The 72,089-nt window shown below is 44.0% G+C and overlaps 3 protein-coding genes across 3 annotated transcripts; 2 read left to right on the plus strand and 1 right to left on the minus strand.

The window, feature by feature from the left end:
- Positions 1 to 3,111: 3,111 nt before the first annotated feature.
- On the plus strand, positions 3,112 to 7,825 carry LOC143805539 (glutamine amidotransferase-like class 1 domain-containing protein 3, mitochondrial). The gene is made up of 4 exons (XM_077285022.1): positions 3,112 to 3,274; positions 5,733 to 5,904; positions 6,008 to 6,209; positions 7,544 to 7,825. The coding sequence occupies exons 1-4, from the start codon at positions 3,167 to 3,169 to the stop codon at positions 7,734 to 7,736; spliced, it is 675 nt and encodes a 224-aa protein (XP_077141137.1). The 5' UTR covers positions 3,112 to 3,166; the 3' UTR covers positions 7,737 to 7,825.
- Positions 7,826 to 25,743: 17,918 nt separating this feature from the next.
- LOC143805540 (L-threonyl-[L-threonyl-carrier protein] 4-chlorinase-like) lies at positions 25,744 to 30,962 on the minus strand. Its single transcript, XM_077285023.1, has 6 exons — positions 30,771 to 30,962; positions 30,449 to 30,665; positions 30,275 to 30,366; positions 30,017 to 30,156; positions 29,271 to 29,375; positions 25,744 to 26,206 (listed from the first exon to the last, which is right to left on the minus strand). The coding sequence occupies exons 1-6, from the start codon at positions 30,898 to 30,900 to the stop codon at positions 26,099 to 26,101; spliced, it is 792 nt and encodes a 263-aa protein (XP_077141138.1). The 5' UTR covers positions 30,901 to 30,962; the 3' UTR covers positions 25,744 to 26,098.
- A 20,024-nt stretch (positions 30,963 to 50,986) lies between these two features.
- On the plus strand, positions 50,987 to 57,813 carry LOC143805541 (cis-aconitate decarboxylase-like). The gene is made up of 6 exons (XM_077285024.1): positions 50,987 to 51,109; positions 53,413 to 53,467; positions 53,668 to 53,855; positions 54,218 to 54,322; positions 55,990 to 56,195; positions 56,286 to 57,813. Exons 1-6 carry the CDS (start codon positions 51,089 to 51,091, stop codon positions 57,205 to 57,207), a joined length of 1,497 nt encoding a protein of 498 aa, XP_077141139.1. The 5' UTR covers positions 50,987 to 51,088; the 3' UTR covers positions 57,208 to 57,813.
- The last annotated feature ends 14,276 nt before the right edge of the window (positions 57,814 to 72,089 follow it).

Here is a 72,089-nt window from a genome sequence, read left to right on the forward strand (position 1 = left end):
GCGCATCTTCCAGATGTGCCTTTTCTGGGGTGGCTGGGGGCAGATGTTTTTAGCCACGGGGGGGCCAATAACCATGGACCCTCTCCTGGCTATTAATATCTGCCGTCAGTCACTGGCTTTACCACTCTGGTGGAGAAAATTGCGCGGGAGCCCACGCCAATTTTTTCCGCCATTTAACCCTTTATTTTAGCAGCTACAGCACCCAAATTTTGCATACACACACTACTAACATTAGTAGTGTGGAATATGCAAAAAAAATGGGGATATGAGATGGTTTACTGTATGTAAACCATGTCTCATATCCTGTCGGGTTTGGGAAGGAGAAATTAAAAGCCGGCAATTGAATTACCGGCTTTTCACAGATATCGCGCTGAAGTAAATATAAATACAGAATATATATATATGTGTCTCAATGACATATATATATATATATATATATATATATATACACTGTATATATGTTTTCCCGAACATTTGAGCACATAAATCCATTAGATGTCGGTTTTGCAAGCCTGCGAGAAAATATCGCAGTACGGATGCCATACGGATTACATACGGAGGATGCCATGCGCAAAATACGCTGACACACCCTGCCTACGGATCACTATTTTGGGAACATTTGTCCGTATTACGGCCGTATTACGGCCGTAAAATACGGACCGTATTGTCTTACGCCAAGTGTGACGCCGGCCTTACTCTGTGGGGCAGCTCAGATTTGCGATTATTTTCTCATGCCAAATCGGCATGCGAGCACAATGGCATCATGCCGTGATTGGCATAGAGATTCGGCTGAGGCTCTGCTCACTCGCACCCATGAAAGGCCGGGGTCACACTTGCGAGTGCAATGCGAGAAACTCGCATCAATACTCGGCACTTGGACCGGAGTATGCGGCTGCATGTATTTCTATGCCGCTGAACGCTCCGTTCCCGAGTGCCGGCGGTGTGCCGGGTATTGATGCGCGAGTTTCTCGCATTGCACTCGCAAGTGTGACCCCGACCTAAGGGCTCATTTCCACTGGCGAGGAAAACGGACGAGTGCAATCCGATAAAAAATCGGATTGCACTCGGACCAATGTTATTCAATAGGTGTCTTTTCATTTGCGATTTTTTTCTCAGCCGAAATCGGACTGAGAAAAAAATCGCAGCATGCTGCGATTTGCTGCGAGTCTCGGACGAGACTCGCCAATGCAAGTGAATGGGTGCGAGAAAAAAAACGGACGGAATACGGACCATCCGTATTCCGTCCGTTTTTTACGGATACATCACCATTCTGTGGCCTAGAACACTGTCCATGGTCCTGTAAATGACTGTAGAAAAATAGTTGCAGAGAAATAAAACGGATTGCATACGGATGTCATACGGATGTAAAACGGATGGTGCGATTAAAAATCGCATTGCACTCGCATTACACTCGCATGACAATCGCATACGCTACATCCCTTTTTTCGGTCCAGATTACGGACCGATTTGTCTCTCGCCAGTGGAAATGAGCCCTAAGTCTGAACATACCCTTTACCTTAGTGAGACCCAGGTGCTGATCCGATAACAGCCTTCATCCAATTGAGTATGCTCTGATATCAATGCAGCTGAAGGCATGGAAATAGACTGGAGAAAAGTCAGGGCTTGGAAGCCATTAACTTGCATTTATTTATTTACAGCAATAAAAACAAATCTCCTAATAAAATTATATATATATATATATATATATATATATATATATATATATATATATATATATATATATATATATATATATAAATAAAAGTTTACTTACTCTTAAAGGATGTGTACCCACAACGAGTTTTTGACACCTGGTGTTTTTGGTGCATCAAAAACGCTGCGTCTTACTGTTCCAGACAAGTGGATGGGAGTTATAGAAATCTCCTGCCCACTGGGCTTCTTTTTAACGCAGCATAAATTGACCTGCGGTGCGGGTTTCAAATTTGCAGCATGTCAATTTATCTTGCGAGTACACTGAGTTTTCTGTGTGCATTTTCCCCATAGACTTGCATTAAATGTGAAAAATCCACAGGTAAAAAACGCAAATGTACTTTTAGGCTACGTTCACATTAGCGTTCTGCGCCGCATCGTCGGGCGCTGCAGCGTCGCCGCATGCGTCATGTGACGCATGCGTCCATTTTTGCATGGTTTTGGGCGCAGAAAAAACTGCAACTTGCTGCGTCCTCTGCGCCCTGACGCATGCACCACAGTGACGCATGAGTCACAAAACGCAAGTGCAACGCATGTCCATGCGCCCCCATGTTAAATATAGGGGCGCATGACGCATGCGGCGACGCTGCAGTGCCCGACGCTGCGGCGCAGAACGCTAATGTGAACGTAGCCTAAGTGCATTTCTGCAGTGGAAAAGCATTAAAAATACACGGAATCCGCACATGAGTGAATCAAATATTTGTCAAAGCCAACTACTAGGACGTATCAAGAAAAGCAAAGCAATGTTAATTATAACATGACACACTAGCAAGAGACAGAGAGCGCAGTGTCAAAAATGCAACAAAAAACGCACTCAAAACGCAATTAAAAAATACAAGTAGTTTAATTTTCTTAAGGAGTAACTGTCGTTTTGATTTTTGTCATAAAGCTTATCAGAGAAATCTCTGCAAAAGTCGATCGGTCATTAACAAAATTCTCAATTCTGAGATAAAATCTTTTGCTCTGCTGTTGTATTCGCTGCTCTGCTTTCAGTAATATTTTATAACCTCAGCTGCAGATTTTCCTTATATTTATGAAGGTATCGGTGCTTTTTTTACTGGAGAATGATAAAATCAGAAACAAGTTTTTGACTTTACATTAATGTTAATGTTGTGGGGTATACATATAACGCTTTTATATCACAGCAGTGCAGGGAGATCAGTGTATATTGCCCATACTACTGTGCTCATCAGACTGGAGCAACCTGTGTGATCAGTCCTCCTCCTCCCCTGGATCTCCTTCCTCCTCCTCCCCTGGATCCTCCTCCTCCCCCAGGTCTTACTCATGCTGGGAATTTCCTCCACCTTCCCTTATGTAAATGACACAGTGGCAGGGCCCATTTCCTCCTCTCACACCTTCTCTGTGCCTATAAAAGCCCAGGAGCTGCAGTTCTCCCTTATTATCCGGACTCTTCTGCTCCTGATCTCCCTGAGGTCTCCATTCACCTGGATTCACCATGAGCAAGCAGGTGGCCGTGATCCTCTGTGGCTGTGGGGTGTATGATGGCAGTGAGGTCCACGAGTCCTCTGCAGTGTTTGTCCATCTGAGCAGAGATGGGGCACAGGTAAGGTGGAGGAGGGGTGAAGCCTTATGTGGGGGTCACATGCAAAACGCAGATTCTTAGCAAATACTGAGCTTTGTTACAGTTTTTTCTGGTGATGTAACTTTACACAACAGTCAGAGGAAAGTCTCTATGGTTACATGTCCAAACTTCTCCAAATCTTACAGGAGAAGCCATGTGCTAACACTCAGTGAGGGCAGGAAGAGGCTTCCATTGTATCTAATGAATGTGGCTTCTTCTAGATGAACAGCAGTAAATGTGATATACACTGAATCTAATGTTATAGCACTGTCCCAGCATGTTCTTGTTTTTCGCCATCTGTTAGCTATTAGTAATATATGTACAGTGCATTCATAAGATAAAATACCATTTGCCGTCTTCTGCCGTTTCCAGCGCTGGTTCGTTCCTCTCCTGGATCAAATGACCACAGCTGTGACTATCCGGCTCACACCACATCTTCACTGTGGACCAGAAGCCACTTTCTCCGTGTAAGGTTATGAGGCTCTCATAGACTTACATTACCAGATGAACTAACGGTCTGCTGTGTGTGTGTGTGTGTGTGTGTGTGTGTGTGAGCCGGCGAGGAAGAGCTGCAGTCACATGATGCAGGAGAGGGCGCGGAGCAGCGCTGGGAACCGCAGAAGACGCAGACTAGTAAGTATGTAAGACTACTTTCACACTAGCGTCATTTTGCAATGCGTCGTTTAGGAGAAAAAAAACGCATCCTGCAAAGTTGTCTGCTGGATGCATTTTTTTTCCCCCATAGACTTACATTAGCGACGTATGGCCACACGTCGCATCCGTCATGTGACAGATGCGTTGTGTTTTGGCGGAACGTCGGCACAAAAAAAACGTCCCATGTAACTTTTTTTTTTTTGTGCATCGAGTCCGCCATTTTCGACCGCTCATGCTTGGCAGAAACTCCGCCCCCTCCTCCCCGGTACTCACAATGGGCAGCGGATGCGTTGTAAAACTGCATCTGCTGCCCACGTTGTGCTACTTTAACACACTGTCCGTCGGACCGACGTTTTGTGACGGCCCATACCGAAGGACTAGTGTGAAAGTAGTCTTACGTGCTGTACATATGGTAGTGATGGCTGACTCATAGTGAAGTTAAAAAAACAAACAAAACAAAAAAAAAACGGTAGACCAGGACTTAATATTATTGATTCATAGTGCCATTAATTCCACTGCATGTTACAAACATCGTCATCGTCCCCATTGGGACTCAGTCTTCATTCCCTATCAGTTTGCCTTTGCCGTATGGGAGAAGATTTGAGGAAACCCACCCAAACACATGGAGAACATACAAACTCCTTGCAGATGTCCTTTTAACATCAATTTACTTTTACATTAGTAGTTCTATTTACCCTCATATAAATATTACAACTTGATAATTCCTTTTAATAGATCTGTTCCTTAAACGGACACTAGACTTAGAAGTATATTTAACAGAAACACAAATGGCATTGCTCCTCGTGTAAAGGTACCTTCACACTAAGCGACGCTGCAGCGATATCGACAACGATGCCGATCGCTGCAGCGTCGCTGTTTGGTCGCTGGAGAGCTGTCACACAGACAGCTCTCCAGCGACCAACGATGCCGAAGTCCCCGGGTAACCAGGGTAAACATCGGGTTGCTAAGCGCAGGGCCGCGCTTAGTAACCCAATGTTTACCCTGGTTACCAGTGATAAATGTAAAAAAACAAACCCTACATAGTCACCGCTGTGCTTTGCTTTACGGCCGGCACTGACACAGTCAGTGCAGGAAGCTCTGAGCAGCAGCGCGGACGCCGGGGGACGTGACAGACATCAGAAGGTGAGTATGTACTGTTTTTTTTTTTTTTTTTTTTACTTTTACAATGGTAACCAGGGTAAATATCGGGTTACTAAGCGCGGCCCTGCGCTTAGTAACCCAATATTTACCCTGGTTACCATTGTAAAACATCGCTGGCATCGTTGCTTTTGCTGTCAAACACAACGATACACGCCGATCTGACGACCAAATAAAGTTCTGAACTTTCAGCCACGACCAGCGATATCACAGCAGGATCCAGATCGCTGCTGCGTGTCAAACACAACGATATCGCTATCCAGGACGCTGCAACGTCACGGATCGCTATCGTTGTAAAGTCGCTTAGTGTGAAGGTACCTTAAGGCTTATTTCCCTCTTCAAACAATATAACTGTAGGGAAGGTTTTCCTCTTAATGTCATGTTAAAGAATACCTTATCAATATAATAATGTGCCATCACTGAGGAATAAACCTAAGCGTTCTTGAAAACTTGCGTCGGCGAGGCACTCTACTAGTCAATAAAAAATGGTCATACGAGTACAGGTTTTGTCTAATAGGGTTCTACGCGATTTCCTAAAATGCGATATATCCCTTAAATATGTTGCTTTCTAACCAATGGCAGCTTTATTGTTTGGCTCACTGAGGTCTCGTTCTCCCATTTCCCACAGTATGTTGCATTTGCGCCAAACATAGACCAGATGCACGTGGTGGACCATGTAAAAGGCCAACCCTCCGAGGAGAAACGGAATGTGCTAACAGAGAGCGCTCGCATTGCAAGAGGAAACGTGAAAGATCTTAAGGATCTAAAAGTCAGTGAATTTGATGCAATCATCATACCAGGTACTGTATGGTATCATCCTAACCATGGTAAGAAGAATACGTTGTATACTTCAGAGACCTCTTACACTTTTTTTTTTTTTTTTTTTCCTCTTCTCTTTACCAGGAGGTTTTGGAGTTGCTAAAAATCTTTCTACTTGGGCGACTCAAGGGAAGGACTGCTCAGTGATAAAACCCATTGAAGACGCTATAAGAGGATTTCATGATGCCAAGAAGCCCATTGGCTTGTGTTGTATCTCACCCGTATTAGCTGCCAAAATTCTACCAGGATGTGAAGTCACAGTTGGGTCGGATAAAGAGTGTGACAAGTCAGTGACTCTACCAAATGTTTATCTATCCTTCTACCTACTGATTATTTATCCATGATTTTTCCCATGTTAAAACCCTGTTAACCAGCTTCAACAATCCCTTTAAGCTGGGGGGGCGAATTATATGCAGGAAATGTCATTGGGGGAAAAACACAAACTAACATTAATTACCTGCTACATGGATCTACAGCATCTCACTCCAGGAAAAATAAATAAAGATCAGTGGGAAAGCCTGAGCATCAGTGCTAGGGTAGGGAGGGATTAAAGTTGGGGTGTGTATGTATAATAATAATAATAATTTTTATTTATATAGCGCCAACATATTCCGCAGCGCTTTACAACTTATAGAGGGGGCTTGTATAGACATAACAGCATAACAGAAATCACAGTTCAAAACAGATACCAGGAGGAATGAGGGCCCTGCTCGCAAGCTTACAAACTGAGGAAAAGGGGGGGGGGGGGGGACACGAGAGGTGGATGGTAACAATTGCTTTAGTTATTTGTACAGGGGGTGGTGAGAAGGATCTTTATTTTAAACACAAAAAAAAAAAAGATTTTTCATTCCTTCTCTCCAGCGAACACTGCTGGAGAGAAGAAATGAATGGTGGCTTCAGCACCACGCTGGGGGGACAGCGCTTACTGTAGCGCTGTCTCCTGCACGGCACACGGACAGCATCCGTGTGCGGTACGTGTTTTACACGGACCCATTGACTTTAATGGGTCCGTGCTCTCCCATGAACATTGACATGTCTCTGTGTTTTGCACGCGGACACACGATCCGTGAAAACACGCTGACATGTGCAGAGACACATTGATTTTAATGTGTCTACGTGAGTCAGTGTCTCCGGTATGTGAGAAAACTGTCACCACACGTACCGGAGCCACTGACGTGTGAAACAGGCCTAAGAGAATAGACACTGCTGAAAGCCATCAACTGTGGCCAGTAATCTAGGCAATAAGCAGAAAATCTATATTTCAATCAATATATAATCAACTAAATATGATTTCTGTAGTGGGCTAGAATCTGTTGAAAAAGGTAATATGAATAGCATAAGGACTTGCTAAGGTCAGAAAATTGAGTGACAATAAATATATATAATTTATAATTTTTTATTTTTTGGACTGCCAATTAGCTTCTCCTGGAGATCAGCCACTGCCAGACATTTTACTCTGTGGCTTTTCTCATGGAGGACACAACAGAGTGTCTGTCCTATAAACAATAGGCTGAAGCATGATACGCCCATCTACTATGCATGGTCAGCTCTAGTTACATGAATTGTTGTCGCCTTGGTTTTGTCACTGATGTAACTTGCTGACCTCTGTCTATTCTGCAGGTGGCCATATGCAGGAACGGCAGGAGCCATTGAACAGCTGGGCTGTAAACATGTCAACAAACAGGTCAACGAAGTCCACATAGATGCGAAGAATAAGCTGGTCACAACGTGCGCCTTCATGAGTAACAGCCCGCTACACGAGATATTTGATGGCATTGGGGAAATGGTTAAAGCCGTGCTCAAGCTGAGTTAAATGAGAAAATTAAACATTCAGGGAATAATTGGAGGAACATTGAACCCAATATTTATTTGTTTACAGAAATAAAGAATCTTTGAAATAGACCTGACTGGTGATTACAATATTTTTCATTTCAAATTGTAATTTATGGATTAAACGGATTAATACAGAAAATAATATCAGGATATTAAACACTGAACTAAGCAGCACACTCTAATCCAAAGCTGCGTTTGTCACATGGCCACACCGAGAGCTTGTGCTGCCTCTGAAAAATGTTGTGCTTACACCTTGTATTAGTGTTTCGGGCTAAAAACACTGACCATACAGGTTAGATAACTGCTGGACAAATGCCAGTTAGGCCAATGACTAGGGGTGTTGTTGTATTGAAGGGTGGTAAAGGCCCATGCAGAGGGGGTGGGTGCCTGCCAATACCAGCCCCTATTTCAGCTGGATGTGCATTCTGACATGTATTCAGCTGAAATGTATTGCGGCACAGAGACCTGCTGGCTCCCTGCACTGCATTACACGCCGCCGGCCAATCAGTGGCTGACAGCTGACATCAGCATGCCTGTCAAGGGTAGTGCATGGCAGTGATATCATGCGCCACTCATGGGGTGCACACTGGAGACATGCTGGGCTCTGCGCTATGGAAGATGATGTCATGGGAGTGGAGAAAGCTAAGAAAAATTGTTTTAAATATATATATATATATATAATTTTTTTTTTTTTCTTTGTTACATGACCGTGGGTCGCTGATGGGTTGGCATGACAACCAGGGGTCTGCAGCAGACAAACTGTGGTTGTCATTGTTGGATTGTTATGAGTGCTGCCCAGCTGTTGGCTCTCATAGCAAATGAGCATATCTGCTACATAGAGCAGGGATGAAGCACAAGCAATTGGATGATCGAAGCTTCTTGTATCCCATGGGGACTATAGAAGCAAGTGTTAACAAATATATGTTTTGGTATCACCCGATCTATCGATATAAAAAAACAAATTAACCTGATCGGTAAATGGCTTGATGAGAAAAAAATTCAAAATGACAGAATTATGTAAATTTATTTTTTTTCCACCACTTAGATAAGAACCTAGATATTATTGGTGTCTATGAACTCGTAATGACCTGGAGGAGAATAATAATGGCAGGTCAGTTTTTGCATTTAGTGAACACAATAAACAAAACAATTGCACTTTTTTTTTTGCAACTTCACCACACTTTGAAATTTATTTATTTTTCCTATTTTCCAGTACATATGTTACAACCAATGGTGTCGTTCAAAAGTACAACTTGTCCTGCAAAAAACAAGCCCTCACATATGCCATTTTGACCAAAAAATAAAAAAGTTGCCTTTAGGAAGGAGAGCAAAAAATGTCCCAGGAGTTAAAATTACACATTTTCTCTTTATTTTGCAGGGGAAAAAAAGTGTATATATATTTTTTTCATCTTTTGCATTTAAAAATTTATGAAAAGGAAAATGGGCCGATGCAAAAATTTAGAGATTTGTGTGCTCAGATAACTTTATTTTGACATAAACCAACATGTTTAGGACATCAACTATTGCCCAATACGGGAAGGATGTCCGAAAAATTTCTGGACAACAGGACCACTCCCATTTATAAATTAAACCTCTAGAGACCACCGGAGTATAACGCCCCCAAAATATCTTTCAATATACACATAATAGTAAAAAAATATATAACTTTATTGGAAAATACAAAACACCGTAAAAAGTCAGTAGAATGATGGATAGTTGGTGATGACACAATAAATGAACACAGCGGTATCATAAAAATCAATATTAGCACTTAGTAGCAACAGAGGCTTTGATTCATGAAATGCATGGCCAAAATGTAGAAGTCTAAATTACATATCATACATAAAAGTCTGACTGACAATCATAGGTCCCCACCGTTACCCCAGTTAAGTACAAAGTATCAAATTGCCGGGTGACTCCATGTGTTGCCGCTGGAATAAAGTGCCAAATGCTCAGAGCATATGTGGGAATGATGCCTCCTAAGTCCGTGACCCCGACGCACGTTTCGCAATATTTCGCTCCCTCGGGAGGCTTGTGTGGGTTGCTGAGTCGGGGGGGGGGGGGGTCTCTTATCAGGCTCCAACAGCTGATGGTAATTGGCGTCGCTCCATGGAGCGCATGAGGGGCGGATCATGGACCGCACCACGTCACTTCCAGCAGTCCCAGTGCTGAGGGGAATAAGGAGAAAATCTCTCCGTGATGTCAGTGATCCTATCAGTGCTGATTGGATGCCATCGGGGGCGTGTGCATAATCCAAGCGCACCGCGGCCGCCATTTTACTTACTGGCTGCAGACTGGGCAAAGATACCGTAAGTATCCAGCCAAAAAACGGGGCAGATCTACCCTCCAATTGCCCTGCACCAAGCGGACAGAGCAGGACAAAGTCTAAACAAACAATCTATAGAAATACAGGGACAGCTTAATAAATTATAATATAAAGAAGATTCTTCACAATGTTAATCTGCAATCACGCACTTGTACTGGTGGCTGTAGAGAAGCCCAGATACAGTCCTGAGTACATTGTGTTAGATTAGCCATAGAGTCCCTTCAAACGAAGATACATCAGCAAAAGTCCAATACATATATACTGAAGATAAAAAATGGTTAAAATAAACAGCAACCAATATTAAAAGCAAGGGAGACCATAAAAAGGAAAAGAACAAAAAGAAAAACAACACTGAATTAGCAAAGAATGAAGGAACCAGAGAAAGGCAAATGCTTCAAAAAAGGTGCCCAGCAGTTGTCATAAGAAGGGTACGAAGGAGAGTTTCTCATTTAACCCATGAGGCGACATGGTACCCAGGGAGACTATCCAGCGGCATTCCATGTGAGCCAATACTTTCTTGAGGTCGCCACCCCTGATACCCATGTGTACCCTGTCAATACCACGGACATTAAGTGCCCGCGGATCACAATTGTGGCACAGCTTGAAATGCCGTTGGATGGTCTTTAATTCAGAAATGTCAGTGACATCCCTAGCCGCCCTAATGTCCCTCACGTGCTCCCTAACTCTGATACGGAGCTCACGGGAGGTGAGACCAACATAGATTAAGTTACATGTACATACAGCATAATAAACCACATAACTGGTGCTGCATGACACGTAACATGTAATACAGTAGTCCCTACCTCCATCTGCTGATGTGAAAGTGGTAGCTCTAACGATGTTGTTACAGGCTACACACGACCCGCAAGGGTAACACCCCCACCTTTGAGGACCTGCTCCAAAAGGATTTGGCGGTCTTGCAACATAGTGGCTTCTGACTAATTGGTCATTAAGGTTACAACCTCTCCTTGCAGTCAGGAGTGGTCTGTCAGGCAAAATCTGTTTAAGGGTTCTATCAGTTTGTAAAACAGACCAATGTTTATCCATAATTTGCCTAATCTTCTCCCATTGGTTATTATATGTTAAGATACACCTAAGCGGTGGATCGCCACAGTCAATGTGGTTGGTTTTAGTGTGGAGCTGGTGGCGAGGGGTTCCCTTGGCCCGAGAGTAACCTTTTATAATGGTCCTTATACTGTACCCTCGATCCTGGAACCGTTGTTTGAGGTCCCGGGCCTGGTTCTCAAAGACAACATCCGTGGAGCAAATCCGTTTCATCCTCAGAAATTGACCAGTAGGAACAGCACGAATGGTCAACGATGTATGTGCGGATGTGGCATGAAGTAGTGAATTAACTGATGTTTTCTAACGGAAAACATCAGTATGAATAGTACCATCCGCACATGACATAATTTTTATGTCCAACAAATCAATTACATTTGTAGCTATTTTATATCTCAATTTGATGTTACGATTAGAGTTGAGCGACTTTTACGTTTTTTAGGATCGAGTCGGATTTCGCGAAACCCGACTTTCTCAAAAGTCGGGTCGGGTGAAATCGGCCAATTATTGCGAAAAGTCGGGGGCTGACTGAAACACGAAACCCAATGCAAGTCAATGGGGAATCAAAGTCAGCAGTGAGTGGAGGACAGGAAAACACCTACAGTGCCCATTTTAATGCCAAAAACATAAATTCTTATTACTTAAGCTTGTCAATCTTAATTTACTTTAGAATAATAGTTACGCATTGAAAACAGGGGGTCATTTGGCTAAAGTTGTAGGGGGGTAGGGCTGGCTCAAGATTTTCTTGGGCCCAGGAAACGCGGAATACGTCACGGCAGAGGAGCAGGGAGAGGTAAGTATTTCAACTTTGCAAGTGCTGTGATCCTGAGCAAGCAGGGGGGGCCCACTAGTTGGCACTGGCACAGGGCCCCTCATAGTACGGCGGTGTGTTTGACGGTGGGCGGCGCCTCCCACTGCCAGAGACACTTTTGCGTACTATGAGTGGCCCTGTGCCAGTGCCAACGAGTATGCCGCCCCACCTGATGAAGGAACCTGCACTTTCATCTGCACCTTCCTCTTTGTCCCCGTGTAACGTGGTATAGTATGTGGGAAGGGGAACCTGACTTTCAGCAGGGTCAGATTCTGGCTGTGTAGAGTGCAAGGGGAATGTAGTGGTCTGGGTCATTGTACCAGCAGACTCATCTAGCAGTGGCTGGGCAATGGGCAGGATGAAGAGGAAACACAGATATAGGCCCAAAATAAAAAAGTAGGCTAAAAGCAGTTCAAAATTGGTAACAGGAGTACACAGGTGGCATAGCTTTGTTCAGTGGAGGACAACTGTAAGGACTGGCGCAGACAGACACAGGTAGTAGGCCTAAAATAAAAAAGTAGGCTAAATGCAGTTCAAAATTGGTAACAGGAGTACACAGGCGGCATAACTTTGTTCAGTGGAGGACAACTGTAAGGACTGGCTGGCACAGTTACTAGGCCCAATTAAGTAAGTAGGCTAAATGCAGTCCAAATTTGTAACAGGAGTACACAGGCGGCATTGCGTTGTTCAGTGGAGGACAACTGTAAGGAGTGGCGCAGACAGACACAGGTAGTAGGCCTAAAATAAAAAAGTAGGCTAAATGCAGTTCAAAATTTGTAACAGGAGTACACAGGCGGCATAGCTTTGTTCAGTGGAGGACAACTGTAAGGACTGGCTGACACAGTTACTAGGCCCAAATAAGTAAGTAGGCAAAATGTCTGCCAAAAAAATGTTCATAAATAGGTGGCATAGCTAGGTACAGGGGTGGGCTCCTCTGCTGAGTAGCAGACAGTGGTAGCTGGCGCAAAGTATTAACTGGTGTAAATGGAGGCCAGGGCCCCTGTATATTTTTACTATCATCTATCATTTCAACAAATTTGTATTGGCAGTGCCATTGAAGGATTTAACTGCACAGACTACACAGTGGTGGAGCAGGGAGAGGTAAGTTTTGCAAGTGGTAGAGCACTGTTCGAGCTGGGGGAACACTCTCTCGTGGGCGGCGGTACTGGCACAGGGCCCCTCATATTACGACGGTGTGTCTGACGTTGGTTGTGCACCACCACCGTCAGAGACACTTCATTGTACTATGAGGCACCCTGTGCCAGTGCCGTCGCCCAAGAGTGGGCACACCCACCTGTCCAGGCAAACGGCACTCGCACGGGTGCTTGCGCCAGGTGGTGACCACGGCCCTGGGGGGGGAGTCAGCCTATTTAGGGAGGTATAAAAATGGCCTATGGTGGACATTCAGCAGCTGCAAATGGAGGAATTGGAGCAGTCAAGGCAAGCTAAGTGTCAGCAGGGGAAGGTGGGGCAAAATAATTTGAAATCCATGATTGGTTCATTTTAATGAAGGTTAGATCATCAACATTTCGGGTAGCCAGACGTGTCCTTTTTTTGGTCAGTATTGAACCAGCAGCACTGAAGACTCTTTCTGCTAGCACACTAGCAGCTGGGCAAACGAGCTCCTGTAATGCATATTCTGCCAATTCAGACCAGGTGTCTATTTTAGGTGCCCAATAATCAAAGGGGAATGACCTGTGAGGGAGAACATCGATAAGGGAGGAAAAATAGTTCGTAACCATACTGGACAAATGCTGTCTCCTGTCACTTTGAATCGATGCAGCAGTACCTGTTGTGTCTGCGGTCATTGCGAAATCACTCCACAACCTGGTCATAAAACCCCTCTGTCCAACGCCACTTCGGATTTGTGCACCTCTAACACCTCTGCCATGTTGCCCCCTACAGCTCGTGTGAGAACCATCACCGCCACTGTGTGCTGGGAATGCCTGAACCAAACGGTCTACAAGAGTTGCTTGTTTGGTAGCCAATATTTGCTCAAGGTTCTCATGTGGCATGATATTTTGTAATTTTCCTTTATATCGTGGATCCAGGAGGCAGGCCAACCAGTAATCGTCATCGGTCATCATTTTCATAATGCGGGGGTCCCTTTTTAGGATACGCAAGGCATACTCAGCCATGTGGGCCAATGTTCCAGGTGTCAATTCACTGCTTGTGCTGGGTTGAGGAGCACTTTCTTGCAAATCAACATCACTTGTGTCCCGCAAAAACCCTGTACCTGACCTTGCAACGCCAGCAGTTTCTATTGCCCCCTGAGAAGCATCCTCCTCCCATAAATATTCATCCCCATCATCCTCCTCCTCCTCCTCTTCGTTTGCCACCTCGTCCAGGAGAGTTCCCTGAGCAGACAATGGCTGACTGTCATCAAGGCTTCCCTCCTCCTCGGCTGCAGACGCCTGCTCCTTAATGTGCGTCAAACTTTGCATCAGCAGACGCATTAGTGGGATGCTCATGCTTATGATGGCGTCGTCTGCACTTACCAGCCGTGTGCATTCCTCAAAACACTGAAGGACTTGACAGAAGTCTTGTAGCTTCGACCACTGCACACCAGACAACTCCATGTCTGCCATCCAACTGCCTGCCCGTGTATGTATATCCTCCCACAAATAAATTACAGCACGCCTCTGTTCGCACAGCCTCTGAAGCATGTGCAGTGTGGAGTTCCACCTTGTTGCAACGTTGATTTTTAGGCGGTGCTGGGGAAGATTCAGCGATCGCTGATGGTTCAGCATACGGCTGGAGAGCACGGGCGACCGGCGGATGTGCGAGCAAAGTCTTCGCACCTTCAGGAGCAGGGCTGGTAACCCCAGATAATTTTTCAGGAAGCACTGCACCACCAGGTTCAAGGTGTGAGCCAGGCAAGGTATGTGTTTCAGTTCTGAAAGGGCTATGGCAGCCATAAAATTCCTTCCGTTATCACTGACTACCTTGCCTGCCTCAAGATGTACACTGCCCAGCCATGACTGAGTTTCTTGCTGCAAGTACTCGGCCAGTACTTCCGCGGTGTGTCTGTTGTCGCCCAAACACTTTATTTCCAACACAGCCTGCTGACGCTTACCACTAGCTGTTCCATAATGGGACACCTCGTGTGCAACACTGGCAGCTGTGGATGGAGTGGTCGTGCGACTGTGCTCTGTGGACGAGCTTTCACTTCTGGAGGAGGAGGAGGAGGAGGGGTGGCGAATGCCTACAGCCAAACTGTTTCCTAGACCGTGGGCTAGGCAGAACTGTCCCACTATGGCTGTCCCCTGTGGACCCTGCATCCACCACATTAACCCAGTGCGCCGTGATGGACACGTAACGTCCCTGGCCATGCCTACTGGTCCATGCATCTGTTGTGAGGTTCACCTTTCTACTGACTGATTGTCTCAGTGCATGGACAATGCTGGTGGAGGGCTGGGATGGCTTTTCTCACAAAAAAAGTGTCGACTGGGTAGGTCATAGCGTGGTACTGCGTAGGCCATCAGGGCTTTGAAAGCTTCGCTTTCAACCAACCGGTAGGGCATCATCTCTAACGAGATTAGTCTAGCAATGTGGGTGTTCAAACCCTGTGTACGCGGATGAGAGGATGAGTACTTCCTTTTCCTAACGAGAGTCTGTTTTAGGGTGAGCTGGACTGGAGAGCTGCATATGGTGGAACTAGCGGGGGTGGTGGTGGACATGGCAGATTGAGAGAGGGTTGGTGATGGTATTCTTGATGTTGGCCTACATACAGTGTTTCCTACCAAGAACCTTGTGATTCCCTGACTGCTTTGGCCTTGCGACGATACCTCCACATTTGCTGCTGGTGGTGTCCTAACTGGTGGGCTTACAGTGAGGGAAGCAATGTAACGTTGCTGACTACCTTCATTCTGAGTGGGTGCATCAACGGTACGGGACGTTTGGTAGTTAGTCCAGGCTTGCAAGTGCATGCTGGTTAAATGTCTACGCATGCACGTTGTATTTAAATTTTGGAGATTCTTCCCTCTGCTAAAGGTCTTTGAGCATTTCTTACAGATAACTTTTGACTGATCATTTGGATCTTGGTTAAAAAATTGCCACACTGCACTCTTCCTACTATGGATAACATTTTCAGGCATTGCACGCTGTGCTACTTTCACCGGATGGCCACGCTGTCCTAAAACTGTTTTTGTTTTTGACAAACGTGTTTGGCCTGATACGGGCCGGCCAGATGACAGCTGTTGCGATGTAGATGGCTGCTGCGGATCATCCTCCTCCGCTTCTGAGCTACTGGCAGCGGCACCCTCTTCCCCCAATGGCTGCCAATCTGGGTCAACAACTGGGTCATCTATCACCTCCTCTTCAATGTAATATCCACCTTCCTCTGTGTCACTGTGTAAGTGCTATAGCGTTCGGGACAGGGCATCATAGTCTCATCAGGGTCAGATTCTGGCTCAGTACACTGCGAGGGCAATGTAGTGATCTGAGTCAATGGAACAGCATAATAATCTAGCTGTGGCTGTGCATCTGTGCACTCCATGTCCGATTCATCTTGTAATGGGCTGTTAACAATTTCCCTTTCTAACCCAGGCACGGTATGTGTAAAGAGCTCCATGGAGTAAACTGTAGTGTCACCTGCCGCATCCATCACTTCTGGTTTGGGTGAAGGACACAAGGAAGCGACTTGTTCCTGACCGGGAGTATCCACTGACAACTCGTTGCTTTTATATTTCAAACTTTCGGAAGAGGAGGCGAAAGAGCTAGAGGCTGAGTCAGCAAGGAAAGCCAAAACTTTTTCCTGCTGCTCCGGCTTTAAAAGCGGTTTTCCTACTCCCAGATAAGGGAGCCTTCGAGGCCTTGTGTAGCCAGACGATGACGCTGGCTCAACACCTCGAGACTTAGGTGCTATTTTGCTTTTCCCACTATCACCAGATGCTCCACCACCACCACCAAAACCACCATCATTACTTTTTGGCAACGACTGCCCACGGCCTCTTCCTCCAGACTTCCTCATTTTTGGGAAAATGTAACCAAAATAACAACCGTTATATGGTACTGTAAAACAAGGTAGAAGGTGTATATAAACTTGTTGAGAATTTAAATCTCAAAAGGCCCAGTGTATTACACTACACAATGTAAGTGGCAGAACGTGGCTGGAAGATATACGACAAACTAACAGAACAGACGTAGATCCACTTAGTGGCAATTTAAATCTCCCTTTTTTGGGGGGAGACTGCACCAAAACTCAGGCCCAGTGTATTACACTGCACAATGTAAGTGGCAGAACGTGGCTGGAAGATATACGACAAACTAACAGAACTGACGTAGATCCACTTAGTGGCAATTTAAATCTCCCTTTTTTTGGGGGGAGACTGCACCAAAATTCAGGCCCAGTGTATTACACTACACAATGTACGTGGCAGAAAGTGGCTGGCTGATATACCACAAACTAACAGGACTCTAGTATATCCACTTTGTGAGAATTTGAATCTCCCTTTTTTTTGGGGGGGAGACTGAACCACAACTCGGGCCCAGTGTATTTTACAACGCAATGTGAGTGGCAGCAAGTGGCTGGCTGATACACAACAAACTAAGAGGACTGAGGTATATCCACATTGTGAAAATTTGAATCTCACTTTTTTGGGGGGGAGACTGAACCACAACTCAGGCCCAGTGTATTTTACAACGCAATGTGAGTGGCAGCAAGTGGCTGGCTGATACACGACAAACTAAGAGGACTGAGGTATATCCACTTTGTGAGAATTTGAATCTCACTTTTTTGGGGGGGAGACTGAACCCAAACTCAGGCCCAGTGTATTTTACAACACAATGTAAGTGGCAGAACGTGGCTGGCTGATATATGACAAACTAACAGAACTGACGTATATCCACTTTGTGACAATTTGAATCTCCCTTTTTTGGGGGGGAGACAGCACCACAACTCAGGCCCAGTGTGTAACACAGCACAATGTAAGTGGCAGAAAGTGGCTGGAAGATATCTGAAAAAATCCAAGGACTGTAGTACAATTTCAATCTCCCTACAATGATCTCAGGACAAGTATGGCAGCAACAAAAAGGACTGCTGCACACAAAAGTGTGGACAAATAAACAAGATAACTGCAGAAAGGAGCAACAGGATTTTTGCTTTTAAAAAAGCAGTTGGTTTGCACAGCAGCGTGCAAACAGCAATGCAGCTATCAGGGAGCCTTATAAGGCAGCCTAATAAGCTACAGAGCTGATGCACAAAGATATACCCTCCTCTGTCCCTGCAAAACAAAGGTGGTGTTGGACAGTGGAAATCGCTACAGCACAAGCGGTTTGGGGGTTAATCTTCCCTCCCTAACTATAGCCCTTCTGCTGACGAAGCTGCAGCAATCACTCCCTATGCTAAGATCGACAGAAGTAAGATGGCAGTCGGCGTGCACACCCCTTTATACCCCCTGTGACGCTGCAGAAAGCAAGCCAATCACTGTCTTGCCCTTCTCTAAGATGGTTGGGACCGAGACCTATGTCATCACGCTGCCCACACTCTGCGTCCTCCTTCATTGGCTGAGAAATGGCGCTGAATGTGTCATACGAAACGCGACTTTGGCGCAAAGATCGCCGACCGCATGGTCGATCCCACACTAGGATCGGGTCGGGTTTCATGAAACCCGACTTTGCCGAAAGTCGGCGATTTTTGAATTTGTCCGATCCGTTTCCCTCAACCCTAGTTAGGATCATTCTGGTTTAGTCCACAGATGAAGTCAAGAAAACCAGACTCGGGACCCTGCCAAATAATGAATACATCGTTGATGTATCGGTACCAGCACTGCGCCTGGGAGGCGGCGCCCGTGCCATCCCCGAAAAGGGAAGAATGGATTCAATGAAATTTCAACAAATTCATGATGCAAACATAACACCATCTGTAAAAGAACTGATGTTGAAAAGAGGATGGCTTCTACAAATGGGTAATTATCCTAAATACATATCAAAATCCACAATAGACGACCTCAAAAGGCACAGGCTGAAAGTTTTACAATGGCCCTCACATTCTCCTAATCTGAACATGTTTGAAAATCTGTAGCTAGACTTCAAAATATCAGTGCATGCAAGACGACCCAGGAATCTCACAGAACTGGAGGAATTTTCCAACAAAGAATGGATGAAAATCCCTCAAATAAAAATAGAAAGACTCTTGTCTGGCTACAAAAAAACATTTATAAGCTGTGATACTTTAAAAAAGGGGTGCTACTAGGTACTAACCATGCAGGGTGCCCACATTTTTACATCCGCTCATTTTTTTTCTTTTGTAATTTTTAAAATGTCACAAATGAAAATGTTTTTGTTTTTTTAGCCTAAAATCCAAAGGAAGTGCGTCATTTTTCACTTTAGCCCTTTTAGAGATCATTCCATCTTCAACTTTCTATACTGTTCACTGTTCGGCCCTTGCCGAAACACCCTTTGTCCTCCAACCCACCAATTCACCTATTTATGAGTAAATTCCCTGCCTAACTGTCCCTGTATAACGTTTGTAAAAATTAGGCTTGAAAAAAGCATTTATATTGTCCCGTTTCCTATGCTAATGAGGGCTTTGACTAGTCAAAGGGGCATTAGTTACCCCTTACTAGTCATCCCTTTTCCATGTTATCATGCCCCTGTGGGCGTGATGACATAATTTGTAAGAGCTGTCGTCTTCACCAACCTCTGCAAATCTCACGCACACACGCCGCACATTTCGGCAGCGTCACTGTGTCTCTGCAGCCAGGTGTACGCTTCCTGGCTTCAGAGGTGTCCACTGCGCATGACAGGAAGCCATCTTCTAAACTTTCGGTCATGCTCAGTGCACCTCTGAACCCCGTGACATCAGGGAAAGAGGGCTGACTGGTCAGAGGCAACTAATGCCCCATCGACTAATCAAAGCCCTCATTAGCATAGGAAACCGGGAGAGTATAAATGATTTTTTAAACCTCATTTTTACAGACAGACTTTATACAGGGCTGGTTAGGCAGGGAATTTTTTCATAAATAAGGAAATGCTGCTGGGTGGGAGAACCTGGGGAACCTGACAGGTTCCCTTTAAGTCCCTCATCTTGGTCCTCTTTATTTAATAATGTGCCCCATCCTGGGCCCTGGCTGTGCCCCCTAGGTCCCCTACCATAATGGATACCTAAGGTCCTGCAATGCCTGAAAATGATGAAAGAGACATTGAATTTGAAGAACTGCTACGTTTCTAATTGGAGGTATTTTCTAATATTATTCTTATTACACCTACTACATATTGGGATAGGGCCTTGGAGATGGGAATACCTCTTTAATGACAAATAATTCTGTCTTGAGACATACTATTACTTAGTAAGGCTGTTTTGTCATGACGGAGTTTACGAATGCTGGGTGATAACCCTTATCGGAGCACCAACGGCAAGAGTTTTTTTTTATGCAAACAAAGTAATAGCTTAAGGATTAATGTTTCACACTTTAGGACCTGGATATTTTCTGTTTGTTTTTTTGTTTTGTTTTGACTTTTGTTTATTGCACACTGGTGTTTTTATTAATACCATTATTGGAGTACCTATGACATTTTGATAATCCTTTTAATTGTATTTTTGGGGTGAAGTGCATCTACTGAAGAATAGTAATTCTGACGTTTTGGGTTTTTTTTCAGCATTTTTTGTGCGGTTTTAACCCCTTCACCCCGAAGCCTGTTTTCACCTAAGTGACAGGGCCAATTTTTACAATTCTGACCACTGTCACTTTATGAGGTCATAACTCTGAAACGCTTCAACGGATCCTGGTAATTCTGATATTGTTTTCTTGTGATATATTGTACTTTATGATAGTGGTAAAACTTCTTCGATATGACTTGCATTTATTTGTGAAAAAAAATGAAATTTATCAAAAATTATGAAAATTTAGCAATTTTCAAATTTTCATTTTTATGCCCTTAAATTAGAGAGTTATATCACATAATATAGTTAATAAACAACATTTCCCACATGTCTGCTTTACATCAGCACAAGTTTGGAAACAAATTTTTTTTTTGTTAGGGAGTTATAAGGGTTAAAAGTTGACCAGCGATTTCTCATTTTTGCAACAAAATTTGTAAAACCATTTTTTTTACGGACCACCTCACACTTGAAGTGACTTTGAGGGGTCTATATGACAGAAAATACCCAAAAGTGACACCATTCTAAAAACTGCACCCCTCAAGGTACTCAAAACCACATTCAAAAATTTTATTAACCCTTCAGGTGTTTCACAGGAATTTTTGGAATGTTTAAACAAAATTGAACATTTAACTTTTTTTTCACAAAATTTTTACTTCAGATCCAATTTGTTTTATCTTACCAAGGGTAACAGGAGAAATTGGACCACAAAAGTCGTTGTACAATTTGTCCTGAGTACGCCGATACCCCACATGTTGGGGTAAACCAATGTTTGGGCACATGGCAGAGCTCGGAAGGGAAGGAGCGCCATTTGACTTTTCAATGCAAGATTTGCTGGAATTGAGATCGGAACCCATGTCGCAATTGGAGAGCCCCTGACGTGCCTAAACAGTGGAAACCCCCACAAGTGACACCATTTTGGAAAGTAGACCCCCTAAGGAACTTATCTAGATGTGTGGTGAGCACTTTGAACCTCCAAGTGCTTCACAGAAGTTTATAATGTAGAGCCGTAAAAAAAAATTCATATTAATTTTCACAAAAAATGATCTTTTCGCCCCAAATTTTTTATTTTCCCAAGGGTAACAGGATAAATTGGACCCCAAAAGTTGTTGTGCAATTTTTCCTGAGTACGCTGATACTTCATATATGGGGATAAACCACTGTTTGAGCGCATGGCAGAGCTCGGAAGGGAAGGAGCGCCGTTTGACTTTTCAATGCAAAATTGGCTGGAATTGAGATCGGAACCCATGTCGCGTTTGGAGAGCCCCTGACGTGCCTAAACAGTAGAAACCGCCCACAAGTGACCCCATTTTGAAAGAAGACCCCATAAGGAACTTATCTAGATGTGTGGTGAGCACTTTTAACCCCCAATTGTTTCACTAAAGTTTAGAATGTAGCGCCGTGAAAATGAAAAAATCTTTTTTTCTTTCCACAAAATGATGTTTTAGCCCCCACATTTTTATTTTCCCAAGGGTAACAGGAGAAATTGGACCACAAAAGTTGTTGTCCAATTTGTGCTGAGTACGCTGATACCCCGTATATGGGGGGAACCACTGTTTGGGCGCACGGCAGAGCTCGGAAGGGTGGGAGCACTGTTTTACTTGTTCAAAGCAGAATTGGCTGGAATTGAGATCGGACGCCATGTCGCGTTTAGAGAGCCCCTGATGTGCCTAAACAGTGGAAACCCCCCAATTCTAACTGAAACCCTAACCCCAACCCTAATTCCAGCCCTAACCCTAGCCCCAACCCCAACCCTAACCCTAGCCCTAACCCTAGCCCTAACCCTAACCCTAATGGGAAAATGGAAATAAATACATTTTTTAAAATTTTATTATTTTTCCCTAACTAAGGGGGTGATGAAGGGGGGTTTGATTTACTTTTATAGCGTTTCTTTTGGTGGATTTTTATGATTGGCAGCCGTCACACACTAAAAGATGCTTTTTATTGGAATAAATAGTTTTTGCATCACCACATTTTGAGAGCTATAATTTAACCATATTTTTGCCCACAGAGTCATGTGAGATCTTGTTTTTTGCGGGACGAGTTGACGTTTTTATTGGTACCATTTTCGGGCACATGACATTTTTTGATCGCTTTTTATTCCGATTTTTGGGATGAGGAATGAACAAAAACCAGCAATTCCTGAAATTCTTTTAGGGGGGCGTTAATAGTGTTCCACGTGTGGTAAAATTGATAAAGCAGCTCTTCAGGTCAGTACGATTACAGCGATACCTCAGTTATGTAATTTTTTTATGTTTTGGCGCTTTTACACAATAAAAACTATTTTATATAAAAAAATAATTGTTTTTGCATCGCTTTATTCTGAGAGCTATAACTTTTTTATTTTTCTGCTGATGATGCTGTATGGTGGCCATCTTGGATCCGGGGACTCCTTCCGGATCACCGGAGCAACGTGATCTCATCGCGTTGCTCCAGTGGGAGAGCGCAGGGAGCCCCCGTCCCTGCGCGATCCCCCTCTATGCCGCTGTCACTACTGACAGCGGCATCAGAGGGGTTAAATGCCCGCGATCGGCGCTAGCGCCGATCGTGGGCATTGCTGCGGGGTGTCAGCTGTCATATACAGCTGACACCCGCACCCGATCACCGCGGCGCTCAGCGCGAGACCGCGGTGATCGGTGCGCCGTACTAGTACTGCTGCTGGCACAAATGCTGTGCCGGCAGCGCAGTACTAGTACGGCGCATGTCGCAAAGGGGTTAAATAAATGTATACTTTTTTATTTCGTACTTTTTTGCATGTAATGATAACAAATATATTTATTTTTCTAATTTCTTTATTTTTTTTAACGAAGAAAGGGAAAGGATTTAAACTAAACTTTTATATATTTTTATAGTTTTAAAGGGAATCTGTCAGCAGGATTGTGCACAGTAACGTACACACAGTGTCAGGTCGGAGCCGTTATACTGATTACAATGATACCTGGTGATGAAATCCATCTTTATTAAGATCATCTTTATTTTCAGTTTTGAGTTAATGATATGCTCGTGCTCCAGGGTGGTCTGTGGGGGTCTTCATGTGGTGCTCTGATTAGCTATTCATAATGGAGACATAGGGATCAGTGACCTGTCAGCAGTCTCCATTATGAATACCTAATCAGAGCACCACATGAAGACCCCCCACAGACCACCCTGGAGCACGGGCATATCATTAACTGAAAACTGAAAATAAAGATTAAACAACAGCCAAAAGATGGATTTCATCAACCAAGGTATCATTGTAATCAGTATAACGGCTCCGACCTGACACTGTCTCTAGGTTACTGTGCACGATCCTGGTGACAGGTTCTCTTTAAATACTTATTTTATTTTTAGTCCCCTATGGGGCTTGAACCTGCGATCATTTGATTGTTTATACTACTGTATATACTGAAGTACAATAGTAGTATTAGTGGAAGAGGAAGCAGCCCAGTGATTTAGCCCAATGCTATAGAGATGAAAGCGGCATGTCCTTTCCCCTGAGGAAGCCACACAGTCTTGTTGCAATACGTGTGGGGTTCACATCCCTCCATTCCCTCTCAGCTTCCATGGCTCCTTCAATGCCGCTTTCATCTCTAGCATTTGGCTAAATCACTGGGCTGCTTCCTCTTCCATGCTACAGGAATTGGCTTGATCTTTTATATATATACCAGACTCATTGATTTTGTAATGGAGCAGCCTCTTTTTTTCTCTTTCTGGCTCATAATGATTGTGTTCATAAATATGGTGCTAGGATTAGGCATATGCAGTTCTATTTATTTGCATTTTTTTGAATGTTGGCATTAGAACACATTGTTCATATTATAATCAGTGTGCCTTTTCCCCCCTTACTTTGGAGCCTTGTGTAGTTAAGTACTAGCTGTCAGGGGTCTGGTGTGGGTTAGTTGTTGCCACATCATAACTAGATGTCTTTTCATCCACTGTTTTAAGTGTTTTTATTGCGCTTTGCTGTGTTTTTTTGCATGTGTTGACACATTGTTCAATAACATGTAAAACTTTTTGCCTTTTAAGAATTGTGGGTGTTCCCAAAGGTTCTATGCATGCTTCTTTGCCAGGGCCGGCCTGAGAGATTACTGCGCCCTAGGCGAAACTATTTTGTTGCGCCCCTACTACTTTTAACATACCTCCCAACTTTTGAAGATGGGAAAGAGGGACAAAGTTTGCGGCGCGCTTCGCCTCGTACACATTTAGCTCCGCTCCATACACCTCATACACACACGACTCCGCTCCGTACACCTCATACACACGGCTCCGCTCCGTACACCTCATACACACACGGATCCGCTCCATACACCTCATACACATTCAGCTCCGCTCCATACACCTTTTGCCTTTTGAAAAGATTTTTTATAATTTTTTCTATTTTTTGTTTGGCGCCCCCTTAGGGTCGGCGCTCTAGGCGGCCGCCTAGTTCGCCTATACGTTCGGGCCGGCCCTGTTCTTTGCTCTTATTTTTCCTTCGACATTGACTATTAGCATGCTTTTGGAGAACCCCTAGCTATAATACTTTGCAGCAGAGCCCTCCATCTCTCCTATATACAGTGTTTAAGCCATAGCTGAGGTAGCTTATACTGACAGCAGCGTCTCTGGAAATACATGTGGGTGATTCTTTGTCTATACTATCTGATGTCATTCTGTTGTTATGGACATTATTCAATACTTATAAAAGGGCATTTAAATATAATTTTTTCGATTGCACCAGTTATTTATAATAAGTTGCATGGTTTAGGCTGATGGAGAGAGTCTGGTGGGAGCACCTTTAATAAGAAAAAACTTTGTTAAGTGTATTTCATAGAAGTACCATTTTGACAGGCAGAGGGGTTCAACTCCCCCCTTCCCCCCAAGTGTGGCTTATAGACCATATAAAACAGGCTTTCCACATGGGAAAACCTTTTTAATTGCTTAGTAGTTCTCTGAACTTCAATTAATGTTATGCAGGGAATTCTCTTTATTTTATGTAATTTTTTGTGTAATTCCTGAATTTGTTCCCAAAAGTGTATGTAAATATACTTCCTAATGTTCAAATTGTGAAAGTAAAAGTGGAGCCGGCGATTATTCCTGTTTGCCAGCAATTAGTCAGCCTGGCAGTGTAGTCACCGCACCGGCCAGTGTGTTGCAATGGAGTCTCAGAATCTATTTCTGTTCCCATTTGCGTGAATTGTTCTAGAAAGTAAATACCACAATTGTCTCCATTTACTTCACACACAATTTATTTTACAGCAGGTTATAAAAAAAAATAACAGGACAATAAAGTTTAATAAGTTAACATTTTACATCACAATGTGTCACATTCACATATTCCGGCTCAGTCTGGAAATATTACAGATTAGAACAATGTTTATCTTCATAAGTGCGAATAAGAGCATAAAGCGATGTGCTGAATGTACGAGAGGAGCCACGTAATATACACGAGGAACATAAGACACTTCTGTAATGACTGATACAATGGATTCTATGTATTATTCCGCAGATTGCTGTGAATTACGACCATATGAATAAATGGTTATGGACCTCACAGACATAATACAGCACAGGGTTACTAAGCTCTTAAAAAGTTTTGGTGAAGAAATTTGGAGCGTTGTCTTTAAAGTGATTATATTCATCTGTTCCGGCCACCAACACAGTTGCAGGAAAAGTCCTGGGACGTTCTGGGTCCTGGAAAAGAAGCACAAATGGTGTAAGAGAAGAGTGATCATTTCTCTTCAGCAGGATCACAGGCTGCCACCCATCACCAGCAGCAGCAATATTATCAGGATCACAGGCTGCCACCCATCAGCAGCAATATTATCAGGATCACAGGCTGCCACCCATCAGCAGCAATATTATCAGGATCACGGGCTGCCACCCATCAGTAGCAATATTATCAGGATCACAGGCTGCCACCCATCAGCAGCAATATTATCAGGATCACAGGCTGCCACCCATCAGTAGCAATATTATCAGGATCACAGGCTGCCACCCATCAGCAATATTATCAGGATCACAGGCTGCCACCCATCAGCAGCAATATTATCAGGATCACAGGCTGCCACCCATCAGCAATATTATCAGGATCACAGGCTACCATCCATCAGCAGCAATATTATCAGGATCACGGGCTGCCACCCATCAGCAGCAATATTATCAGGATCACAGGCTGCCACCCATCAGCAGCAATATTATCAGGATCACAGGCTGCCATCCATCAGCAGCAATATTATCAGGATCACGGGCTGCCACCCATCAGCAGCAATATTATCAGGATCACAGGCTGCCACCCATCAGCAGCAATATTATCAGGATCACAGGCTGCCACCCATCAGTAGCAATATTATCAGGATCACAGGCTGCCACCCATCAGCAGCAATATTATCAGGATCACAAGCTGCCACCCATCAGCAGCAATATTATCAGGATCACGGGCTGCCACCCATCAGCAGCAATATTATCAGGATCACGGGCTGCCACCCATCAGCAGCAATATTATCAGGATCACGGGCTGCCACCCATCAGCAGCAATATTATTAGGATCACGGGCTGCCACCCATCAGCAGCAATATTATCAGGATCACAGGCTGCCATCCATCAGCAGCAATATTATCAGGATCACGGGCTGCCACCCATCAGCAGCAATATTATCAGGATCACAGGCTGCCACCCATCAGCAGCAATATTATCAGGATCACAGGCTGCCACCCATCAGCAGCAATATTATCAGGATCACGGGCTGCCACCCATCAGCAGCAATATTATCAGGATCACGGGCTGCCACCCATCAGCAGCAATATTATCAGGATCACAGGCTGCCACCCATCAGTAGCAATATTATCAGGATCACAGGCTGCCACCCATCAGCAGTAATATTATCAGGATCACGGGCTGCCACCCATCAGCAGCAATATTATCAGGATCCAGGCTGCCACCCATCAGCAGCAATATTATCAGGATCACAGGCTGCCACCCATCAGCAGCAATATTATCAGGATCACAGGCTGCCACCCATCAGCAGCAATATTATCAGGATCACAGGCTGCTACCCATCAGCAGCAATATTATCAGGATCACAGGCTGCCACCCATCAGCAGCAATATTATCAGGATCACAGGCTGCCACCCATCAGTAGCAATATTATCAGGATCACAGGCTGCCACCCATCAGCAGTAATATTATCAGGATCACGGGCTGCCACCCATCAGCAGCAATATTATCAGGATCACAGGCTGCCACCCATCAGCAGCAATATTATCAGGATCACAGGCTGCCACCCATCAGCAGCAATATTATCAGGATCACAGGCTGCCACCCATCAGCAGCAATATTATCAGGATCACAGGCTGTCACCCATCAGCAGCAATATTATCAGGATCACAGGCTGCTACCCATCAGCAGCAATATTATCAGGATCACGGGCTGCCACCCATCAGCAGCAATATTATCAGGATCACAGGCTGCTACCCATCAGCAGCAATATTATCCGGATCACAGGCTGCCACCCATCAGCAGCAATATTATCAGGATCACAGGCTGCCACCCATCAGCAGCAATATTATCAGGATCACAGGCTGCCACCCATCAGTAGCAATATTATCAGGATCACAGGCTGCCACCCATCAGCAGCAATATTATCCGGATCACAGGCTGCCACCCATCAGCAGTAATATTAACAGGATCACGGGCTGCCACCCATCAGCAGCAATATTATCAGGATCACAGGCTGCCACCCATCAGCAGCAATATTATCAGGATCACAGGCTGCCACCCATCAGTAGCAATATTATCAGGATCACAGGCTGCCACCCATCAGCAGCAATATTATCAGGATCACAGGTTGCTACCCATCAGCAGCAATATTATCAGGATCACGGGCTGCCACCCATCAGCAGCAATATTATCAGGATCACGGGCTGCCACCCATCAGTAGCAATATTATCAGGATCACAGGCTGCCACCCATCAGCAGTAATATTATCAGGATCACGGGCTGCCACCCATAAGCAGCAATATTATCAGGATCACAGGCTGCCACCCATCAGCAGCAATATTATCAGGATCACAGGCTGCCACCCATCAGTAGCAATATTATCAGGATCACAGGCTGCCACCCATCAGCAGCAATATTATCAGGATCACAGGCTGCCACCCATCAGCAGCAATATTATCAGGATCACAGGCTGCCACCCATCAGCAGCAATATTATCAGGATCACAGGCTGCTACCCATCAGCAGCAATATTATCAGGATCACAGGCTGCCACCCATCAGCAGCAATATTATCAGGATCTTCATAGTTACATTGCAGCAAAGGCCATACATATCATAAAGATTGGTCATACATCTATACTGGGTTGTAAGAACCCCCTAAGAAACTTTAGAGGGACATGTGGTGGGGCATTGGACACAAATCCAAATCCGCCAAAGCCTGGCATCATCACTGGCATCATCACTGGGGGAAGAATTGTTTTGTTTCTGACCCTATTCACACCAGTGACTGCAGCAGTTACATCTGGGGAATAAGCTGCAGTTTATGGTGTGTTATCTGCAGACTAGATTATTTAGCTGAGTTAATAAATTACTGCACATTTTATACATTTTTCCTTATTTCCTTACATTTATTCTATTTTCAGTGACCCATACAGTCATTTTATATTATTTCTGGTATTTCTCCTGTTGGGTGAGATAACAACCTCTTTCTTCGAAAACGGGGATGTGTTCATATTCAATCTTCTGGGTTTTATTGCTTACCTTAACAGGATAAGCTGTCGTAGGAACATAACGGATGACAAATCCACATCTTCTTCTGTCTGACATGTTGGGTTCACTGGCATGTACAGTCAGACCATCATGGACCTGTCAGTATGGATGATGGAGAGGTTGTTCAATACACAAGTCTTACACATTACACTTGGCTCGTTACATGGAAACTGCTGACTAGTCATAGCGTCTTATATTGGTCCATCCCTACATTCTTCTCTGAGATTAGGATTTATCCATCGAGATGACTTATCTATATGGCAGGCAGCATCATGGACATGACGACCATCGCATCCACATCCAGTGCTGGCATGCTCCAATACGGCACATTCCCATTCATGTTTATTAACTGATTGATTTTCTCATTACATATATCCAAAAAGGACATTTTTGTTGTTTCAGTATATAGAATGAGCAGTTGTGCTACTTGTGCAGATAGCTACACAAAATTAATTTCACTTAAATTTGGAGGGACACATATGGCACAGGGGCGGACCTGTCATTGGTGCAATCTATACAGCCGCACAGGGGCCTAAGAGATAAAGGGACCCACATCCACATTAGTAGCAGGTGGAATTGTGCATTATGATGTTATATTGGACTGAAAACGGGCCACATATCGTTATTGTACAGTGGCCTCTTCTGCCTGTGTCCACCAGTGAGCGACAATAATTCCATTCTGCATCATGTAATAAGCACGTCTCTGTAACGTCTCTGTAGGATTATTTTGCACTTACAGACATTTGACCAGCTTTAAGCGGACACTCAACCAGATCTTCTACATTCACCAGGTGTCCTGGGATCTCCTGGTTTGCGGTCAGCATGTTCCCGGGAATCTCAGCGATCCTGTGCTCCAGAATACCTTGTTTATGGCTCTCTGGGGTGTTACATATGACAAACAATGCATATAAGTTTTAATGTAAATTCATATAAAGAAGATTATTTTTAGTGTTTCACATTTAGCAATTAGAGAAAAAGCTAAAGCAAGATGATACCTGGAATGATTTGTAGGACTCCATTTTCTGCATCAACATCATCAAATGCCAGCCATACGGAAGCCACTGGTCCTCCTTCAAATCCCCAGTATCTGTAACAATGTAAGAATATGCTGTTTAGGGTCTATATTTATAAGAAGATCCTAATTATTATCTACCAGCTTCCATACTCACTTGATATCCTGATGCCAAGCGACATAGGGCGGAGTGTTATCTTTGTGTGGAACCTCAGAGGAGGGATATTTACAGATAAATCTTGAGTCTAAAAGGATGACGTTAGGGCCCAATACCGCGGTGATAGCTTTCAGTAGCTTGGGATGGGCGGCAAGATTCATCACCCACTCATACTGCATGTGGATGTTGTGTAGATTGTACTGAGTGTACTCTTTACCTGAAAGATAAGATATATGCATTTTAAAAAAAAAATATTCTGATAATGGATAAATGTGCAATAAAGCCGACAAATCCCTCAATGCATTGTAGACTGGAAACTTACCAAACTTCTCTTCCAGCTTCATATGTTCCTTCTGAGCAAGGTGCAATTCCTTCTCATCTAACACATCAACTGCAGTCAGGAAACCATTGGCGTCATAGACATCCTTCATCTGGTTAGTGCCAGTCTTCATAGTGTATTTAGTGGGATGCTTTCAGCTATAGCGAGAATGCCTACACCCTGAGCGGATAACTGTGAGCGTATCACACTGACTTATATACCACACCACATCTGACAGCTGCCCAACCCAAGACACGATTTCTAAGAACTGGTTATTTTACTTTTTATGTTTTTGTTTCCTGCATGGCATAGTAAATATTATAGCCCTGAGTGATACATTCTGAAGTCTCATGAATACATCACATTCTGAAACTCGGAGACCAGAATTTCCTTGTTCTATCCTTCCTGCATCATCACAGCATGATTGTGACTTCATTGTGGTGAGAGCCGGTCCTGGAAATTCCACATCAGGAAGCAAGTGCGAGATATGTTAGAAGGTTTAGCAAAAGCAAGCAATTGATTTATTTACATGTAATATATACATACTGTATGTACAGACATGGCCGAAAGTATTGGCACCCTTGAAATTGTTCCAGAAAATTTAAGTGCATGTTTTAATTTCCTTTGAGTGTTTCGGAACAGAACACAAAAAAATCTGAGAAAAGAAGTCAAATTGGATATAATTTCACACAAAACCCCCAAACTAGGCAGGACAAAATAGTTGGCACCTTTACAAAATTGTGAGCACACAACTTTTTGTCAGGCATGTAATGATTGTTCAAACCCACCTGTGGCAAGTAACAGGTGTGGGCAATATGAAAATCACAAATGATAAATAGGGGAGAAGTTGACCCAATCTTTGCATTGTGTGTCTGTGTGTGCCACACTAAGCATGGAGAACAGAAAGAGGAGAAGAGCATTGTTTGAGGACTTTAGAACCAAAATTGATGAAAAATATCAACGATCTAAAGGTTACAAGGTTACAACTCCATCTTCAGAGATCTTGATGTTCTTTTGTCCATGGTGGGCAACATAATTAAGAATTTTACAACCCATGGCACTGTAGTTAATCTCCCTGGACGTGACATGCAAAGAAAAATTGATGAAAGGTTGTAAAGCAGGATAGTCCGGATGGTGAATAATCAGCACCAATCAAGTTCACAAATAATTCATGCTGTCCTGCAAGCCTAGGGTGCATCAGTGTCAGCGCAAACTACATTTGAATTAAATGAAACCCTATGGCAGGAGACCCAGGGGGACTTCACTGCTGGCAGTGACATAAAAAAGCTAAGCTGCAGCTTGCCAAAATGTATGTAAGCAAGCCAAAAACCTTCTGGGAAAGCATCTTGCAGACAGATGACACCAAGATTGAGCTTTTTGGTAAAACACATCATTCTACTGTTTGCCGAAAATGGAACAAGGCCTACAAAGAAATTAACACAGTACCTACAATCAAGAATGGTGGAGGTTCAAAGATGTTTTGTGGTTGTTTTGCTGCCTCTGGCCATGGGTGCCTTGTCTGTTTGCAAGGCAACATGAAATCTGAAGATTAACAAAGGATTTTGGGTAGCAATGTAGTGGCCAGTGTCAGAAAGCTTGGTTTGCTTCCTAGGTCAAAGGTCTTCCCACAGGACAACCCCCAAAATACTCCAAGAAGCACCCAGAAATGGATGTAAACAAAGCCTTGGGAGAGTTATGAAGAGGCCAGCAATCAGCCAGATCTAAATCCCATTGAACACCTGTGGAGAGATCTTAAAATTGCTGTTGGGAGAAGGCACCCTTCAAGTGTGGGAGACCTTGAGCAGTTTGCCAAAGAAGAGTGGTTCAGAATTCCAGTTCAGAGGTGTAAGAATTATTTATTACTATTTATTACGCTCTGCTTGTATAGAACTATCATATTCCACAGCGATTTACATACATTATCATCACTGTCCCCATTGGGGCTCACAATCTATGTCTTTGGTATGTGGAAGGAAACTGGAGAACCCAGAGGAAACCCAGGCAAACATGTGATAACATACAAACTCCTTGGTGGGATTTGAACCCAGGAATTCAGCGCTGCAAGAATTTGAAAGCAGTGTAACACTGTGACACACTGTGCATGGGATATTTATATATGGTATATTTAAACTCAAATCTATGCAGGTAAAAAAATAAGTAAGTGAAAAAAATAAAATCTATATATCATAGATTTTACTTTATTTTTTAACATGTTCTACCTAGAAAAATGTGAGGCCAATAACTGAATGAGTCAATTCACAAATAATACCGTTTAAAACTCAGAAGTGCCAATATCTCTAAGTAAAAGAAAAGTGCAAAGCTTTATCTGTGGCTATAACTTCTGAGTTCGGAATATGGCAGCTTTGATGCAGTATTTATACTTCCATATCGATACATCACATTGCCATAGTTCACGGGGTTAGTGCTATTGACTGACTTGGTGAAGGTGTTTGTTTTTGCTTTTTGTTTATGTTTTTCTCAAATTTTACAATTTTAGTTTCATTGAAGTCTTGTATTTTTAGGGCAGCAGCGGCACAACAGTTTTCATATTTTGATCTTAAATTCCTTTTAATGACCGTCACTACATCTATCTTTAGAAATGTGAATCCTTAAACGGCTAATTTTATTCAGCAAACATTTTTTAAGTTAATTATTTCTTGTCTACAAGGAAAACACAATAAACTGTATCAGTAGATGAAGCCTTATGCACTAAGAACAGCTCGGTGATCTCACCTTATCACAGTGTGCAGATTTTAAGGAAACCACGGTTTATTTCTCCAAAAATAGAAAACAGGAAAGTGCTGGCAAATATCTGTAAGGGCTGTCCCACACGTCCAGATAATTCCGGTACCGGAAAAAATCGGTACCGGAGTTATCCGTGTCCGTGTGCCCGTGAGCTCACGTAGGCCATACGTGCGGCACACGTGTGCCGCCCGTGTGCCGAGTGGGTACCACACGGAGCGTGTGGTACCCACGCGTGTGGTACACTGCATCGTGCTGAAGCCGCGATTCATATCTTCTGTGCAGCAGCGTTTGCTGCATAGAAGATATGAATAATAGTGTTTAAAAGAACAAGCATCGACAGCCAACGAGGGAAGCGGGTGAGTATTTTCAGAACAGCGGAGGGGCGCACAGGGGGTGGGAGGGCGGCGGACAGATAGATCTTTCTTTTAAACACTTGTAGCGCCCCCACCGCCGCAGGGCCGAGGGGTACCCGGTACCGGGCCTGTGAGTCTCTGCTCTGGGGTTGTCACGGTGGCTAGGCCCCGGTCCGTGATACCTGCCGTGGGGCGCGTAGTGAAGGATATGATATGGATGATGGTGGTGATGCAGTAAATAACGAGGACACCAAGTTGCAGTCTCTTTACCTCTTTACTGAAGGTTTTAAAGTCCTCAGTCCAGAGCGCTGTTACCAGGGCTGTCAGAGACCGGCCGGTCTAAAGACACGTCAGGAGTTCTCTTTACAGGTGGGAATCAGTATCTACCTTCTAGCGCTGGGTGTTGTAGTTCTTCCCTGCTGAGCTCCCGGGATAGTCCTCACAACTGGTTCTGTCTATCTCTGATGTTCGTTCTCTCCGTCCTCCAGGTGATATGGTAGGACGCACCCGTATGACGGGGTAGGCCTGGAGTTCTTCCGGGACCCTAGAGTCGCCCCTCTCCCACAGCTGCCTCCGTTGTCTGCTTAGGTGTTAAGTGAGACAGCCAACCTGTAATTGGCTGTCCTGCCGTGGTTTGCAGTAGTACTTAGAGTCTCTTACTTGCTCGGCGTTCCGGCCACCGACTGTTTGCGCCTCAGAAGGATGTTGCCTCGGTCTAACAGCACGACTCCTTCTGGTCCTAATTCCTCTTTACTGTATTCCCGTTGTTCACTGGTTAGTTCTGCTCTGAGGAGTCTGTCAGGATCCCATCCCCGACAGGTCCTCTCACTAGCTCTTCCCAGCTACTTCTCCCTGTCTTCCTGTCCAACCCCCAGTTTTACCAGAGTGTGAGGAGTGGCCTACTAGATAAGACCACCCCCCCTGGTGGCCGGAGTGTGAAGTGTAGTGAGGTGTTACCTGATCAGAGAAACTCCTTTAGTGCAATCAGACGTACCATAGCTCCCCATAGTGGCGGAGCCACAGTACTGCAACGACCAGGACTCTGGGGCGCTGCACACTATTATTCATATCTTCTATGCAGCAAACGCTGCTGCACAGAAGATATGAATCGCGGCTTCAGCACCATGTGGGGGGGACAGCGCTTACTGTAGCGCTGTCTCCTGCATGCCACACGGACTGCACACGGAGAAGTTGACTTTAATGGGTCCGTGTAATACGTGCACTCCCACGAACACTGACATGTCTCCGTGTTTGGCACACGGAGACACGGTCCGCAAAAAATCAATGACATCTGCACAGATGCATTGATTTTTATGGGTCTACGTGTGTCAGTGTCTCCGGTACGTGAGGAAACTGTCACCTCACGTACCGGAGCCACTGACGTGTGAAACCGGCCTAAAGCGCAGCCTTGTCCTCACCTGGGCGTCGTGTCAGGTGAATGTGAAGGTGGAATTTCCGTGTAGCTGAGATGAATACTTAATAGCACTAGTACAATATCTCCCCCACTATTATTACATGCTGCACTTCTGCCTTTAGCAAACGTCTTAGAGATATATTAGGTAAATGAATTTATTATTAATGGCAACATAGTAGATTGACGCCAGTAAAGAACAACTTTATATTTTTTCCTTTATCTTAGGATGCATACAGATTTATTCCGGTCATGTTGAAATGTATTTATTGTTGATTTTCCGTCCACATTTGCTGGAAATTTGTTCCAAGCATCTACTGCTCTCCTAGTAAAATAATATTATTTTACTTGCTTCTGTTCTCTCATTTAATTCCAGATTTTTTCCCCATTTAAATTTATTTTTTTATATTATTTTCTTCCTAAATACAAACTTAAGAAACTTTTTCAAATGCCTTGATTAACAATTTTCTACAATTTTGCTGGTGCAGAGTGTCATTTATTGAGTTCTGTTCTTGTAAAAGTATTAAAAATGCATCAGACTTTCTGCTTTAGGCCCGGGTCACACTTGTGAGTGTGATGTGAGAAACTCATGCGAGTCTCTCGCATCAATACCCGGCACTGCCGCCGGCACTTGGGACCGGAGCATGCGGCTGCATGTATTTCTATGCAGCTGCACACTCCAGTCCCGAGTCCCGGCGGCAGTTCCGGGAATTGATGCGAGAGACTCGTGCGAGTTTCTCGCATTGCACTCGCAAGTGTGACCCCTGCCCAATTCTTATGTCTGTCTCTTTTCTCTCCCCCTCTCTACCTTTACTGTTATAGGTGACAGCAAAGAGAGGAAGGGCATTCTGCACAGATCTCCATTACTGAGATGTGCAATCTCGGGGAGGGCAGAGAAAGCAGGTTATAGATAAAGAGAAAAGCACATGTAGAGAAAATAAGAGTTAAAGATCAGCTATGCCGATTCAAATGCAAATGAAGGCAGCAACACCCTGAACATCAAAAGCGGACCTTCCAGTCTATATTGCAAGTATAAACATTTTTATAAGGCCTCCTTCACACGTCCTGGTGATTCGTGCACAGGAAAAACCAGTACCGGGGAGATCCATGGTCATGCCCATGTGCCATCCAAATGTATGTAGGTGACATCCGTGTGACCTCCGTGTATCTATATGCTGTCCTTGTGTCCATGTTTCACATCCGTGTGCTGTCCGTGCTGTGCATGTGCCCATGTGACACGTATTGGCACCTGAGAAAGGCAGTACAGTTCGTGCTGATCCCAAGCGCCATTTGCTGAAGGCAGCTCTCATCATAGTCACCTGGTGCTGCTGAGATCAGCGGAACCAGGCGACAATAATGGGAGTTGTGCTCAGCTCCTGCTGTGTACATCCTTAAGAATTACATTTAAAAAATGGCTCCAGTGTAATTTTCATAACCAGCAGAGGGAAAGCCCATGGCTGAGGGCTAATGTTAATAATCTAGGAAAAGGGACAATATCCCAAAAGGTTTCCAGGCTATTAATAACAACTCACAGCTGGCTGCTTAGCCTTTACGGCTAAATTTACGAGAGACCCCAGAAAAAAAATGACATAGGGCCCCCTATAAATTCAAGCCAGCAAAGGCTAAGCAGAAAGCTGTGGGTTGCTATTAATAGCCAGAGATATTGCACCCACTCCCAGGCTAACAACACCAGTCCTCAGCTGCACCAAATCTGGTGCTTAGCTTCGCTCTTTTCATTTTCCCTGAGGTGGTGGAAAATGGGGTAATAGGGTTGGGGCTTATGTCAGCTTTGTATTTTCAGGTGACATCAGACATGGTGTGCTGAGTCATCAGTGTCTTGAGTGACAGTTTAGCCATCCAATCAGGACCATGGTGTGTCGGGGCTTCATCTTTGTGTCTCTCCTGCAGAGTAATTACCTGGCTATTTAACCAGCTCACTGCCTTTCATTTCTGCCAATTGTAGCTTTCCTCATGAGGTGTGTGCTTGCTCTGTGCTCCTTGTCTGGTATTCTGATCTTTGCTGTTTGACCTTGGATTTGCCTTGACCATCCGTTTGCCTAGCCTTTTTGTCATGATCCGCTACCCTCTAGAAATTCTGACCTCTGCTGTTTCCTGACTATGCCTTCGTCTCACCCCTCTGTCTATGATGTAATCTCTTGGCTTTTGACCTCGGACCTCTTGACTACCCAGCCTCAAGGCTTATCCATGAGTAGTGACTAGCGTCACGGGTATCTAATACATTACACATATGAAAAAATAAATAAATAAATATGTAATTACAATATAATTTTATTGATGCATGAAGATTAAAATCTATATATTAAATTAAATAGAGGGGGCAAATGCACAACAGAAAGCTCACAAAAAAATATATTAGAAAAATAGAATTATATGAATAGTGCTGTATATAAATACACACGATGTGGCTCTGTATATATATGTATATATCGATTTATATAGATATATACATATCTATATATATGATATAGTAAAGAAGTATATAAAACAGATAAATGAAAATACAAAATAGTATTAAATGGACATAAATACATAAACAGTGTTATATGAATATACTGCATATATCAACTATGAGACATACAATACAACAGAGAACAACACAGAAGTGAGGACCCAGATATAATTTCATTATATAGTTTTTAATCTTCATGCATCAATAAAATTTTATATATATATTTTTTTTTATTTGTTTGTTCTCATGGCAGTTCACCTTTTCTTGTATGTGTAATGTGAACCAGGTTGCAGAATTGATTCAGGCTTGGCATCTGTACCAGGAAAACCTTGAGAGATGATCGGATCCTCTGGGTGGAGGACCCTTAGCGATCTTTGTAAACATACTCTATGAATGATTGTATTGTAAGAATGCTTGAAATAATGGCTTCTTGCCACTAAAAACTCACTTTCACCAATAAGTTTAATTAACTGTTCATTTACTGACTAATGACTAAATTTAGCTGACATTTTACCTTTCATTTCTTCGTCATACAAAGTAAAGCGCACAGATTTATCATGAAGAGGCACACAATGAATGTCATTGTATGTGTGCGCAAAAGCACAATTCTCTCCTCTAACTCTGAGATAAGTTATACTCAAAAACAATGTAAGTCATGCAGGTCTTTATGACATGGCTATTAATACGTTACATAAAAACAGTGATAGTTTTTTTTCCAGACAAACTTCCTAGGCTATTTTGTTGCGTGCCAGGGTTTAGAGATCAATCACTGTGGCGCTGTCCATGTATATTGTAATTTATTTGGAAGAACTAATGTGTAGACAGATATTTTAATGAGATCCGAGAGGGATCTGGATTTGTAACACATGGAGGACACATAACACATTTTAATGTAAACTCTTCATTACTGATCAGAAGGATAGCGGATCAGAGCAGAAGGGGTTAAACAGACGGATGGTCAGAACGAGATCCAAGGTCACGCAATGAAAGTTCTACAAGCAGAATGCAAGGCACAGAGAGACAAAACACAGAGTAGTTTAATGAACGTCTGTCAGTGGTCTGTAAATAACAGCCCAGTTAAGTAGCCTGGCAATCACTTAGGACAATGAACACCTGGAGACAGCCAGCACCTACAGTCTCAGATTGGACGGCTGAGCAGCCTATGAACACAATGACAGCTCAGCACGCTCCTGTACCAGACTGGACAGCTGAGCTGTCAGTAACTGCCTCCAAGACACACTGAGGGGCAGAACGTGGCAAAACATCTCTGTAATCAGGGTCTCTGCTCCTACATTATGGTGTTTTCATGTTACATAACAAAAAACAGCTGACAGACTTCTTTTAAGTGCAAGGGCACCTTACAGATCAGACACAAAGAAAGTCTGATTATAAAATAGCATGGTTGTCAGCATGTAATTTGCAGAGTAATTGATACCATGTATATTTACTGGACTATAAGACAAATGCTAATTTATTTATATAGTTATGTGATGCTAAAGCTGGTAATCCTTGCACACAGTGAACTCTGGTGAATGCCTTCTCAACCATCAGGACACTGAGTAGATTAGCTTGTGATGACTGAGGAATAATTACAAAATGTGTCTATATTTACATTTCAAAGAATCTACACATTCATAATTAGAAGATGTGATGCCAGCGATCCAAACGAGCCCAGCCCTGCTTCTGCTATTATTCATCCTGCAAAATCCTCACAAATAATCATCAGAACAAGGAAAAAGAGACTCTTCTACACGTGGGGGAACCACCTACACAAGACATGGAGACACTGGAGACGTTGACTGCTGACATAAACTGAAATCCATGGAGTCCCAATAATGTTAACAAAATAATTATAATAAGTCCCATTTATTCATTCAAATTCATTTCATCATGATCCCTGCAATCAGTTTGTATCATAGGTGGCCTGAAATCTGAGATTGCTTGGTCTGGGAAAACACCAGGAAAGCAAATGAGAAATCTCAGATCTATCTGGGGTCTAAGGGGCAACGTTTCTCCTTATGGAGAGTGACATACCATCTCTGGCTTGTCAAGGTAAGGAGGCTTATTCGCCGTGCAATGCTCCTCTGGGAAATATAATATGCAAATTGCCTCTTCTGACAAAAAAGAGGACTTAAACTCTATAGCGCCACCTGTTGGAAGTAGTGATCCTACAAGTCACAATCTACTTCCAACAGGTGGCGCTATAGAGTTTAAGTCCTCTTTTTTGTCAGAAGAGGCAATTTGCAGATCTATCTGCTAATTCTGTCAGTGTGGGGTAAATAAGCATTACACGTCTGCTATTCTATACTATTAACCAACCAATCAACCTAAACCCAAAGTATACTACTAATAGCAAACTGCTGACAATGGATGTTAGGGTTTAATATTTGGATTCATATTTAGTTACATATTCTATACATTAACGAAGGGGTCCCATAGGAGACATCCTAATTGGAATCCTCTATCCCCAAATAAATATTTGGTGGCGCAGAAGGGGTCACGATGCATAGACGTAGTAACAGAAGGGCAAGCCTCCCAACTCTTATAGTGAGGGACAAGTATTATGGCATTTTCATATTAATTTTGCCCCTATTTAAGCCCCTTAGTGCTCCCACCCCCTATGATACACCTTTCATGGCCCCCATCAAGAATGATTCCCCCAAAATGCATCCAACACACTGTATAATATCTCGACAATATCCCCCATATACACCGTATGATGCCCCCACCGTGCTTGTAGCACAATATGGTGTTGCTACAATGTGCCCACAATGTCTGTCACATACTTTGATGTCCCCACAGTTCTCAGTTTCCACACACAAATTATGATGCTCCCACAGTGACTCCTGCCCCATAGGCCCCTACACATTAGGATGCCCCCCACAGCCTGCCCCACAGTATTATGTACCTTCAAGTACTGACTGAAAAAATACAAGGTGCTGATAAAAACAAGTACGGTACTTACTGAAAAAATAAAAGCATTAAAAACTACTTTCCTAGCCGATGTCGATGTGCTGCGCTGCTGGGAATTGAGGTTCCGTACAGCAGAAGTAATCTAATGATATCATTGCGCCTGCTGTGCTAAGCCGCTCAGGATGAATGGTGCAACATGGAGCTAACGGATGCAGATAGATGCAGATACTATAGAAATTTAGACGCTATGTATATTATAGCACCTTTTAATGACTTTATTTTGGGGTATAATATACTGATAACAGGTTCCCTTTAAAGGGAACCAGTCACTTAATTGTTGGCTATTAATCTGGCCCCATTGTGCTGTTAGTAGTACAATGAGCATCACTAAAAATATTTTTGCCAAAGAAAATCTTTTAGGTTTAAAAAAACCACTTTGTATCATTAGATAGTTTCCTCACGTACCTTTTACTTTAGTCATAGGGGTCATGACTATCTTTTCAGTAGTTGAATAAAAAAAAAATGGTCAGAGGAGCGCTAGGAACTCAAGGACACCGGGATATTAGATGATTCACAACGCGTTTCCACGGTAACCCCGCCTTCATCAGGTGGAGATTTTCAACTGACTATCTTTTCAGTCACGGATCATTGTGTACTTTTGAAATCTTGCACGCCCACAGTATTGCATTTGATTGCCATGACAGGCCTGAAGTCACAGCAACCATGTAACAAATACATATGTGCGCACTGCCCATCCGCTCCCCGGGCATGCGCACTGACTCTGGGTGTACAGTCCCAGCTTCATGTCAGACGCGCGCATGCTCCAGAGCCACTCTGTGTCAGTGTCTACATGACGTGTGAGCGCACGCTATGCACATCTCTGCGTCCCCTTCCACTCTGGTTGCCGTGAATCACAAAAAAAATAAAAATAAATAATATTCAGCAGGGCACAGAAGAGCATATCTTACAACTTTGCAGCCCTTACAGAGTAGTTTTTCTAATACTGAAGTTTTAGATTTCCCTTTCATTACCCTCCTAAAGAATGATGTCAAAAAAGTGCCCCCAAACACAGTATGATTCCCACATCGTGAATTCCTACATAATAACCTCCAGACACAGTGTATGATGACTCTACTGCATCCACCTGGAAAAGTATGGTGATCCCAATGCAATATGATATCCGTGAGCCCAACACAGCCCTCCACACGATATGATGGCCCCCACATAGCCCTCCATACAGTATAATGGACCCCATACAGTATGATGGACCCTACATAAACCTCCGCATTGTATAATGGCCCCCACTAGCCCTCTAAACTGTATAATGGTTCCCACATAGCCCTCCAAACAGTATAATGGTCCCCATATAGCCATTAATTTCAAATAATGGACCTCACCTAGTCTTCAACATAATGCAGTTTAGCCCGCATAGCCCTCCATATAATATACTAAGCCCCACACTGCCTTTGATATCGTATAATGAGCCCCAAATAGCACTCCAAACAGTAAACTGTAAATGTCCCCTCATAGCCATCCATACAGTATAATGGGCCCCCACATAGCCTTCCATATAATATAATGAGCCCCCACATAGCCTCCCATATAATATAATGAGCCCCCACATAGCCTTCCATTTAATATAAAATTCACGAGGGACAGATATAGAACATACAGTATATGTGAACCAACAACTGTATAGCCTGAGTGTGATTATTGTTTCTGAGCAGGAAATTAATATTTGTAAAAACAGTATGTAATTATATGCACTCTGCTCCTTTTTACGCATTGTATCTAAAAGCAAATAAGAAATATTTTTCCTCTTCCTGCTCCTTTCAAAAGAATGCAGAGCATAGTCCAAAATCTTGAGTTGGTCATTGCTGTACCAATGTTTGGCTTTGTTCTTCCTGTTTAACAAGATTGTGAGACGTAATACAAAGGAGTGTACGCCATAGACCTTACCTAGGGAGCTGTCAGCGACACATCAGTGATGGGGAACAGCTCTGGGACTTGCTGTTGAATACCATGCCTTTAGTGTTGCAAGAGCAGAAATTTATAGAAAGTCGCTTACAAGTTAAAAAGCTATGAAGAAACAATGCGAGTCATTACATTGAGGGTAGTTTCCCTGGTAGATGGGATTTAATAGATAAGTTCTATTTTATCTTCTAGGCAGGAACTAATAATATATAAGGCTACATTCATTCATGGCAGCAGCATTCTGCAGCAGAAACACATTGTAAAACCAAATTCTTTTATGAAATGCTAGCTGTGGTTCCATGTGTTTTTTTAATGCGGTTGCTGTTTTCTCCACTTATGTGTGTGATAAAACCACAAATAACCCGCATAATAAACACTAGAAGGGCATTTTTTAAAACAGCAACTGCTGTGTAAAAAAAGCACAAAATGTAAAGGTAACTTTCTAACATATCAATGCAATAAGTACCGTAGTAGTAGTTTATACCTAAATGGCAATTGTCTGCACATTTTATCACCAATCAGAATGAAAATGACAAATCTGCGGCTTTTCTACCCTCCAAATAAAAGAATCAGTAGTTCAAACGCCAAGGGACAAATCTTTCTCTCCTCATCATCACCTGATAGTTGGGAACATTAGACGTTCTGCTGATCATGCTGAAATTGGCTGATTTGATTGACTTTTGTTTCATACATATAGGGCTACTCTATGGAGCAGATCTACTTTATGGGTGGAGAGGACATAACAGCTCTCTAGAGACAACGCCGTTAACCTAGACCAGACTAATATGTCAACACTGGCATTATGTCCTCACATAGTCAAGTTTTGGTTACTACTGATTTCCATTTGAAAAGATCCAAATCTGGACAATAAAAAAACAAGACAGAAGAAGAATCGATGCCTTTGATATGTGGTGCTGGTGTTATCAATTCTATGGATAGCAAGAAGAACAGACAAATCAATTTTGAAACAACTCAAGCCTGAAAAGTCACTCAAGTCAAGGTTCACCAAGCTACAACTTGAATACTTTGTCTACTTACCTACATCGTACGAAGAAAGCAATCACTAGAGTCGAACATCATGATCAGAAGAATAGAAGGAACAAGATGAAGAGAAAGACCAGCAACCCGATAGCTTGATTCAATCAAGATACCAGCAGAGAAGACCCTGGTGGACTTATCTTGGCTTGCACAAGATCAATCTTCCTACAGCGCGTTCATCCATCAAGACACCATAGCTGGAGGCCGCTAAATAATAATAATAATAATAATAATAATAATAAAAAATATACATGCAGAAATTTCTGCAGAAAGTCTGCCTTGTGTAAATATACTCTTAGGGCTCATTCAGAAGTCCATGCAAATTGGTCCCATCTTGGACCGCAATGCAAGAACTGGCCGCGAGTCTCCTGACTGGAGCAATGCAGCATGTATTTCTATGAGGCTGTCATGCTCGGGTCGGTAGAACCGCGGTCATTCTGTACATTGCAGAACAAGATCGGACCGATTTGCATGGACGTCTGAATGAGCCCTTTTACCCGTCGTGTGCAGTATTAGTGTCTATGTGACACTTTTAAAGAATGCATTGTTGTCACAATACTTGGATTTACACTGCTCAAAAAAATAAAGGGTATACTTAAACAACAGAATATAACTCCAAGTAAATCAAACTTCTGTGAAATCAAGACACACTAAATAAAGGAGTGGTTCTGCAGGTGGGGACCACAGACCACATCTCAGTACCAATGTTTCTGGCTGACGTTTTGGTCACTTTTGAATGTTGGTTGTGCTTTCACACTCGTGGTAGCATGAGACGGACTCTACAACCCACACAAGTGGCTCAGGTAGTGCAGCTCATCCAGGATGGCACATCAATGCGAGCTGTGGCAAGGTTTGCTGTGTCTGTCAGTGTAGTGTCCAGAGGCTGGAGGCGCTACAAGGAGACAGGCCAGTGTTATGATCCTTAGTGGTTGAGGATCACAAATTACTCCAGCTAAGTAACAAACATAGGACAAGCTCTAGGGAGGTGGCAAACTGGACTGACCGCAAATCTGAACCTATCCAAACACACTAGAAGTAGCCGGTGAACGTGCCTAAAATCCTAGACGTCTCGAGCCAGCCTAAGGAACTAACTACCCCTAGAGAGAGAGAAAGACCTCACTTGCCTCCAGAGAAATAATCCCCAAAGATATAGAAGCCCCCAACAAATAATAACGGTGAGGTAAGAGGAAGGCACATACACAGGGGTGAAAGCAGATTCAGCAAATGAGGCCCACTAATACTAGATAGCAGAAAATAGAAAAGGGGTCTGTGCGGTCAGTAAAAAACCCTTACAAAATATCCACACTGAGATTTCCAGAACCCCCGCACCAACTAACGGTGTGGGGGGAGAAACTCAGTCCCCTAGAGCAACAGCAAGCGAGGAAATCACATTTTAGCAAGCTGGAAAAGAAACATGATGAATGCTGATAATCAAAAAATGAACAAACAAAAACTTAGCTTGTCTTGGAGAGACTGGGAGCAAGGTAGTCACAAGGAATCTGAAGAGCACTGAATACATTGATAGCAGGCAAGGAACTGAGTATCCAGGTGAGCTAAATAGGAAACCAGCCAAGGATAACGAACCAGCTGATGCTGCCAACCTGCAGAAAGACAACACTACACAGTACCGCTTGTGACCACTAGAGGGAGCCCAAAAATAGAGTTCACAACAGGCCAGTACACCAGGAGATGCGGAGGGGGCCATAGAAGGGCAACAACTCAGCAGCAGGACCGCTACCTCAGCCTTTGTGCAAGGAGGAACAGGAGGAGCACTGCCAGAGCCCTGAAAATGACCTCCAGCAGGACACAAATGTGCATGTGTCTGCACAAACGGTTAGAAACGGACTCCATGAGGATGGTCTGAGTGCCTGATGTCCATAGATGGAGTTGTGCTCACAGCCCAATACCGTGCAGGATTCTTGGCATTTGCCACAGAACACCAGGATTGGCAAATTCGCCACTGGCACCTTGTGCTCTTCACAGATGAAAGCAGGTTCACACTGCGCACATGTGACAGACGTGACAGAGTCTGGAGACGCCGTGGAGAGCGATCTGCTGCCAGCAACATCCTTCAGCATGACCGGTTTGGCAGTGGGTCAGTAATGGATAGTGTGGGATGTCATTTCTTTGTAGCGCCGCACAGCCCTCCATGTGCTCGCCAGAGGTAGCCTGACTGCCATTAGGTACCGAGATGAGATCCTCAGACCCCTTGTGAGACCATGTGCTGGTGCAGTTGGCCCTGGGTTCCTCATAATGCAGGACAATGCCAGACCTCATGTGGCTGGAGTGTGTCAGCATTTCCTGCAAGATGAAGGCATTGAAGCTATGGACTTCCCCGCCCGTTTCCAAGACCTGAATCCGATTGAACACATCTGGGACATCATGTCTCGCACCATCCACCGTCACATTGCACCACAGACTGTCCAGGAGTTGGCGGATGCTTTAGTCCAGGTCTGGGAGGAGATCCCTCAGGAGACCATCCGCCGCCTCATCTTGAGCATGCCCAGGCATTGTAGGGAGGTCATACAGGCACATGGAGGCCACACACACTACTGAGCATCATCTCCTTGTCTTGAGGCTGAAGTTGGATCAGCCTGTAACTTCATTTTCCAGTTTGATTTTGAGCATCATTCCAACTCCAGACCTCCGTGGGATATTAGTTGTGATTACATTGATAATTTTTAGGCTTTATTGTTCTCAACACATTCCACTATGTAATAAATAAAGATTTACAACTGGAATATTTAATTCAGTGATATCTAGGATGTGGCATTTTAGTGTTCCCTTTATTTTTTGGAGCACTGTACAATAGGTCATATGTATCCATTTTGTGCACAAGTCATTGAAATTGCCATCATGGGTCTCTAAAGGCCCCGTCTCACATAGCGATTTACCAACGATCACGACCAGCGATACGACCTGGCCGTGATTGTTGGTAAGTCGCTGTGTGGTCGCTGGGGAGCTGTCACACAGACAGCTCTCTCCAGCGACCAACGATCAGGGGAACGACTTCGGCATAGCTGAAACTGTCTTCAACGATGCCGAAGTCCCCCTGCAGCACCCGGGTAACCAGGGTAAACATCGGGTTACTAAGCGCAGGGCCGCGCTTAGTAACCCGATGTTTACCCTGGTTACCAAAAAAAACAAACAGTACATACTCGCCCTTCGGTGTCCGTCAGGTCCCTTGCCGTCTGCTCCCTGCTCTGACTGAGTGCCGCCGTACATTGAGAGCAGAGCGCAGCGGTGACATCACTGCTGTGCTGTGCTCTCACTGTACGGCGGCACTCAGTCAGAGCAGGAAGCAGACGGCAAAGGACCTGACGGACATCAGATGGTGAGTATGTACTGTTTTTTTTTTTTTTTACATTTACGCTGGTAACCAGGGTAAACATCGGGTAACTAAGCGCGGCCCTGCGCTTAGTAACCCGATGTTTACCCTGGTTACCAGTGAAGACATCGCTGGATCGGTGTCACACACACCGATTCAGCGATGTCAGCGGGACCTCAACGACCAAAAAAAGGTCCAGGCCATTCCGACACGACCAGCGATCTCGCAGCAGGGGCCTGGTCGCTGGTACGTGTCACACATAGCGAGATCGCTACTGAGGTCGCTGTTGCGTCACAAAACTTGTGACTCAGCAGCGATCTCGCTAGCGATCTCGCTATGTGAGACGGGGCCTTTATAGACAGAAAATTAACAAAACAAAGAAGAGACAGGAATGTAAAACAAGATTATCTCCTGAAACTGAATTTCAAACCTACACCCAGAAACTCCCAGGAGCAGATAATAAACCAGCATTTCCTTGTAGAATCAATCAGTTTTATGGTCATAATATTGGTAATCACATATAAAATGACTAAGAATAGGAGTCTGGCTCAGACCGATAAGATAAGAATATATTGCTGGATGTTATAGGATATTTTCTATTTTGGGCATTTTATAGATTGCAAAGTATCTAACACCATTTTCTGACAATATTCACTAGATGTGATATTCGCCATAACATTTTGCCCAAACCATGATATTTTATGCTGTAAGGTGTTTATTATGGGATACTCAATAGGAGTTTGTGTGGATTAAAAGATTTGACAGGACGGCATTTTATATAAATTTATATGTGGTCATCTCCAGAAATAAGCAGCTACAGAACGTACGGGAAGTTGCTGATCTGCAGGCGATACATCATTTGTGTGATAGTAAAGAAATCAATAACAACCAATCATAATGACCTTCTCTACAAATTTTGGTTGATTGTTGGTTATTTTCATGTGATTTTCCCACTTTTACTGAACAGTGATATTGAGTATAATCCTTCCAGCTGAGCTCCGCACTGAGACACTAAGGGCTCATGCAGACGTCTGTGCAAAGCAGTCTGAGCACGGACCGCTAATGCACGGGCTGACCACGGATCTCGCAATCTGAGCGTCACAGCTTCAAGTATTTCTATGCTTGGGTCAGGAGAGATACAGCCAGTCAGATAAATTGCGATCTGATCTCAGACCGATTTGCACAGACAAGTGCAAAAACCTTAAGGGCATGTGCACACAGTAAACATTTGTTCCGTTTTTGTTGTGTTTTTTTCCTGCACGGATTTCACATAAAAACGAAAGGATTTCATTTCCTAGTGCTAACAAATTGAATGAAATCCTGAAGTCTCATACAATCGTTGCTTATTTTTTCCTTACAAATTTGAAGCATTTTCAAACCTGCAGCATGTCAGTTCTTTCAGCATTTTTGCAGTGTTTAGCACCACAACACATAAAAGATGGAACAAAAAATATGTCTAAAACCCATGTAATTTATGCTGCATTTTTCCTGCCATCACGTCAGTATTTGCAGCAGATTTTTCTGTAGCAAATGCTGACTGTGTGCATATAGACATAAAGTATCACACATATTTTTTGTTTCTTTCATTCTGTTTGAAGTCCTGTAATTCATAAAAATCACCTATTATTACTTTATTTAGTTGTTTATTTGTTTTTCTATCAGGAAATTCATAAATATTTCATTTCCATGTCGGTCATAAGATCACATGGTGAACACTCCCCCTACTTTTAGATTTTCTCAAGGAGGTTACCATCTCAGTAAGCACAACTGCATGTATAATGATCCTGTATTGACTGAACCTAATATTTTTTTCCACAAAGGAGGCACAGAACCTCTTATCACAGGTAATGGTGATGATTCTACAGCTCCTGTCACATAGTTTTAATGACAGTTCAGCCTCCTTGACTGCTTACTTTACATTCTTCTAAATAAGGTAGATTATAACAATAATCACAATATCCTCTTAGCAGGCCAATCTATCTGCCAATGTGAAACTGTACTGATGCATTATGGGATTGATAAAAAAGTACAGTAGGAACAAAATGTGGAATGGTAGCTAGGAATCAAAATGGAGTCTGAAGGAATAAAATATTGGTCACCTTGTTTTCTAATATGGTAAGAACTATAGTTTGTCAGTATTTTAAACCCCTCCTGTGAACAGCCGCATGCTGGTCATTAGCAGGGGGAACAAGCGGAAAGACAAGTGTTTTCTAAAGCATAATGACAAAAAAATACTATCATTGTTAAAATTAAAATGTTTCTCATTTGAATATCGCCAACTCACTATATCATGATTCAGCAGTCAAATTCTCACGATGCTCATGGTGATCTCATTGTGGTCACCGCAGTTGATCGTCCTTGCTCACAGTGAAGTGCACTTCAGAACTCAGCCTTAGAGTCCTGCGGCAACCTCGATGACGTCACCGTTAGTCACAGAAGCTGCACTCGCAGCACCTCATTCTCCCATTGTTTTTAGCCTGGACGGTCGCATCATGCCACATTTCAGGTTGTAAACCACATATCGCAGACATGGATTACGGCGTGGGACAGTATTGCTAATCTTCACTTTGGACAGGAGAGTATTATGGTTGTTTATTATCAACTGTTTTTTTTTTACAGGGGACAAGGGCTTCAATGGAATAGATGAGTATAACTGTGCTTATTTTTATTTCAAATGAAAGAGCCAGTGTCTTTTTCAAATAAAGGATTTTATTCAGGCTGTGTCTTTTTTACAATCTAACTATGGGGTTAGTAAAGGAGAGACGTCTTATAGACCCCTCTCCATTATTAACCTGTGGGCTTAATGTCAGTGGCTAAAAACAGCTGACATCAACCCCACAAATATTACCGCACTTGCCATTGCATCAGAGCAAGTGGGAAGAACTGAGCAAATCACCAGAATTAACACCAGAATCTAATAGATGTGCCTTTTCTAGGATGGTTGCTGTTTTTAGGCTGGGGGGTCAATATCTCCAGCCTGAGAATACCAGCTCCTAGCTGTCTCCCTTAGCTTGACTGGTAGTAAAAAATGGAGGGGACCCCGCGTCGTTTTTTTTTAAATTAACTATTTAAATATTTTAAAATTAAAAAACAACATGTGGACCCCTCTATTTTTGATAACCAGCCATGATAAAACTGACACCTGTGGGTTGCAGCCCGCAGCTGTAAGTTTTGTCTGCGCTGGTTATCAAAAATATAAGAGACCCCGCATAATTTTTATTTTTTTATAGTACAGGTGTCGGCTGATGAATACTCCCATCAGCGGTGCCTGCTCTCGCTGTTTTCAGCAACAGCAGGCGTAGGCTGATGGAAGTAGTACTCTCTCATCAACCAACGCGTGTGACCGAAGGTAACCTTTTTAGCGCTGGTCACAGGTGCTGACTCACAGTGTCATCTGACAGAGTGGGAACCGTAGCTCTCTGACTGGTGGTAATAATCTTACCACCATTCAGAACCTATGTTTGCCGCACTGTCATGCAGATGACAGCGTGGCAAACAACGGATGTTCGGGTCCCCTATACATCTGAATGGGGTGCGGGTTCGGGTACTGTTAGGGTACCCAAACCAAACTTTTTTAGTTGTTCAGGTGAACCCGTCAGACCTGAACATTCACATATTCGCCCATCACTAGTCATAGGTAAAATTCAAAATAACCTGCTAAGCAAGTTTGCAAGAAAGGTTTCATGAGGTTACTACTGTTAGTGCCTTAGTGCCTTCTAATTAGAAAGCTCCCCTGAGGCTAATCACACAACTCCATTATGGTGAAGGTTACATCAGACTGTGACTCTTGAGCAGGAACTGGAAAATCAGAAATTTACAAGATAATGATTATAGTGACGTACTGAAGAGTGAAAGCATATTATGGTGTCAGCTACCCTACTACAGAGAATCAGAGAATTATTCTCTGTGTTTCCTGGGTGTAAATTCTTACGAGAACTCCACCTATTTCCTTTGGCATGACAATGATGTAAGGATACAGGTGATATATATGGACCAAGTAAATATCTCTGGGCAGAACAGAACTAGAGACACTAGACAGCAAAACAGGACCTCCAAAATCACAGCGCAGACGACTCAAGAGTCCTCACAATGCTTTCCGCACTCGTCAATGTAAGTGAGACACGAGAGTATTCAATTTATTTTCTTAAAACTTCCCTTTTTTCTTCTCCCACATTTCTTCCCATAAGGACATGCATACATATTTAGATAGATGTACTTATTTTTTGCATTTTCATTCTCTAACATTGAAATCCACCTGTAGATATGCTATAAGTATATTATATTTCAAACTTGCAAAAACAGCATGGTATAATTATCATTGTTTCGTATTATATTATTTTATGCATGCCACAATTGCGTTTCAGCAAGAGATCACATTTTCCCACATTTATTTTGTTTCACTACATTTTTTTTCTTCTGCAATCATTTTGGAAATTCAGGCTATTTTTAAACATTTAAACCAAAATATTCAATGTTTATTTTGTTAAAATATATTCATCTAATTGTATACAAATACATTGCAATTTTTTTTTATGTCAATCACTTGCATTTTACAAGTGGAGCCCCCTCTTTGGTTGGATCAAGTATTACACTCAAATTCACTTTTCTAAATTTAGAACACATTAACTAGTCTCGTGATTTTCCTATACCATCATTGTCATTTTACTAAATAATCCGCAATACTTTTACATAAATTTTGTATATATTAATTATTTTATAATTAAGTATATAATATATACTATTATATACTTAATTATATATACTTTATATATATGAATGATTAATTATAATTAATATAATCATTATTTTAGATATATTGTAGCTGTTTTCATTTTTACATTAAAACATGAAAATAATAACAATAACAATTTTTATTTCTATAGCACCAGCAAATTACATAGCACTTTACAAATTTAGGGGAGACTTGTACAGACAATAAAGGCATTACAGAATAAACATAACTCAGATACCAAAAGGAGTGAGGTCCCTGCTGCGCGCAAGCTTCCAATCTATGAAATATATTGCCCCGATTCAAAAAGCAATTTTTGTGCTAGAATTCTGGCATAAAACTTATTGTAATATCACAACATTTTGCACAACTTGAAGTTGCTAAAAATGTTGTGATTTTTTGGCATTTTTCCGTCAGTCCCGTCCAACTCTGCCAACTTTTTAAACAGTAGGTGGAGCTTAATAAGAATAGGACGTGGCCAAGCAACCTGACAAATTCATCATATTTTATGCTCTAGAGGTAGTGTACATTACAATAGAAATTGTACATGGCGGTTGAAAGATATGTAAGATTCATTAAAGAAAAACGGGGTTGGTACCATGTTCGCCAGTTGAAAAAAGATTACTCTCAGTGGGAAAAATAAGATAATATTGTAGTTATGATACCTTTAAGTTGTTAACAAACATAAAATAGATTATGTTATCAATCAAGCTTTCGAGACTTCTTAGGTCTCTTCCTCAGGCATGGTGTAACAAATCATTATTTGGATTAGTGGTGTGAAAGTTTTATAGTCACAATATCTAAGTAAGATCAGAGGCCTGGTGCCCTCACTGTCTCTGGAGCAGATTCCTCAGATTCTGTACAGGAAAGATATATATATCTTGGTCCCGTGTTAGCCCGTAGATAGTAAAATATTTAGAATTATATCTTTCCTGTATCAAAATGGAGGATACCAGAATGTACCGCATCTTTATGGAACTAAAACCACTTCTGAAGATACGTGCACAAATGGACAGGGACATTTGTTTATGTGATGTGTTTCACATAAATATGTGATTCTCCAGAATTTCTTTTAGTCTATGCCTGATGAGGAGACCTGAGTAGTCTCGAAAGCTTGCAATTTGTTAACATTAAAAGGTATCAAGCACTGAGGACTCTCAATTCTAAATATTTTTCAGATTCTGTAGTGAGTCATCAATCCTCCTGATAGATTTAGTCCTCATAGACTGTAATCACTTTGTCTTCCAAAACCCTGCCATGTTTTTGTGATTTAAAATAGCCTTTTAATATGACAACTTTCATATTCATTAAAGAGGCACACGCCTGCTAGTGAATTCTGCGCATCTTACTCCAGGGCTCCCTTCATTAAGGCAAGTATACAAACACCAATCTTAGAAGATGCATGCTTCCCGAACCACGAGCGGCATGAAGCAGAGCCTGTTTGTGTGATTGCAGTCCAGTATGTTTTATTCTGAATCACCCAATAGTTTAAGAGAAACATAGTTTGAAAAGCCGGGCACTGTAGGGAAAGGCATGACTAGTCCAATAATGCTCTTGGCTTGGCTTTTCCACACCCATCTCTTTATACACATGTATGGGAGAAACCTGTCAATCAGCTGGAGGAGGTGGGGAGAAGCCGGCTCTCCACAAATATTCTAGTTACAATGTTTTCTCTTTCTTCTAGAACACTGAGAAAGTTCATAAACTATCAAGAGGTATTCACAAGTCTGCTGTGAAAGGTAAATAGTTCTCATGTTACCCCCAAAGTTGTATCTTTGCCTTCATGTGACCTTGTATCATGCGGCCAGAATGAAAGTAATGCAGACACCGACTTTCTGAGATGTAACACACACAGATTAAACAAATGTAAGAAAGTAAGAATCCCACTGACCAGCAGAGGATCGGCACACTGCTAATAATGTGATACGTTTACTTCCAGTGATTACTGGAAACCAGTTGGAAGACTCAGTAACCAGCAGTTTTGCATCATTTATCGACGGGATCCGCCCGGAGCATCTGTCGGATGTTGTCCGTCACAGAAGTAAACGCATGATACTGGACAACATTGGTGTGGGACTGGTTGGAAGCAACACGCACGTCTTCAAGATTGTGGTGAAATACTGCCAGGTAAAGCAACAACCACGTCCTATGGGATTGTAGAGGAACACTAGGAGCAAATGCTAAACACAAATACAGCAGATTGTGACCGCAATAGACCTAGACCTTTCTACAAGAACAATATATTCTTGTAATATACTTTTTGAGTCCAAATTATACTGAAATATTTGCTCCCCCAGACACAGGTGTAAGGTAGTGTTATATTGTAAATGTTGGAAGAATTGAAGAACATGTATCCGGTCTGTCATTCTTCATTACACAAGTGATCTGGGACTCGTTTTTTGTGTGACAGAGGTTGTATCTATAACTGTATATTTATCATAGCAATATTGTAATGGTTACATGTTTCTGTGTATTATTCCATATTGTAGGACCTGCACTTCTCATCCTTTGGAAATTCTGCCTTTTGTTCTGTCTACGGTCAAAAAGGTTTAAAGCTTTCACCGACCCTGGCCGCCTATGCTAATGGCGTTGCTGTAAGTATATGGAATGCCCGCCAGAGCTGTGCGGCACTCGGTACCGGGTCCAATACTTAAGGGGACATGTCATGGTGGCTACCCGGTCCGTGGTCCTGGGCGCCCATGAAAAAGGGATATTGATTAAAGTTTATGTTTGTGACGCCACCTGTGGTATTCGGTCAGTGGGAACCAACGCTGAAAAAAGGGGTCCACTGGGGGGATGGTATGGCAGCTAGATGGTATAACTTCCCACAGGAGAAGTAGGTCCCCAGGGCTCCCATGTGTAGATGGAAATGGTGAATGATGCAGTAAAGAACGAGGACACAGGTTTGCAGTCTCTTTACCTGATTTACTGTAGCTTCAGGCAACCGCACTCCAGGACACCAGATCACAGGTACAGGCAGGGTCCGGCCGGCTTGGAAGCAAGTTGGGAATCCCCTTCACCAGGTGGACATGAAAGCCTTCCTCTAAGTGCGGTGGTATTGTAGTCCCTTACTGCCTATGGCTTCTGGCAAGGTCCTCACAGTTCTCTTTGTCCTCCATGAAGGTTAGGACACAAACCCGTATGACAGGTGACTCAAGCCTTTTTACAGGGTCTCTATCACGACCCGGGCTCTATGTGCCACTGTGTCTCCTGGGTGTTAGAGCGGACAGGTTACTTGTAATAATCTAGCTGTCCTGCCGGTTTCTGCTGTAAGTCTTAGAGCCCCTCACAACCTCGGTCTTCCGGCTACCGGTATCTGCGCTATGCCAGGGAGGTAGCCCAGTCGAAGCTGTCCTCCCCAGATGTCACTCGCCCGTGCTTCCCTCTCCTGCACATTCACTGCAAGTCTGTTCGTCTTTCTAAGTCTCTCTATCCAGGGGCTGCAGCACATCAGGCTGAACGGCCCCTCACACGTCTTCCTGCCTCAGACTGATCCAGTCTGCTGTCTGGCACTATCTGACTCACTTTTCCTCCAAACCACAATATATATATAGGGGAGCCACCCATAAGCAGTATCAGAGCTCCCCCTTGTGGCCTGGAGTGTGAACATGTTGCATGTTTGTGTTTACCTGGTGAAAGTTATCCTTCCTTGCCTCCAAGCTTGACATCACTCTCCCCGTGAGGAAGCAATGCCACTGTGATGACCAGGACCCTGGGGCGCCACATATATATAAAAAAGAGGCATAGTAATCGGGAATCTTAGATAATAATCAGTATTAATTAGTAATCAATTATGAAAGGGATTGTCTGATCTTGTAATAAAAGTCTGAAGTCACTCTGATTTGAGGTAGGGGCTGAGACATGGATATGTGACTTCAGACGTCTGAATCCTAACGCCGTACACACTTCACAATGTCAGTATTCTCCGATGTTGCTGGTAAAAGTAGGTAGGCATGTGACCATGAGTATGCGATTGGCACAAATGTGGTCACATGCCGACTAGATGTGCGGCCTAGCACAATTGACTTGTATTGAACGAAGTCAAGTACGTCTAGTTAGAATGTGGCTGGAAGTATGCAAATTACACACATGCGGTCACATGACCACCTGCTTTTACTGGTAACACCGGAGAATCCTGACAGCATGCAGTGTGAGCGCTGTAAGGATTCAGAAGTGACTGCAGACTTATCACAATACTGGAGAACCCTTTTAATCACATTTAAAAATAGAACATATAGAGCTAATCTGCCCATTCTCCCAGGTACACTCTATGGACTTTGATGATACATGGCACCCTGCCACTCACCCATCGGGCGCTGTGCTTCCTGCCATCCTGGCGCTGTCTCAGATGCTTTCAAATGACAGAAGAGTCAGTGGTGAAGATCTCCTGACAGCTTTCAATGTGGGGATTGAAATTCAAGGAAGACTGATGAGTTTCTCCAGTGAAGCAAAGAATATTCCTAAAAAGTGAGTAGTTAGCCCTATTGGTTAAGAAAATTATGTTACATTGCTTAATATATTAGAAGTAATTCATGAACTGCTGTTTTCTTACTACAGGTTTCATCCACCTTCTGTCGTTGGCACCATGGGAAGTGCAGCAGCTTCGGCCAAACTTCTTGCACTAGACAAAGATCAATGTACCCATGCCCTGGCGATCGCAGCCTCTCTTGCTGGTGCTCCGATGGCAAATGCTGCCACTCTAGCTAAGCCATTACACATCGGCAATGCTACTAGATTAGGTCTGGAAGCCGCCATTCTGGCTGCTAATGGTATGGAGGCCAACTCTCTCATACTTGATGATGTGCCTGGATGCTCTGGCTTTAGTGCTTTTTATGGTGATTACCAGCCTAAAGCTCTTGCTTCACCTGGAAAGCAGTACGAGTTTCTTCTTGAGAAGCAAGACATTGCTTTCAAGTCTTTCCCAGCCCATCTCGGAATGCACTGGATAGCGGATGCTGCCGTCTCAGTGAGGAGCAGGTTTGAAGAGCAGTATGGATCATTCGACCCATCTGCCATTCAGACTATTGTTCTTAAAATTCCAGTCTCCAAATACATCAATAGACCCTACCCTGACTCTGAACATCAGGCGCGTCACTCCTTCCAGTACAACGCCTGTACGGCACTACTAGATGGAGAAGTCAACATTAAGTCTTTCCATGATGACAAAATGTTTCGTAAGGAAATCCATAATCTCCTGAGCAAAGTGGTAGTGGAGCACCCGCAGGACAATGAAGCCAACTTTGATAAGATGTATGGAGAAGTGGCCCTCCTGTTGAAAAATGGAGATGTGTTTATTGGAAAATGTGACACTTTTTATGGGCACTGGAGGAAACCTTTGAGCCGAGAATCTCTGCTGAAGAAATTCTTGTCCAATGCTGGAGACATCCTACAGAAAGACCAAACTCAGGCTGTAATACAGATGGTAGAAAATCTAGAAAGTGTCACAGATAGCTCACAGCTTCCACTTCTGCTCCAATAAAGGCAAAACATTCTTATTATTTGCAATATTTTGTAGCCGAGAGAAGAAAAAACTGTGAATTCAGATGTTTACGAAGAGTCTTATAATCCGCCCAATGCAAAATGGTGGTTGAAAGCCTCAACAAATGAGAGTGTATAGTGTATGTTCAATTAGTCTTAGTTTGGGTGTGAATATTTATGTATATTTATCTTGTGTAAGGTAATATTGTCTGAGGGTATTCATCATTGTGGGGATAGCCGTCAGACTGGGATTACAGGCAATGTCTGTCAATGAAAGATATGCAAGTGAATCATGAGCGCTGGGTGCACATATCCTGAGTCAATGGAGACTGCTGAAGACCACTTCCATCTTTCACATGTTGGATCAAGCACAAGGATGTGGCTTCTGTAAGAAAAAAATGATAGTTGGGCTTTATTTGTACAGTTGCTAATCATTTATGTACTGTATTTTCTGGTTAACAGAATTCGATAAATGATTCATCAGTTTACGTTCAGCCTGGAAAAGTTGGTAAACTCTGCTGATGTTGGTGCAAAATCACAAGGTTCTCCTTTAGCATATGATTTTTTTTATGTACATTAAGTTATTAAATAAAGTTTTTTTCATAAAGTTCTTAATATACAACTTTTATTCTTTATGTCAGTTCTTTTTTAGTATCCTAAAAGTTGAATTATGTAAATGTTGCAGTGCACCTCTACAACAGAAGAAAGCATTAAATCCTCATGCGGGGAGCCAATTTTACAACATAACAGGAAATAAAACAGTGGGGGGAAGAGGAAAGGGTATTGAGGTTTGGTAAGAGATAGTTAGGCCATGGGCACACGTTGCGGATTAGGCTTAGGAATTTCTGGTGCGGATTCTGCATCTCTTGGCAGAAAACGCAGGTGCGGATTTGACGCTTTTTTTGTGCAGATTTGCTGCGGATTTTGTGCGGATTTACTGCGTTTTTTTACCCCTGCTGATTTCTATAATGGAATGGTACAAAAACGCTGCAGATCCGCAAAAAAGAAGTGACATGCTACTTCTTTTAATCTGCAGCGTTTCCACACGGAATTTTCCGCACCATTAGCATAGCGTTTTTTTTGCTCATTGATTTACATTGTACTGTAAATCACTTGAGGATGTGCGTTTCTGCACCGCAAAAAACGCTGCTGATCCGCAGGAAATCCGCAATGTGTGCACATACCCTAAGAGTCCGATTCTCAACCTGCGGTTCCGCATCTTAATTCCCCTCTAGACAACTATATTGACAGTATGGCAGGTACTTACGGTATCTTCTCTGTCTCTGACGCTCTGGAACTCCTGCCTGACGCTCTCTCTGCAACCCTGAACTCCCCTTTAATTGCTACGTACTGTAGATCTGTATCCAGATGTACGATAAATAATAATGATTGCAGGGGCCTTCACCATTTGACCCCCACTAATCACAGGCTGCAGTGGTCGTACTATTATGTACAGCAAATGACTGTGAGGTCAGTGATTGGCTGCAGCGGTCATGGAAATAATGCACAGGTCGACATCACTTTTGGTACCAGAGGGGAACACCGACACGAATGAGAATCACTAAGTATTGTAATAGGGGTTTTTAATTTTATTTTTTAAGACCATCCCTTACTCTTTTGAAAATTTGGCAAAGTAAGAAAAAATTAAAGCCCACAACTGTCAGGTGACTGGCACAGGCCTCCCTTCAGAGAAACGTCTAAGGCTATGTGCACACGTTGCGGATCCGCCGCTGTGGGTCCACAGCAGCTTTCCATGCGTTTACAGTACAATGTAAACCTATGGAAAACAGAATCCGCTGTGCCCATGCTGAGGAAAAAAACGCGCGGAAACGCTGCGGGTTACATTCCGCAGCATGTCAATTCTTTGTGCGGTTTCCGTAGTGGTTTACACCTGCTCCATAATAGGAATCTGCAGCTGTAAAACCGCAGGTTAAATCTGCACAAAATACGCAAAAAAAACACGGTAAATCCGCGGTAAAACGCAGTGCCTTTTACCTGCGGATTTCTGAAATCTGCTGCAGAAAAATCCGCAGCCCTCAAAAATAAGTGTGCACATAGCCTCACAATCACCTGACCGCTGCAGTTAATCACAGGTTTTATCTGTTCTGTGACATCCAGATGGTGCAGTCATCACTTCCAAAGCTGCTGTCGACCACCAGAGAGGTCTGTGGCTGAATTCTCAAGGGTGACAGTAGGACAATATCTCTCTGTGTAGGATTTATTTTAAATAAACTAGTATGTATATACTGTATATTTTCCCCATCTCAGATAACCCCTTTAATGCCAGGCAGGATACAATACAAACATAACACATCCTCTTCTATTTACCTTCATGGTCACACAGTCTCCTGCTGCCTGTGGCTCCTGTGCTTACCTGGTGTATATCAAAGAGGGCACACAGCAGGCAGCAAGGGGGGACTGGTACCATTGTCATATTAAGGGTATGTGCACACGTCCGGATTTCTTGCAGAAATTTCCTGAAGAAAACCGGAAATTTTCTGCATGAAATCCGCATTTTTTTTTTTTGCGTTTTTTTCCCGTTTTTTTCGCGTTTTTTTTTAGCATTCTGCAAGCGTAATTAGCTTGCAGAATGCTAAAGTTTTCCAAGCGATCTGTAGCATCGCGTGGAAAACTGACTGACAGGTTGGTCACACTTGTCAAACATAGCGTTTGACAAGTGTGACCATCTTTTTACTATAGATGCAGCTTATGCAGCATCTATAGTAAAAGATAGAATGTTTAAAAATAATAAAAAAAATAAAAAAAATGGTTATACTCACCTGCAGGCGTCCGTTCCTATAGATGCCGGTGTGGTTCAGGACCTTCCATGACGTCGCGGTCACGTGAGCGGTCACATGACCGGTCTCGACCAATCACAAGACCGTGACGTCATCGCAGGTCCTTCACCGCACACCAGCTATAGAAACCGAAGCGGCAGCATGCAGCGGAGAGGCAGGAAGACATCGAAGGTGAGTATAGGACTATTTTTTATTTTAATTCTTTTTTTTTTGACCAATTATATGGTGCCCAGTCCGTGGAGGAGAGTCTCCTCTCCTCCACCCTGGGTACCAACCGCACATAATCTGCTTACTTCCCGCACGGTGTGCACAGCCCCGTGCGGGAAGTAAGCAGATCAATGCACTCCTAGGTGTGCGGAATCCCCGCAATTCCGCATTTTAATGAACATGTTGCTTTTTTTTCCGCGATGCGATTTTTTCGTGGAAAAAAAGGCTACATTTGCACAAAAAATGCGGAATACACTGAAAATAATGGGAGGCATATGTTAGCGTTTTTTTCGTGTTTTTATCACGTTTTTATAGCGAAAAAACGCGAAAAAAACGCGAAAAATACTGAATGTGTGCACATGGCCTCAGGAAGCAATTTATGACGTGGGATTTACCCTGCTGGCATCACTGCTAGATTCTAGTGACAGTGACAAGCACATAATACCGGGGGCATGGGAGAACAGAGGGGGGCACGAGAGAACAGAGGGGGGGCACGAGAGAACAGAGGAGGGGCACGAGAGAACAGAGGGGGGGCACGAGAGAACAGAGGGGGGGCACGAGAGAACACAGGGGGGCACGAGAGAACAGAGGGGGGGCACGAGAGAACAGAGGGGGGGTCACGAGAGAACAGAGGGGGGGCACGAGAGAACAGAGGGGGGGCACGAGAGAACAGAGGGGGTGCACAAGAGAACAGAGGGGGGGCACAAGAGAACAGAGGGGGGGCACGAGAGAATTACAGTTACGGTTGCACACTCTAATTGTGAATATAGTGGAACCTCAGGATATGACCGCTCTGTTATTGAAAATAAATCTATATACAAAAACCAACATTGATTTTACCACCATATTGTGACGATATGCAACTTTGATGGTCGCAATACTATGAGTGCCCCTATAACAATACAGTCATGCTTAAGTGCCCACTTTACATTTAATAATGTCCCCTAAGTTCCCTCATGTTCTGCTCCATTATACACAGTATGGTGAGCTCAAAGCTTCCATATACAAAGTATAAGGCCCCCACAGCTCCCCTATACACTGTATGATGATTCTACAACTCCCCGATACACCGTATGATGTTCTCACTGCTCCCTTTACACAGTATAATGCTGACAGAGCTCCACTATAGAAAGTATAATGCCCCCCAGAGCTCCCCTATACACAGTGTAATGGGCCAACAGCTCCCATATGCACAATATGCCTTCACAGTTCCCTGTACACAGTATGGTGGGTCCACAGCTCCCTTATAAACATTATGATGGGCCCGCAGCTTCTGTCAAACAGTATGATGTCCCTCACAGTTCCCCTGTACACAGTATGATGGGGCCACAGGTTCCTTATACACAGTATGATGGGGCCACAGCTTCCTTATGCACAGTATTATGAGCCCGCAGCTCCCTTATACACAGTATGATGGGCCCACAGCTCCCTCATCACAGTATGATGAGCCCACAGCTCCCTTATACACAGTATGATGGGCCCGCAGCTCCCTTATACACAGTATGATGGGCCCACAGCTCCCTTATATACAGTATGATGGGCCCGCAGATCCCTTATATACAGTATGATGGGCCCGCAGCTCCCTTATACACAGTATGATGGGCCCGCAGCTCCTTTATATACAGTATGATGGGCCCGCAGCTCCCTTATACACAGTATGATGGGCCCGCAGCTCCCTTATACACAGTATGATGGGCCCGCAGCTCCCTTATATACAGTATGATGGGCCCGCAGCTCCCTTATACACAGTATGATGGGCCCGCAGCTCCCTTATCACAGTATGATGGGCCCACAGCTACCTTATACACAGTATGATGGGCCCTTATACACAGTATAATGAGCCACAGCTTCCTTATACACAGTATGATTGGCTCAGAGCTCCCTTATACATAGTATGATTGGCCCGCAGATCCCTTATACACAGTATTATGGGCCCGCAGCTCCCTTATACACAGTATTATGGGCCCACAGCTTCCTTATACACAGTATGATGGGCCCGCAGCTCCCTTATACACAGTATGATGGGCCTGCAGCTCCCTTATACACAGTATGATGGGCCTGCAGCTCCCTTATATACAGTATGATGGGCCCGCAGATCCCTTATATACAGTATGATGGGCCCGCAGCTCCCTTATACACAGTATGATGGGCCCGCAGCTCCTTTATATACAGTATGATGGGCCAGCAGCTCCCTTATACACAGTATGATGGGCCCGCAGCTCCCTTATACACAGTATGATGGGCCCGCAGCTCCCTTATATACAGTATGATGGGCCCGCAGCTCCCTTATACACAGTATGATGGGCCCGCAGCTCCCTTATCACAGTATGATGGGCCCACAGCTACCTTATACACAGTATGACGGGCCCTTACACACAGTATAATGAGCTGCAGCTTCCTTATACACAGTATGATTGGCTCAGAGCTCCCTTATACATAGTATGATTGGCCCGCAGCTCCCTTATACACAGTATTATGGGCCCGCAGCTCCCTTATACACAGTATGATGGGTCCGCAGCTCCCTTATACACAGTATGATGGGCCTGCAGCTCCCTTATACACAGTATGATGGGCCTGCAGCTCCCTTATATACAGTATGATGGGCCTGCAGCTCCCTTATACACAGTATGATGGGCCTGCAGCTCCCTTATACACAGTATGATGGGCCTGCAGCTCCCTTATACACAGTATGATGGGCCCGCAGCTCCCTTATACACACTATGATGGGCCCGCAGCTCCCTATTACACAGTATGATGGGCCCGCAGCTTCCTTATACACAGTATGATGGGCCCGCAGCTCCCTGTCATGATTTGGCAGTCTGCAGTCACATAAAGTGACTGCAGACATTTATTCCATGCCTTTATCAGCTTTATAGTATGAAATTACTTATTATTAAATTATTAAAGCACAACTTTAGCAGGTTTTTTTTTTCCACAGTTGGAGTGGTGTTTTAAGCGCAAGTCCCCTGCCCTGGTCATTTACTCATCCTCCGGCGTATTCACTATTTCGGGGCAGTGCTGCAGCTCAAACTTGTGGGCGCAGCTTCTGACTGGTCAAAAGTTAGAAGCTATGTCACAAGCGCTCAATGTTAGACTATGAGGCTATGTGCACACGTTGCGGATTCGTGTGTGGATTTTTCCGAACCGTTTTTGCAAAATCCACAGGTAAAACGTGCTGCGTTTTACCTGTGGATTTACCGAGGATTTCCTGCTTTTTTTTGTGAGGATTTCGCCTGCGTTTTTACACCTGCGGATTCCTATACAGGAGCAGGTGTAAAACGCTGCGGAATCTGCACAAAGAATTGACATGCTACGGAAAATACAACGCAGCGTTTCCACGTGGTATTTTCCTCACCATGTGCACTGCGGATTTGGTTTTCCATAGGTTTACATGGTACTGTACACCGCATGGAAAACTGCTGTGAATCCGCAGAGGCCAATCCACTGCAGATCCGCAGACAATTCCGCAATGCGTGCACATAGCCTAAGGCCAGTCTCACACGTCCAGATAATTACGGTACCGGAGTTATCCGTGTCCGTGTGTCCGTGTGCTCACGTGGCACATCAGTGTGGCACACGTGCGGCAGCCGTGTGCCGCCCGTGTGCCGACTGGGTACCACACGGACCGTGCAGGAGACAGCGCTAGAGATAAGCGCTGTCCCCTGCATCTGGTGCTGAAGCCGGAATTCATTCCTTCTTCCCAGCAGCGTTCGCTGGAGAGAAGGAATGAAAAATCATTGTTTTTTTATTTTTTTTGTGTTTAAAATAAAGATCCTTGTCACCACCCCCCTCCCACCCCCTGTGCGCCCGCCCGCTGGAAATAAAATACTCACCCGGCTCCCTCGATGCTTCCTCTCAGCGCCGCAGCTTCTTCCTGTATGAGTGGTCACGTGGTGCCGCTCATTACAGTGATGAATATGCGGCTCCACCTCCCATAGGGGAGCGGTACCACGTGACCGCTCATACAGGAAGAAGCTGTGGCGCTGAGAGGAAGCATCGAGGGAGCCAGGTGAGTATTTTATTTCCAGCGGGCGGGCGCACAGGGGGTGGGAGGGGGGTGGTGACAAGGATCTTTATTTTAAACACAAAAAAAATAAAACAAACAATGATTTTTCATTCCTTCTCTCCATCGAACGCTGCTGGAGAGAAGGGATGAATGGCGGCTTCAGCACCACAAGCTGGGGGGACAGCGCTTACTGTAGCGCTGTCTCCTGCATGGCACACGGACTGCACACGGACAGCATCCGTGTGCGGTACCTGTTTTACACGGACCTATTGACTTTAATGGGTCCGTGTGATCCGTGCGCTCCCACGAACACTGACATGTCTTTGTGTTTTTCAAACGGACACACGGTCCGTGAAAACACGCTGACATGTGCAGAGACACATTGATTTTAATGTGTCTACGTGTGTCAGTGTCTCCGGTACGTGAGAAAACTGACACCACACGGAGCCACTGACATGTGAAACTGGCCTAAGAGTGAGAAAGAGGCCAGAATGAGGCTCCCATAGACTCACACTGATTAGTGACCTCTGCGCTGCTCCATGAAACAATGGAGCAGCGGACAGGTAAAAAAAAACTGAAGGAGACAGAGCCGAGGGGAGACAAAAACAGATGAAGACGCCAGAAGGTGAGTCTCAGACAGAGGGCAGGGGACTTGGATTTTCAGCACCGCTCCAGCAGTGAAATAAAAAAAAATGCTGGAGTGGTGCTGTAAATGTTGATGCAGCTCTTGGTTACTATATGGGGGCTCCTTATACTAATACTCATAAAAGACCCAGGTGGTACGTAACAAAAGCCCCCTACCCCCCATCTCCAGCCTTCCCAGACAGCAAATATTACATGTGATGGATCACATATAATATCATAACAAAACATTATAATATTCAGCCCCCAGTGACCTGTCCCCCTCCCCCACTTCAGCCCCAATCAACTTACATCCACCCCCTCAGTGCCCTGTCCCACTTCACCCACCTTCAGCCGCCACAACACCCCCATGGTCTCACATTTACCCCCCAGTGCCGTCTCCCCTCCCCCACTTCAGTACCCAATACCCCCATCATCTTACATCCACCCCCTCAGTACCCTGTCCCCCTCACCCACTTTCAGCGCCCACAACACCCCCATAGTCTCACATTCACATCATAGTGTCTTCAGAGGGAGATTTGTAGTTAAAATTCTGCTCTGCCGCTAAGATGAATTTCAGGCGAGTATAGTTGATTCACAGTGGTTTTATTCAACGCGTTTCAGGGGTCTCATGCCCCTTCATCAGGTATTTCCTGATGAAGACCTGTGGATCTGCAGCAGCCGCTATCTATATGCTATAATCTCATCCTAACCAGGTGAGCAAATGTGGTGTATATTCTCCTCTGTGTAACGTGGATAAGACCCTATTGCGCTCTTTGTCTCCCCATTATTTTGCAATATTCACATCACAGTGACATATCTGAATTTAATAAACCTAACATGTTCCATCCCCACTTACTGATAAAGCTTGCAGGCAGGTCCAGGAAGTGTCTAGGTGAAATGCAAGGTGGGCACTAGGACCCAGCGTGCCTGAGCCAATCCCAGGTGCACAGAGTGAAGAAAACTGCAGGGGGGAAAAGCTTCATGATCAGGACAGACGGGCAGCACCATTCACTGCAGGGGGGAGACTGCAGCCGCCACTGTGCTAGCAGCCTGCAGAGTCTCCGTCAGACGGTAGCAGACAATATACTGCTCTGCTCCTATGCTATGTTCTGCCTCGTCACAGAAGTGGCCCTGGCTCCCGGTGGGCCCCTCTGCCCCCCCAGTAGCTACGCACAGTACCAGGCAAGCCGCCACAGTCCCCGCCCACAGGCTGTGCGTCAATCACAAGTAGCGCGTCTTCCCTGGCTGGGATCGCTCACCCCTTCCTCACCCCGTCCCTCAGTACTTGACTAATAACCGGACGAGTAGGCTACTTTCACACTAGTGTTGTGTGACATCCGTCGCAATCCGTCGTTTTGGAGAAAAAACGCATCCTGCAAAGTTGCCTGTAGGATGCGTTTTTTCTCCATAGACTTTCATTAGCGACGCATTGCGACGGATGCGTCGTGTTTTGGTGGACCGTCGGCACAAAAAAAGTTCAATGTAACGTTTTTTTGTGCGTCGGGTCTGCCATTTTCGACTGCGCATGCGCGGCCGAAACTCCGCCCCCTCCTCCCCGGAACTCACAATGGGCAGCAGATGCGTTGTAAAACTGCATCCGCTGCCCACGTTGTGCTACATTAACACAATGTCCGTCGGGCCGACTTTTTGCGACGGCCCGTACCGATGGACTAGTGTGAAAGTAGCCTTAGGCTAGGTTCACATTGCGTTAATGGGTTAACGCTAACGGACTGCGTTGCATGGCGAAATTGTCGCAAATAACGCCATGCAATGGGTCCGTTAGCGCACCCATTGACGGCAATGTGAATCTGCTCTCTAGCGCATCGCTAGCGCATGCCATTTTCGGCATGCGCTAGCGATGTTCCGTCATTTTCTGACGCCTGAGGTCCGTTCCTCGCTAGCGCAGATCGGGGATCTGCGCTAGTGGGATCGGCAAACGCGATCCCTATAGATACATTGCGTTAGCGCAATCCGCTTAACGGATTGCCCTAACGCAATGTGAACCTAGCCTTTGTGTGTGAGAAATAACGGGATCACACATAACACAAACTACAGCACGGTGAATTAATCCAACAAAGCCTATCACCAGCAGGAAACACCAGTAGGGGAAGGTATTTAAAGCTGCACCCAAAAGCTGATAGGACAAACAGCGTAAATCAGAACACCTGTGTTAAGCTAGCCAAGCTGCAGCCAGAAAAGACGTTAAGGCTATGTGCATAAGTTGCTGATTTTGCTGCGGATCTGCAGCAGTTTTGATGCTGCGGATTCGCAGCAGTTTTCCATGCGTTTACAGTACCATGTGAACCTATGGAAAACAAAATCCGCAGTGCCCATGCTGCGGAAAAAAACACGCGGAAACGCTGCGTTGTGTATTCCGCAGCATATTCATTCTTTGTGCAGATTACGCAGCGGTTTACACCTGCTCCATAATAGGAATCCGCAGGTGTAAAACCGCAGTGGAGATCTGCGGTAAATCCGCCGGTAAAAAGCAGTACTTTTTACCTGTGGATTTCTCAAAACAGGTGCGGAAAAATCCACAGAGGTTCCATCTACGTGTGCACATACCCTTAGGCTGCCGTCACATTAGCAGTATTTGGTCAGTATTTTACATCAGTATTTGTAAGCCAAAACCAGGAGTGGAACAAATAGATGAAAAGTAGAAACATATGCACCACTTCTGTATTTATCACCCACTCCTGGTTTTGGCTTACAAATACTACTGTAAAATACTGACCAAATACTGCTAGTGTGACGGCAGCCTGAGGCCAGTCTCACACGTCCAGATAATTCCGGTACCAGAAAAATCGGTACCGGAGTTATCCGTGTCCGTGTGCTCACGTGGCACATCAGTGTGGCACACGTGTGGCAGCCGTGTGCCGCCCATGTGCCGACTGAGGACCACACGGACCATGCAGGAGACAGCGCTAGAGTTAACCTCTTTCTGACCTCGGACGGGATAGTACGTCCGAGGTCAGATACCACGCTTTGATGCAGGGCTCCGGCGGTGAGCCCACATCAAAGCCGGGACATGTCAGCTGTTTTAAACAGCTGACATGTGCCCACAATAGCGGCGGGTGAAATCGCGATTCACCCGCCGCTATTAATTAGTTATATGCCATTGTCAAACGCAGACAGCGGCATTTAACCAGTGCTTCCGGCCGGGCGGCCGGAAATTAGCACATCGCCGACCACCGTCACATGATCAGGGGTCAGCTGCTTCTGCAGTGTAACCATAGAGGTTATGGTTACTGATCCCTGGTAGCTGTGAGCGCCACCCTGTGGTCGGCGCTCATAGCACACCTGCATTTCTGCTGCATAGCAGCGATCTGATGATCGCTGCTATGTAGCAGAGCCGATCGCGTTGTGCCAGCTTCTAGCCTCCCATGGAGACTATTGAAGCATAGCAAAAGTAAAAAAAAAAAAAAATGTGAAAAAGTAAAAAAAAATATAAAAGTTTAAATCACCCCCCTTCGCCCCATTCAAAATAAATCAATACAAAAAAATCAAACCTACACATATTTGGTATCGCCGCGTTCAGAATTGCCCGATCTATCAATAAAAAAAAGATTAACCTGATCGCTAAATGGCGTAGCGAGAAAAAAATTCAAAACGCCAGAATTATGTTTTCTTTGTCGCCGTGACATTGCATTAAAATGCAATAATGGGTGATCAAAAGAACGTATCTGCACCAAAATGCTATCATTAAAAATGCCAGCTTGGCACGCAAAAAATAAGCCCTCACCTGACCCCAGATCATGAAAAATGGAGACGCTACGGGTATCGGAAAATGGTGCAATTTTTTTTTTTTTTAGCAAAGTTTGGAATTTTTTTTCACCACTTAGATAAAATATAACCTAGATATGTTAGATGTCTATGAACTCGTAGTGATCTGGAGAATCATAATGGCAGGTCAGTTTTAACATTTAGTGAACCTAGCAAAAAAGCCAAGCAAAAAACAAGTGTGGGATTGCACTTTTTTTGCAATTTCACCGCACTTGCTTTTTTTTTCCCAATTTCTAGTACACGACATGGTAAAACCAATGATGTCGTTCAAAAGTACAACTCGTCCCGCAAAAAATAAGCCCTCTCTTGGCCATATTAAGGGGGAGGGGAGCAAAAAACGAACACGGAAAAATGGAAAATCTCAAGGTCATGAAGGGGTTAAGCGCTGTCCCCTGCTTTTGGTGCTGAAGCCGGCATTCATTCCTTCTCCCCAGCAGTGTTCGCTGGAGAGAAGGAATGAAAAATCATTGTTTTTTTGTGTGTGTTTAAAATAAAGTTTGTGGTCACCTCCCGCCTCCCACCCCCTGTGCGCCCGCCCGCTTGCATTAAAATACTCACCCAGCTCCCGCGATGCTTCCTGTCAGCGCCGGCAGCTTGTCCTGTGTGAGCAGTCACGTGGTGCCGCTCATTATAGGGATGAATATGCGGCTCCACCAAAGCACATGTAATCCACACATGACTGTATCAATAAAGTTTTGTCTAAGCCAAATATCAGGAAGAATAAAAAAGAAAGCAATTTAAAAAAAAAAACATGCTAACAAGAGACAAAAACCTCGGCAGTGAGGGTATGTACACACTTTCCGGATTTTTTGCGCGTTTTTTCGGCTTCAAAAACACATTAAAAACGCATACATTAAGCATCCCATCATTTTGAATGCATTCCGCAATTTATGTGCACATGATGCGTTTTTTTCCGTGATAAAAACGCATTGTGGAAAAATACGCAGCATGTTCATTAATTTTGCAGATTTATCGCAGATTTCCCGCTATTTAATGCATTGGGAAGCTCCGGAAAAAAAAACGCAAAAAATCCACGCAAAACCAGTAACAAAACCGTGAGAAAAACGCGTGCGTATTTTATGCAGAAAATCTCCGGTTTTGTTCAGGAAATTTCTGCACAAAATCCTGACGTGTGCACATACCCTAAAAGCACATGCAAAAAAACTCACTTGAAAATGCAATGAAAAAAATGCAAGTAACCTAACTTACTTAAGTACAGAAAACCTGCAACATCGAAAACTTGCCAAATGCTCATTATGGGAATGTAGCCTAAGGCCACACTCACATGAGCGTGTAACATGGCTGAGTGCTATTAGGTAGCACTTGGACCAATGTTCTGCTATGGGGCAGTGCAGATATGCAATTTTTTTTTCTTTGGCCGGGGTCACACTTGCGAGTGCAAGGTGAGAATCTCGCATGAGTCTCTGGCATCAATACCCGGCACTGCCATAGAAATACATGCAGCCGCACACTCCGGTCTCGGGTGCCGGGTATTGATGAGAGAGAGTCGTGAGAGGCAAAAACCACAGCAGTAAAAAAAAAAAAAGGGAAAAAAACTGCATGTAAAAAAAAATACACTCAAAAATAACAAAACACACATTGCATTTTTTGCAGGATTTTTTTGCACCACAAATCAGAGTGGTGACAGGAAAGACGCTGTGAACAATACGTGCATTTTTGTTGCTTTTACATGCTTTTTTTTCAGTGTTTTTTCCCCCACTTGTTTGAAATGCTGTAAAACACTAAAGGAATCGACATGCCGTGTGTTGGCAAAATTACAGTAGGGTGCAAAATACGTGAGGAAAAAAAAGATGTATAAGATTTCAGAAATCTCTTTGATTATGCGGGTACTTTACGCACCAAGAACTGCAGCAAAACAACTATGTGTGAACATTGCCTTAGTGAGACCCCGATGCTGATCCGGTCACTGCCAACATCCAAATGAGAATGTTCTGATATCAATGCAGCTGAAGGCAAGAAATAGACTGGACAAAAGCCGCGGCTTGGGGTGTGAAAGCCTCTTAGGCTACTTTCACACTAGCGTTAACTGCAATACGTCGCAAATGCGTCGTTTTGCCGAAAATACGCATCCAGCAAAAGTTCTTGCTGGATACGTTTTTTCGTCATAGACTAACATTAGCGACGCATTTGCGACGCATTGCCAAACGTCGCGTCCGTTTTGCGACGCTTGGGCGTGTGGTAGCGGACCGTCGGGAAAAAAAAACGTTACATGTAACGTTTTTTGCTCAAGACGGTCCGCTTTTTCCGACCGCGCATGCGCGGCTGGAACTCCGCCCCCACCTCCCCGCACTTCCCCGCACCTCACAATGGGGCAGGGGATGCGTGGGAAAAATGCATCCGCTGCCCCCGTTGTGCGGCGGAGACCACGCTAGCGTCGGGAACGTCGGCCCGACGCACAGCGACGGCTTGTTCCCGATGCTAGTGTGAAAGTAGCCTTACATGGATTTATTTTATATTATAGCAAAGAAGACAAATCTCAGAAGGAAATGATGTGCAAAGTTTCAGAACTTTCCAGGTTGGACAAAATTATCGAAATAATAAATAATAATGTTGTTGATCTTTAAAAGTTTTTCTTCTGTGAACTGACGACTGACGAGAGCGGTGCCGAATACCACACACTTGTAAGTTTATCATCATGATTAAGGGTGCGTCAATGTCGCATATCATGTAACTTACAACTTGCTGTTAAAGGCTAGTTTCACACTAGCGTTAACTGCAATACGTCGCAAATGCGTCGTTTTTGCGAAACGCCGCATCCAGCAAAAGTTTTTGCTGGATACGATTTTTCGCCATAGAGTATCATTAGCGACGCATTTGCGACGCATTTGCGACGCCTTTCCAAACGGTGAATGCGTTTGGCGGCGTTTGGGCGTATGGTAGCGGTCCGTCGGGAGAAAAAAACGTTACATGTAACGTTTTTTGCTCCCGACGGTCCGCTTTTTCCGACTGCGCATGCGCAGTCGGAACTCCGCCCCCACCTCCCCGCACATCCCCGCACCTCACAATGGGGCAGCGGATGCGTGGAAAATATGCATCCGCTGCCCCCGTTGTGCGGCGGAGACCACACTAGCGTCGGGAACGTCGGCCCGACGCGCAGCGACGGGTTGTTCCCGACGCTAGTGTGAAAGTAGCCTTACCCTCTGCTGAGCAGTTTTGGTGAATAAAGAAAGAAGTTTGTTCACAAGTTTGTTGAGCTGGATTTTCTGGTTTTGTGATTGCTCTACGCCTTGACGCAGCGGTTCCTGTGCTACAAACCCCTAAGGCTAGTTTCACACTAGCGTTAACTGCAATACGTCGCAAATGCGTCGTTTTGCCGAAAATACGCATCCAGCAAAAGATCTTGCTGGATACGTTTTTTCGTCATAGACTAACATTAGCGACGCATTTGTGATGCATTGCAAAACGTCGCGTCCGTTTTGCGACGCTTGGGCGTGTGTTAGCGGA

This window comes from Ranitomeya variabilis, chromosome 2 (assembly GCF_051348905.1).
Source record: "Ranitomeya variabilis isolate aRanVar5 chromosome 2, aRanVar5.hap1, whole genome shotgun sequence".
NCBI classification, from domain to species: Eukaryota; Metazoa; Chordata; class Amphibia; order Anura; family Dendrobatidae; genus Ranitomeya; species Ranitomeya variabilis.

What these genes read in the sequence shown, in the direction of transcription:
- LOC143805541 (XM_077285024.1), top strand. Translation starts at nt 51,089, where the DNA reads ATGCTTTCCGCACTCGTCAAT. An exon ending in TCACAAGTCTGCTGTGAAAG is followed by an intron (nt 53,468 to 53,667) that starts GTAAATAGTTCT and finishes GTTTACTTCCAG; the next exon opens with TGATTACTGGAAACCAGTTG. An exon ending in TTGTGGTGAAATACTGCCAG is followed by an intron (nt 53,856 to 54,217) that starts GTAAAGCAACAA and finishes TCCATATTGTAG; the next exon opens with GACCTGCACTTCTCATCCTT.
- LOC143805539 (XM_077285022.1), top strand. Translation starts at nt 3,167, where the DNA reads ATGAGCAAGCAGGTGGCCGTGATCCTCTGTGGCTGTGGGGTGTATGAT. An exon ending in TGAGCAGAGATGGGGCACAG is followed by an intron (nt 3,275 to 5,732) that starts GTAAGGTGGAGG and finishes CATTTCCCACAG; the next exon opens with TATGTTGCATTTGCGCCAAA. An exon ending in TGATGCAATCATCATACCAG is followed by an intron (nt 5,905 to 6,007) that starts GTACTGTATGGT and finishes TCTCTTTACCAG; the next exon opens with GAGGTTTTGGAGTTGCTAAA.
- LOC143805540 (XM_077285023.1), bottom strand. Translation starts at nt 30,900, where the DNA reads ATGAAGACTGGCACTAACCAGATGAAGGATGTCTATGACGCCAATGGT. An exon ending in AGTCCTACAAATCATTCCAG is followed by an intron (nt 30,157 to 30,274) that starts GTATCATCTTGC and finishes GTAACACCCCAG; the next exon opens with AGAGCCATAAACAAGGTATT. An exon ending in CGACAGCTTATCCTGTTAAG is followed by an intron (nt 26,207 to 29,270) that starts GTAAGCAATAAA and finishes CTTCTTTTCCAG; the next exon opens with GACCCAGAACGTCCCAGGAC.